At 44.6% G+C, this 60,948-nt stretch overlaps 3 protein-coding genes across 5 annotated transcripts in view; 1 reads left to right on the forward strand and 2 right to left on the reverse strand.

Annotated features, from left to right (window-relative positions):
* LOC130257973 (uncharacterized) overlaps positions 1–7,521 on the reverse strand; it is an 8,449-nt gene extending 928 nt beyond the window's left edge. Inside the window, exons 1-10 of the mRNA XM_056500975.1 lie at positions 7,153–7,521; positions 6,271–6,405; positions 5,406–5,530; positions 5,068–5,136; positions 4,775–4,888; positions 3,917–4,032; positions 3,523–3,578; positions 2,190–2,242; positions 1,360–1,487; positions 642–798 (exon numbers count right to left, since the gene is read on the reverse strand). Coding sequence (XP_056356950.1) covers positions 642–798; positions 1,360–1,487; positions 2,190–2,242; positions 3,523–3,578; positions 3,917–4,032; positions 4,775–4,888; positions 5,068–5,136; positions 5,406–5,530; positions 6,271–6,405; positions 7,153–7,362 — 1,163 coding nt within the window. The 5' untranslated portion in view covers positions 7,363–7,521. The remainder of the gene's footprint in view (positions 1–641; positions 799–1,359; positions 1,488–2,189; positions 2,243–3,522; positions 3,579–3,916; positions 4,033–4,774; positions 4,889–5,067; positions 5,137–5,405; positions 5,531–6,270; positions 6,406–7,152) is intronic.
* Positions 7,522–11,626: 4,105 nt separating this feature from the next.
* Positions 11,627–29,892, forward strand: ZDHHC7 (zinc finger DHHC-type palmitoyltransferase 7). 2 transcript variants are annotated; one of them, XM_056500978.1, is made up of 8 exons: positions 11,627–11,805; positions 16,949–17,033; positions 19,261–19,586; positions 22,316–22,440; positions 26,610–26,706; positions 27,003–27,084; positions 28,228–28,358; positions 29,376–29,892. In XM_056500978.1, the coding sequence occupies exons 3-8, from the start codon at positions 19,278–19,280 to the stop codon at positions 29,550–29,552; spliced, it is 921 nt and encodes a 306-aa protein (XP_056356953.1). In that variant the 5' UTR covers positions 11,627–11,805; positions 16,949–17,033; positions 19,261–19,277; the 3' UTR covers positions 29,553–29,892. The 2 variants fall into 2 exon arrangements, with proteins under 2 accessions (XP_056356953.1, XP_056356955.1); XM_056500980.1 differs by lacking the exon at positions 11,627–11,805 and adding an exon at positions 12,584–12,776.
* Positions 29,893–33,526: 3,634 nt separating this feature from the next.
* LOC130257974 (hepatocyte nuclear factor 4-beta-like) lies at positions 33,527–59,559 on the reverse strand. Of its 2 annotated transcripts, none has more exons than XM_056500976.1 (10): positions 59,335–59,559; positions 53,902–54,073; positions 51,898–51,992; positions 44,094–44,200; positions 42,978–43,133; positions 42,344–42,431; positions 41,417–41,569; positions 38,138–38,374; positions 37,253–37,366; positions 33,527–36,122 (listed from the first exon to the last, which is right to left on the reverse strand). In XM_056500976.1, the coding sequence occupies exons 1-10, from the start codon at positions 59,447–59,449 to the stop codon at positions 35,986–35,988; spliced, it is 1,374 nt and encodes a 457-aa protein (XP_056356951.1). In that variant the 5' UTR covers positions 59,450–59,559; the 3' UTR covers positions 33,527–35,985. The 2 variants fall into 2 exon arrangements, with proteins under 2 accessions (XP_056356951.1, XP_056356952.1); XM_056500977.1 differs by having other exon boundaries at positions 33,527–35,921; positions 59,335–59,516.
* Between the last annotated feature and the right edge of the window lie 1,389 nt (positions 59,560–60,948).

A 60,948-nucleotide genomic window follows, 5' to 3' on the forward strand; every position in this document is an offset into this window, starting at 1 on the left:
AAGGATTAGTGTTTATTTTAAAAAGCAAATGAAATGTAAACAACAAAATTTGCCTTTTTCTTTCATCAGAGCAAACACTCCATATGGAAAAGGCTCCAGGGAAAGAGTGACAATCACGTGGCAGGAGGAACAGCCCTTCACTGAGAAGGGAAGCACATTCTTTGTGGATAGAATTTTGCCCCTAACAGAGCCATTCCTGTGGGGATTTTCTGAACATTTATCTGTTCAAATAAATCCTGTCCACACAAATCCTTGAGTGAGAAATTTTCACCCTGTAAACTGCCTCTGTTTGGGGTGAGGACTCTTTCTATAATGGCACAGATTTTCTAAAGAAGAGTGCCCAGAATGGAGCACCCTACAACTCATAAACCTATATAGAGACCCATATAAAACCCACATAAACCTATATAACAAACAAATTTCTACACCCATGAAGTGTTTGTGCAATTATTCCTTTTCAAATAATATACAGAGTGCTTGTCAACCTAATAAACACATTAAGCACGAAATGAGCAACAGTTTTTTACATCAGGTAAAAAAATCCGTGCATTTATGCTTCAAATATCTAAGGAGTTGTGACCATACAAGTCAATATAGGAAGTTGGGAGTTTTTTACCTCTTCTTGCCTTTCATTATTTTACCTGTAATAAAATTCAACCAGCCCCCAGCCTGGTGTTAATCCATTGAGTTGGAAATCTGCAATGCACTCATGGAAAACTCCACTCCCTGTCAGGCCATTATACACAACAGGACAGGTCTGCTTATCCAGAGCTGCAGAGACATCAAAGCTCTCACCACCTTGGGGAAGAGTAAAAAGGGAACAGTGTCACCAACTTTCAATAGCATTTTATCTCAAAAATATCCAATATCTATTATTTTTGTGTATGGGGTATTTTTATGCTTTTCTGAAGAGTGATAGCCTGCTCTGTAAATCAAGTAAACTGATCAACCATATTTCCAGCTGAATCCACCTCATAACAGATGTTTTGACACCCCAAAAAGTGGAAATCACTATTTTATGTGAATTAGCACAAGCAACAGTCACCACAAACAGAATCTGTAACTCTCCCTCTGGAACCCCTGGCCCTGATCCTGCAGTGGGCACATTTCACCCAGGACACACCACACCTATAATTTAATTTAAGCAGGGGAATGCCCACAGCAGTGAGGTTGGAACCAGAAATCTTCAAGTCCCTTCCAACCCAAACCATGATTTTATGGTTCTAAGCAGATTTTTCAGGGTGTAAGATGATGCATTCCCCAGGATCCCATAGAATCTCACTGAACAGCCTTCCCTCCACTGAAGGAACTGCAAGGCAAGGAATGAAGGCAGATGTAGCTGGAGTGTGGTGAGCTTACCAGCAGTAAAACTGACTCCATATCCATCCTGGATAACCCCATCCTCAGCCAGCCCAGCCAGGGAGGCGTTGGACCACTCAATGCCAGCCTTCCTCCCATCAGGAAAAAACACATAACCTACAGTGAGGCTGGAAGGGAGAGGAATGGAGCAGGTTTCAAGTTCAACCAAAACTCAAATGCACCAGAACTATGGCAGAGAGAATTGGGAATGCTCTGCCTGGAGAAGAGAAAGCTCTGGGGACTCCCAGAAGAGCTGGAGAAGACTTTGGAAAAGGGCCTGGAGTGCCAGATAAGGAGAAATGCTTCCCACTGCCATAGGGCAGGGTGAGAAGGGATTTTGGGAAGAAATTCTTCCCTGTGAGGATGGTGAAGCCCTGGCACAGGTGCCCAGAGAAGCTGCCCCTGGATCCCTGGCAGTGCCCAAGGCCAGGCTGGATGGGGCTTGGAGCATCCTTGGGGCTGTGGACATTGGTTTTAATGCCCTGGATGCTGAGAGCACCAGTCAGCAAGGCAGGGCTCCTGTGGAATGCAGACTACAGTCAGACACACCTCAGACAGCTGGAAGTGCCCAGTTTGTACCTCTAAATCATCCAGACAGACAGGCAGCTCCATCAGCCTCAGCAGCTGAAGGGAAAGGAAGCAAGGGAAGCTAAAAGTTGTCCTTGTAACTAACTGCAAATGAAAAACTGGGAGTAGGGAGCATGAGGGTGTGGATGGAAATTGGGCTGTACAGGTTCAAAGCAGGAATTTGCTCAAAGGTGTCCTGCAGAGCAGCTCCTGCCACCCCTAAGATGAGTGTTTTTAGCAACATAAAGTTCTTTGTCACTTACTGAGTTGTGGTAGCTGGCATGCTAATAACTGTTAAATGTGCTGCAGTCCCATCCTGCAAGAGAGAGAAAGAAAAAGCAACCAAAAGATTCATTTCACTGGCTGGACCAAGAAGACACTGGATAGAACTCAGTTTATGCAATGTGCTAAGGCTTCATACTTTAAAATCCTCTCACTACATCTTCCATGAAAATCTGGCTGCAAACAAATCCAGGAATATAAACCAAACACATTCAGGACAAATAGGATTAACAAAAAGTCCACAGCAAGAGAACATAGGAGGGAGATAAAGCCTGAAAAAAGGTACAAAACTGGTGAACTTTGACAAGACTTCTCTTCTAACCTGTATTAATCTATGTCTGGGAGCAGCAGATAGGGAAAATGTTAGGAAGGAACTGGAATCTCCTGGTTTTATTAATTTCTGTTCCATCCTTAGGTCTGGACACTTCATGTTCCACTTGGGCCCCTCTGAGGCAAATTTAAGCCTCTCTGATGCTATAAATGTACAGACACTCAGAGTAAGAGGACTCCAAACTTCAATCTGCAATAAACTTCTTAATGAAGTCAGCTGCCTTTTAATTAGGGGCAGAGCAGCCACAGTCACTTTGAGTCTTGAGAAACTGAAGAACAGGGAGAGGTTTTTATACACATTGCTCAGTCTTGGTAAAAAGTACACAGGCACATGATAAATCCATGATAAATCAGGATTTTCCAAGCTGGGAAAAGCACTTTTATTCTGAATTCAGTCTAAACCCCTGAAAGGCTGCCTGCAACAGAGAGTTTTGATTTATGGCTGGCTTGGCAAAGGAAATGATTTTCAGGAGCATCTGCTGGGCTTGGCTGGCAGCTGGCAGGGCCAGCCCTCAGCATGTCCCTGGGCTGTGTGCTCCCAGCAGCCACAGCTCTGCCTCTCCCCCACACAGCAGAGCACAGAACTGTGGCTCAGCACAGGCAGAAATATTTGCTGACTGCTGTCATGAAGGCTTAGGATGCCTCAAACACCTCAGGCTTCCCATTAATGGCAATCAGCACTGCAGCAACTCCTTGCAGCAGCTGAGATTCTCTCCTGTAAAGCTGCCTAATTTTGCTTGAAAAAGCCAAAACAAACTGATTCAAGTTATCAAGCAAGTTTTGCTTCAGCCAGTGTAGCAAAATCTCAGTTTTTACACACACAGCTCTGCTTTTGAGATCTGCTCCCAACACTGATCTGGGCTAATGGTGCCACCAGTGAGCACTCCTGACTGTACATCCCAATTATTTCTGGATACTTAAACATGCCTGAAAAGCTCAGAAAAATCTCCTGGTTAAAAAGCACATTGCCAGGTTAACACCTACTTCAAAGTGTGCCAAAATCATGACATAACGGCGAATCTCAGCCCAATTCCGGACACCTGCAAAAAAAAACAACAACAAAAAAACCAAAAACAAAACAAAACAAAACAAAACAAAACAAAAAAAACAGAACAAAATCTCCCAACCTGGAGTTTCACCATTCCTGGGAAACATGAACTAACAGTACCTGACTTCACAATAATTTTTCTGGATAAAGAAATATCCAGTAATTGGTAACATGGTAAGCAATCCCCACAACAGTGGGGACATTTCCTCTGGAATGTCTTAACTTCATGCCCAGGCATAGAACTGGTTATTTTAACAATAATCCCTAATTTTACTGCCCAGCTACAGGGAAGGTATTTCCCAGGGAGGGAATTCTTTCCAGGGCTGTTACCATAGGAGTGGCTCCGAACACCTTTGAGGGAAAGTTCAGTTTTCCCATAATTTTCTATCTCAATCTCTCCAACAGACTGGCCCCACTGCTCGTGTCTGAAATGCTGCTCCCTTTGTCTGGAAGAAAGAAAGGAGTGCATCAGCACAGGCAAGATCTCCAGTTCTCCTCAAGAAGCCTCAATGCCAATCTGATGGATTTATCTCCCAAAGTGAAGGAAATTTCAGAGCATCTGCATTGTGGCTATCCCAGATTTTACACATCACTTCTGCATTTCCCACTTGCTGTTACATAATGAGACACCTGAGAATGGAACAGCAGCAAATTCTCACCCTGACAGAATATAAAATCACCCTCTGTCTGAAGAAATGCCAAACAGCTGCTGCTTACAACTCAGCAGGTATCTCCAAAACCCAGACATTATTGATATAATTTATACTATAACATACTGTATATATTGATAATTGATAATTTCTGCTTCTATTTAGACAACACACCATTGATTCTCATACTTTTAGCTCTTCAGAGCTTGTATAGTACTTAAAAGACCCACTTCAGCTCCTTCCTCACAGGATTATGTTCCTTTTCTTAGCTATACCTGGACCATTGACTTTGGGAGCTGCCTAAATCAATGAAAAAAAAAAAAGGAATAAGAAATATTCCTGAAGATTTCACTCAGATATCAGGAGGATCCCATCTGTGTGCAGGATTCCCCAGGTGTGGTGTGCACTGAAACCAGGAGCCATGTCCTTTATAAATTAAACCTACCTTCTAAAATCAGCTATAAAACACATCAAACCTTGAAGGGAACTGTAGAAAATAATATTATTAACCCCAGAAGACATTAATCTTGCTCCTCACTTTTTGACCCTCTGGAAGAGCTCGATGGTCCACGGCTCCTGGGCTAAAGCACGAGCAAATGTGCTGGGGTTACTGTCAACATTAAAGTTAAAAACATCTGTGGAGTTCTCCCAGCTAGAAAAAGAGAGAGGAAAAAAAGGACATTATTAGCATTCAGCTCATACTAGGCCAAGTTGTGCACTTGCTACTTTGACAGAGGCAATCTTTGTATTTTATTGGAAAATTCTGATTTTTGCTTTTTTAAATGATCCATGAGCTTACTGTACATCCCAAAGCAAAGATGAAAAACTTACTGCAAGGAGAATTTAACTGCTACAAGTTCTCCTTTCTCCTCACTCCACTGCTGTCTGTAGGATCCTTTCCTGCAAGGCAAAGCACTATAATTTTGTATCACTCCTAAACAAATAACAAAATGTTTCTTACAGGTTTGGAATTGGGTGGAATAAAAGAATTTATGATACTATACACCACCAGATATATTTTCATTCCTTAAAAATCAAAGTGTCTTTGTTACCAAATAGCTTTTGGTTCAAGCTGGTTAAATTTAAAATAAATCAAATATATTTCCAGATAGTGCTGAAAAAGTCTTGGTTTTCCTGTACATAAATGAAATTAGGGAGAGCTGCAATACCTGAGTAATCCATCAAAATTTATCTTCCAGCACATTTGGGGCTCCAAGTATTCCATAGTGAGTCCTCCTCCACTCCAGATCTCCCTGGATTCATCTCTCACCATCATGTTTGGATGCTGTGGGTGCTAAAAAGAGGAAACATTTGCTTAATTCAATTGTGAGGATGTCACAGAGTACTGATGTTATACTAAATATTACTAAAAACCCAAAATAATGCACATCAATCCTCTCTCTTTTTTTCCTATATTCTCCAAATAGGATTTTCCTGCTTTTTCTGGTCATGGCTACTTAGTGAAACAGATTTGTGAACATAAGGAGAGTTGAGTGCAAAGGGATTTATGTCAGGTCTTCTCTCCTTCTTTACTATGTAGCCAGCTCTTAAAAAAAGAAAATTCACAGGCAAAAATCTGATTAACAATATCTGATTAAGCTTTCTTTTCAGCAAGAATTAAGCAGATGTGCATAAAACCCCCTAAAAGCTTTCCCCTTTTAAAGAGGCAATTCCAAATGTTCTTTATTGCATTAAAATTAAAAAATGGGGAAAAAACAACCATAAGCAGAAAATGGACCTCATTAACCATGTGCTGCACCTGACTGGAGAGCCTGGATGCTCAAATTCTTCCTGGGGGATTTAATAAGGCACTTTTTAGAAACTATTCTGTGTTGTGCAGATTATGGGAAAGGGGGATGTGTGTCAGATCCTACTGGAGAAGGGACATACCCAATAATCTGCCTTTAGACACAGCACTGGTGTCGTACTGGTGTGGAGGTGCAGAGAACACAAATTTTGGGTTGGGATTCCACCACAGGTTCAAGAAAGGAGTTAAGCACTGCTCCTGAACGTCACCCCACATCCAGCACTTACTTCAAACTCGCCTATCCCATCCAGCCTCAGGAAGAGCCACATCTCACAGAGGCCAGCGGGGCGTCTGGCCAGGCGAGCAATCACAAAGGTCCCGTTGGTCTCTGCAAAGCCCGTGAAGTACAAGGAATCCAGTGCCTGGGGAAAGGGAAATGGATTTCAGCTCCAGCTGGAGGCAGGAAAGGGAGGGGAGAAGGCCAGCAATCCTTTGTTTTCCATAGACTTCTGCTCAGGGATCGAATTTTACTTTCACTTTTTGTATTTCATAGCAGGCACTCCAAGAACAGCCAGACAGCTTTAAAAGCAGCAGTGAAACCTCAGCCAAAAGACAGGAGAGCTCAAAAAAAAATGGGGTTGGGCAGTGAGGGTTGCCAGGCAGCAGGATGCAGGGAACAGGAGTACTTGGGGGGTCCCTGGGGGATGCAAGGTGCTGGAATGCAGAGGGGTAGAGGTGCTGTGGGTCCAGGGAAGTTTGAGTCTAAAGGGGAAAAAGTTTTCTGAAGGATGCTGGGGATGGGAGTTCCAAGACTGGAGGAACATGGGGATGCAGGGGATAGGAGTTTAGAGTCTTGGGAGAATGTGGGGATGGGAGTTCCAAGACTGGGAGAATGTTGGGATGCCAGAGATGAGAGTTCCAAGTTTGTGGTAATGTGGGGATGGGAGTTCCAAAACTGGGAGAATGTGGGGATGGGAGTTCCAAGTCTGGGGGAATGTGGGGATGGGAGTTCCAAGACTGGGGGAATGCGGGGATGGAGTGCCAGGGGAACAGGGAGGTGGGAGTGCCAGGGATGAGGGACACAGGGATGCCAGGGTATGAGAACAGGGTGTCGCAGAAGCGGGTCCCAGGGAAGGGGGGCTCAGAACCGGGGGTCCCGGGCCACTCACGTGGGGGTCGGCGCGGAGTGGACGCGGCCGGCGCGGCTCGGCGGTGCCTGCGGCCGCTCGCTGCCTGCAGGCGCCGAGGCAGAGCAGGAGGCAGCCCAGGGCCCAGCGCTTCAGCAGCGCCCAGGCACCGGGAGCGGCCGCTCGGCCGGCCCCGAGCAGCGCCAGCAGCGCCAGCAGCGCCGCGGACACCGGCGACAGCAGCGGCGGCATCGCGCGGGGAGCGGTGCCCGGTGCGGGGAGCGGTGCCCGGGGTGCGGAGCGGTGCCCGGTGCGGTGCCCGGGATGCGGAGCTGGCTCCGGCCGCCCCCAAACCCCGCCTCGGGGCCGCTCCCCGCCGTGTCCCGGGATGGATCGAGGTCATTTCCGCGAGGGGCTTGTCCAGCACTTTGCTGGTTTTAGTTACTGCGCACTCCAAGGGAAGTTCAGGCAGTTCTGCTGGAAGGACGCTAGAGGAAACTCTTCAGTGATGCGGTGCAGAAAAAGTGCGAGTTAGGCTCTCTTCTCCGAGCCTCCCAACTCTCCGCTGCACATTGCTGTTCAAGATTAGAGATCTGAAATAAGTATTTCACAAGGAGGGTGATGAAACGCTGGCCCAGGTTGCCACAGAGGCGGTGGATGCCTCATCCCTGGAAACATTTGCACGCAGCTTTGAGCAACCTGGTTTAGTTGACGATGCTCATGGCAGGGGGGAGTTGGACTAGATGACCTGCAAAAGGATCCTTCTGAATCAAACTATTCTATGATTCTGTGATTTCTGATCCTGTTTTATTGGGCTCTTGGCATAAGTGGGTCCTTCACTTGCTCCCACTGCCAGCTCCAGCCAACAGGCAGCAGCCCATTTCATTGAAGGAACCATAAAACCCCACCCATGCATCTCAGCATCTCCTCAGCATCTCTTTAGGTACCATTTCTAGAAGCCATATTTTTGAAGATTTTTGCCTGGCTATACAAGAGATCTTTTTATTCCTTTTACAATTAGCATTTAGTCTCATTTCCCTACACTGAAACAAGCCCAGCCTCTCAGGAGAGGCTGAAGTGAAGCTAATCTCACTTTGGAGAAAGCTGGGCTCTCAGAACCTGTGTTTCTTTGTCTCCTGCGTGTTTGGACTCCCTGTTTTAGCTCTCCAAACTTCTCAGTGGATTCTCTATTACTTGCAAAAACATTTATTATGCATTTTTATGCTTTGTTTCAATTGTGCCTCAGTTTGGTTTTATAACCACCTCTGCCCTGGCTTGTGTTTAACGGATCAGTGCTTATGGTTCTTTCGATTTTCTTCTCTGAATGTAACTCGTTTTTAATAATCTCCTGAGCTTTGCTTTTTGCCCTTTTCCCAGTTTGTCCTGACACTGATGTGCACTTACACTGCCTCGGTGATCATGTTTCTAATGTTGCCTCAAAAGCTTTTAGCACCTTAGATGTTCCTTTTGCCTTCTTAAAAAGGTTCCTCAGTTTTACACAGCTCCCCTTTTCTGAGACCAGGCACAGCTGCTCTGTGTTGCTTTATTGCTGTCCATGGGCCACATAAAATTAAAACAAGAAGGGCAGAAGGCACTAGATATTCAGACAATGAGGTTCAGAAATTAATTTCTGTAAATCACCTTTGCTTCAGTCAATATTGAAGGGGCACATGTTAAAGTTAAGTACCTTGAGTAGGCAGAGAGCCAATAAGGTTGGTTTCCAGAGAGCCAGAGGGATAATAAAGTTGTTTTTATAGTTTAGATTGTGCTGTGCAGGGATTGAAAACAGTCTGAAAGAAAGAGATGTGTCACAATGTTATCACCCTGCACCTGCAGCACGGCAGATGTGGCTCAGCCCACAGAATGGATTATGAAAAACAGCTTTTATTTTTTGCTAGAATTTAAACACATTATTGACACATAGCAATAGTCAGTGGGGAAAGATCCACACAAATGACAAACCTTTGGGACTTTACAAACATGCACATAATTAAATCCTCCTCTGCCTGAGGTGGAAGGGGCTACAAAGAATGACAGATTCTTCTAAACTCTTTTTTCCCCCAATGCCACCCATGAACAGCTTTGCTGCCATTCCCCAGATTGTTGGCGTCCTTACACAAACCATCTGAATTTCAATATTTGCATTTCTGAGGGGAGGAGAGATGGGGCGTGAATATTTCACGCCTGACACGTGAAGCATTCCAAACCTCCCGGAGTGTCCCCGAGCCGAAGTGAAGGCATTGTGTGCGTGTCCCTGGGGAATCTGTACCAGAGATAAGCTCCGTTCCTTCCTGTGGGGACAGCACTGCATGGAAACAATTTGTTTCGTGCCACCTTCTGTTTCCACATTTCTTAGGTAATTTGTTTGAGGACTTGAAGTTATCTCTGGCAAACAATTTATCTTGGCAATATTGTGGTGGAAAGCGGTTCCAAACCACCGGGAGCTGCAGAAGAACCAAAGTCCTGACATGCCTGGGGATGTTTTCAGCGTGGCAACACCAACTCTCTGTGTTAAGACAAATGTAAAAACTGCTCCACGTGTTCAGCAAAAATGTGAGGAGGAAAATACTCAAGCAGTTTGTTTTTGAGATCAGGAGGAAATCAGGAACCTGTGACTGATGCACGGTGCTAAAACACAAAGAAAAAGCAAACTGAATTTAAGGATTTCTGGTTAGCGTAAATTTGAGCTTCTGCATGAGGTCTTAAGCATCTGCAATATTGCTAAAAAAAGATGTCACAGTACCTAACTAATTTTTAACTCCTGAGTAATTCGGGTATTTCAGCCACCCTGAGATAAAAGCACAAGAATGGTAGTTTTCTCAAGGGTTAAGCTCACTATAATTTAATATAAAATAATAGAATGTTATTTTGTTTTCATTTTTATTCCTGCCTAAATAACATATTAGTTACATTAAGGGAAACACAGAGGGAGAACTAAGCTTTAGAAAATGTTGTGATTTTCTGTCAATAAATATTTACATAATTATATTTGAATAGCAGAGACATTGGCATTGACTAATTTCTTTTCGTATGTGCAACCAGCTGTTGGGAAATAGACGAAAATATGTAAAATCAAGCTTTTCAGAAGTCCCCAATATTTCAGCACAGAAGAGGAGACAAACAGGCATGTGAGCAGCTGCATTTTATTGCACTTATCGTGCACTGGCTGCCCGTGTCCCACTAGATGGTGGTCATGCTACAAGAAAAAAAAGGATGCAGAAGTGTGCCTGAGTTGTCATCCTTCAGCTTTTCTTGTTTTAAAAATATCCTCAGCTCAACACTGCAAGGTTTGCTGTTTTAATCTACTTTTTGAGCCACTGGGTCTGTATTTCTCCTAATACACAGTGGGAAATCCTGAATGAGTGCCATGTAATAATATTTCCATATCAAATAATTTAACTGCTTACTGATGTTTGAGGCATAGTGAACAACTGCTGAACATGCTCTTTAGTTAGGTATTAATCAAACCACATTCCTGAGACTCCCAGAAGTGAAATCACAGAATCAAAGATGGTTTGGGTGGGAAGCTAAAGCCCATCCAGTCCCACCCCCTGCCATGGGCAGGGACACCTTCCACTATCCCAGGATGCTCCAAGCCCCATCCAGCCTGGCCTGGGACACTTCCAGGGATGGGGTATGATTTAATGAGGGGCTGTAATGCAAAATGACCACGAAAATATGTGTAGGCATAAAGCAAAAACTCCTCATGGACAAACTGCAGTCGTGGCCCGTGGCTGCGAGCTCAGTTCGTGCAGGGGCAGAGCTGCTCCAGCCCTGCCCAGGATAGATTCTTTTTCTCCTTCTTAGTGGCTGACAGATGGCTATTCTTCAACAAATAAAATCTAAATTGTATGAGTCTGCTCCACTGCAGAAGCAAGTTCTTAATAAGCGCCTTGCTGAGATGAAAGCAAATAGAGGGAAAAGCAACATCTCCAAAGTGAGGGTCTTTAGAATTAAAAAGACTCCATGTGTCCATTTGACAGCATTGCACGGCAAAATTTCACATCTGAAGGGGACATAAATGGCACTGAGCCCTGGTTTTGGCTCTCTCCGAAGGGACGAGTCACACCCACAGCTAAATTTCATGAGGGGCAGCTGAATCCTCCTCATGCAGAACCCCATGCGGGAATGTACATCAAGAGAAAAACGAGTCTTCACCCAACCAGGCTGCCACAGGGCTGCGGAAACGGGGAAGAAGCACGCAGGCCGAGCGGAGTTTCCGAGGCAGAGCCGACTCCAACACAGAACGCGGCCCTGCCCTCAGCCCCGGCCCTGCCCTCAGCGCCGCCCCTGCCCTCAGCGCCGCCCGTGCCCTCAGCGCCGCCCTGCCCTCAGCGCCGCCCGTGCCCTCAGCGCCGCCCTGCCCTCAGCGCCGCCCGTGCCCTCAGCCCCGGCCCTGCCCTCAGCGCCGCCCCTGCCCTCAGCGCCGCCCGTGCCCTCAGCCCCGCCCCTGCCCTCAGCGCCGCCCCTGCCCTCAGCGCCGCCCCTGCCCTCAGCGCCTGCGCGGCGCCGCGCGCGCCTCGCTTCCGCCGGGCGCCCCCGCCGCTTCCGGCATCCTGCGGCTCCCCGGAGCTGCGGAGCCGCGGGCGCGGTGGCGGCGGGCGCGGAGCTGCAGCGGCCGGGGCGCGGCCCCAGCGCCCCTCAGCGCGCCCAGGGCAGCGGGGCCGCCGCGCCGCTGCCGCCGCTCTTGCTGAGGTAAAGCCGCTCGCGGTGACCCCGGGGATGAGGCGCCTCAGGCCGGGCTGAGCGCCGGGGGTGCTGTTGGGGCGCAGTGCGTGGGGTGTTTGTGCGCCTCTTTCCGCGTTTTTTACACCCCCCCAAAAATTAAAATGTATCCATCAGCAGCTCTGGGAAAAGCCTGGACGTGTCCCTGTGCTGCGGTCGGGGGAGGCTGAAGGGCAGCGAGCCGCTCCCGTTCCATTCCCACCTCCGGCCGTGCCCCGGGGAGTTTCCCTCAGCGATGTGCTTCTCCTTTTCCTCATTTCCAGGAGGAATTTCCTCATTTCCAGGCGCTTGCAGGAAGTGGGAATGCAAATAGCTCTCGAACGAGAGGGTGGCTTCGTGCAGCACGGCGTGTGTGTGATCTGTGCCATAAAAAAAAAAAAAAAAGGGATTGGGAAATCACTGGCTACTTTTTGTGCTGAATATCCACTCGTATGGTATCAAGATGCAGAATTACAGTGATGTAACTCTTTGCTTTGCTGGAGACATAATTAGGTTGAAGTCGCCGTGACTGTTCACATTAACAGACTTAAATTAGCTCTTTTGAAGTGAATGCTGTCTGACTTTGAAAATTTACAGATAAAAAGGAGCCGTAGTGGTTCATTAGGAGATGAAACTGATGTGAAATTTTAGCGGTTGGAGATTAGAGTTAAATAGCTGAGATCTCTTTGGCTGAAAGGAATTGAGTGATACTTTTATCTCTCTAAACACTATCTCTCTTCTTGGTTTTCCTTTAGCATAGCATATTCTGTGTCATACAAATCTGATGGATTCCTTTTTTATGCCTTTTATGAGGATGGAGAACGTTCAAGGAAAGTGAATTGATGGGATTTTGCAGTGCTTGCATGGCTGAACATGAAGAACATAGAGAAATGTGAGGATTTATGTGTCTGATATGAGGAACAATTGAAACAAAGGCTTGAACATTCCTCTGATGAATACTGGTGAGAATAGTTTGACCAATAGCATTATGTTTTGGAAACTGGGAGGAAGAATCACATAGATATGGATGTAATAGCTGACATAAAAATGTACTTGCCAGCTTGATATCACAGAGCAATCACTATGTGATACCTGAGCTCTCTTCAACTGAGTGTGAGGATAGAGTGTGCACTGATGAATGCAAAAATTAGAAATAAAAAAAATTGCTTTCTTAAGTAGGATGTGATTCGTGCAATTGCTGTTGGCAGAGAGGTGAAGCTTTCAGCTTTCTCATACCAACGTTGATATTGGTGTGAGCTGCAGCCTTGTGGAGTCTGATCTGAATTTGAGCCTGTTCCAGAAGAGGCAGAAATCAAAGCCCAGGCACAGATTGTGTTCGTGTCCTTCTCAGGTGAAGGTTGTTTAGTCCAGGTTGTTCTGTCCTTGCTGCTGTACCCCAGTGAGCTCTTGGTGGATCAGATGGTCTGTTTGGTTCTTTGCTGGAGCAAAGCTGTGTGTAATATATTTTCATTGCCTCTCACATCTCAAGGTGAAAGATGTGTTATTGAAAAGATATCCTGCTGAACATCTCTGGTGTTCCTTTGTGCTTATGGAAGAGTGATTTGGTATCACAGATCTGTTTCATGTCTGGTAGCAAATCTTGGTACTTTGTACAAATATATGTTCTGAATACGTGCATCAGGGTGTTTTCTTGCATTTTTAATAACTTCTCTTACTGTGAATTCTCATTTCTGGGTTTTGAGGATGTTTATAAAGATGCTACTGGCTTAAATCAGAGAAATGGTTTGGGTTGGAAGGGATCTTAGAGATCATCTTGTTCCCATCCCCTCTGGGAGCATCCTCAACCAGATGGGATTGCTCAGAGCTCTGTCCAGCCTGGCCTTGAGCAATTCCAGGGATCAGGGGCAGCCACAGCTTCTCTGGGCACCCTGTGCCAGGTCCTGCCCACCCTCACAAGGAGGAATTCCTTCTATATAACTAAACTAAATTTCTTCTCTTTCAGTTTGAAAAAAGACATAAATAATTAGATTATCAACTTCCCAATAAGACCTTCATACTTATGCTGAAGAATTTCTGTAAACCTTTAGTCTGAGGTGATTTGGAAGCAGCACATACCATTTTCAAAGCTGGAAAGGAGGAATTCCAGTGTTTCCCGATGGGCTGGCTTAAGGAGAATTGTTACAGTAGCTTGAAACTTGACTGTATTAAATATTTAGTTAGTGAATATTCTCTTCAGTGTGTTGCACACAAACAGTCTCACATTAATTCCAAGTTCCACTGTAACCTGTCCCTGTGTGCCTGCAGGAGAGCTGAGATGGACCAGCACAAGGGAAGGGCTGCAAGGTACAAACAGGAAATTCAAGAGATAAATACTTAATATCTTTTAAGAACAACAGCAGGGTTTTGGAGAGATGAGCTGTGCCACTGAGCACTTCAGGGTTGTATCATGGATCTCCATCACAAGTTATTTCAGCTGCTCCTCTCCAGAGCTGTGTGTGCTGTGTTAAGGACATCCCAGATTCCCAAATTGCTGTGAGGCTGACTGCTGGGTAAGTCAGTGGGAAAGAATTGAAACAAGCCACAGCTGACTTTTTAAATGCCTTTGCAGCTTGGCTTGCCTGGATCTGTAATAAAAGTCAGTGATTCTTCTAAATTAGCCATGGCTCTGTGCAGACATTATCTGATAGATATTTATCTGTCAGCAGTGAACAGTCAGATTGCCCATGGAACTGGGTGCAGGAAGAGATTTGCTTGCTTGGTTTACTTAAAACTCACAAGTTCCTGGAGTTAATGTTTATTCTGTAACCTCTTAGGGAGATTCGAGGGCTGTAATTTTGATTTGCCTCCAGTGCTCTGCTTCCAGGTAGGATTTAAATCCATTGTATGGAAGTGCTGCAGGATTATTATTCTGATGTGCAATGTGTGTTGGTGTCTCTACAATTATTGAGAGCAATCAGAAATGTTGAAATGAAGGCATTTTCTTTATTGTGTTGCCACTGAAGTGGGAGGAATCTTAGGAACTGTCCATTGTGTAGCCTGAAGAAAAAGGCAACAAAAAAATGTTATGCTTTGACAGCTGATGGATTTTTAGCCTGTATATAAATTCTTACTTGTTAAAAAAATTACAGAAAAATAAGCTTTTCTTTTTTTCTACAACAATGCTTTTCTATTCATCCTCAGAAAATAGCAGGGAAAAGGACTGTTCTTAACCCTGAAGTGCCTGGTTTTTTAAATTTAATTACCAGTTCAGGGGCTTTATGATACAATTAGTTGTGTTGTGTCATTTGTCTTTCTAATGCCCTTGGCAACCTTCTTTCACTAAACCCAGTCATTTTATAATGTCATTTTTCTGGTGATCACAAGTTTATAATATAACTTCTTCAAAAGTTGTTTGGGTTTTTTTATTCCATATTTATTTATTTATCTGCATTTTAGACCTGAGTTTCAGTACCAGTGAGGTGGAGGTCAGGTGAGACATTCCCAACCTGAGAATTTCAAATAACTCCTAAGAGTGGAACAGGGTTGGGTCAGGTTTGATATAACCACATGTGCAAACATAACATTGGGCATGGAGCACTGAATAATTCAGTGTTATCTTCTGGTGCTAGATAAAGATTTGTAAAAGGTCAAATTGAAAACTGTTGCTTGCTGTATTAGAGGTTGAAGTGTATGCTTTGTACTTTTGTACTCTAAGTATGCAATAAAGATTAAATTTGATTAGGACAGGCGTTGAAGCAAATAAATGAAGAGTAGAGTGGGGATCTCAGTGGGGATTCTGAGCTCCTCATAAAGGGAGATCTTCCCAACATTGATCCTCTTCCCTCAGAGGGACCAAGGCACAGTGATGTGGGCAGCTGGAGGAGAAGGATGAGGAAATCACAGGAGAATGCCTAAATCCATTATTCCTGCAGAGCTGATCCAAGGGGACACTTGCACATAGACCAGGAGCTGTGAGGCTGTGATAAACACAATTTTTGCACAGATTGCAGTTGGGGTTAGGGACTGACTGAACAAATCACGTCCATGTCTCGTCAGTAACTCTCTGTGAGCAATTGCAGCAGTTACAGAGAGTGGAATGTTTCACCTGCAGAGGCTGAGCGTGCTGTGTTCATTGCTGTCATCCCCAGCTCCAAACTGGTGGGTGGCACTGCACATCCCCTGTCACACACTCCATTTCTGTGCCTCTGCTCAGCTGCCACCTGATGCCACAGCAGTGACAACTCCATGGGTGTGGATTTCACAATATTGTGAAGTTCAGGAAAGTCTAAAAGCTTTTTTGTAAAGCAAACCACAAAGCAATCGCAGCTTCCTGCAGTGATACAGAAAATAAAAGGGAGTGGTTTTAAGCTAAAAGAGGGTTAGTTGGGATTTGATATCAGAAGTTTTTCACAATGAGGGTGGTGAAGCTCTGGCACAGAGGATCTGTGGATGCCCCATCCCTGGAAATGTCCAAGCTCAGGTTGGAGCAGCCTGGGATAGAGGGAGGTGACATTTAAAGGTCCCTTCCAACCCAATCTATTCAAGAATTCTGATATGTTCATGACAAACATTTGCATTACCATTTAGTCTTGAAGTGGAATGTTTGAGTTCATTTAAATAAGGTAAGAGACTTCTCCTTTTCAATTCCACTTTAACTGGGAAAATTTGGAAATGAGTACTGGAGAACTTCAGCAGCAATGTTGTCTTTGGAGTATCTGTTTCTAACAAGCTGCTTTCAGATGCTTTTCAAGACAGTAACTTTGTATTTGCTGTAGCTTTAAGTGTCAGAATCCTTATGTTACTCTCAAAGTATATTAAGTTAACCTTGCAAATAAGAGTCACAAAAGAAATACAGAATAAAAGCAATGAAGAAGAAACCCCTAGGTACTTCTTAAGGCAGCTTTAATCAGACAGCAATTCAGGCCCACACCTCTTCTGTTCTCTTCCCCAAATAGAAATGTCATGCAAGGTTCTGTGCTGCCATCCTGCTCCAAGTGCCATGTGGTGATTTCCAAAAGTTAACAGCTCAAAATGTCAGGCTTTCAAGTACCTGGTTTTCTAAATAAAACACAAACTTTTTCATTGTAGCTGCATGCAGTGTGTTGGTGTGCTACTATTGATGTGTATTATTTGCACTTAACAGTGTTTTCCTGATGCAGCTTTGCTAATCACTTTGTTGGTGATGTCTTTTCAGATTACATCAGACATGACTATGTGAATAACCAGGGAAAAGCCAAAGGTGGGACAGGATGTCAGAATAACATACAAAACATTTTGAGGTATTTGTTTTGTTTTGAATTTCTTTAATTGTGCTAAATTTACTTTGTTGTTGTCTTTCAGGTATTTAAGCAAAATTAATGCAGTAATTCTGTGCCATTCCATACTTAAAACATTCCTTAAAAGTTTTAGAAGCCCTTTTTTGATGAAGTAATTTGCATGGTTATCTTCATGTTCCAGCTGCTAATGTTATAGTTTTATGAATCTTAAATTTTCTTGACCACAAGGGGTGGTGAAGTCCCAAAGTAATATTGGACTTAATTGGTATAAGTGTAGTTTTAACTCTGAATATTTAGAAAGATCAGGATCATTTGAAGTGAATGAAAAGAGGGTCTCATCTAAGTTAAGTTACCCTTGAATTACTTATAAGAGAGGTGAAGTTTTTTCTTTCCTAAGGTAATTTTCTAGTGTGTGACAACTTCATCCTTGGCTTAGCAGCTGTGTTCTGGTGAAGAGGACTTTTGTCCAAAAAAAACCCAATGTGTGCACAGAAAATACAATTTAACTCCTAGAAATTGTAATAGATCCAAGCAGCAGAGCTGAATTTCAGTTTGTTCTGTTCCACAAGCAGAGAATGTGTCCTTCAGACACCTCACAGTGTCCTGGGAGCTTCCCAGCTATTTTTGCAGTTGCTCTCACATCTCTCTGCTGCATCTGCATGTATTTATTTTCATTTCTGATTTCTTGGATTGCTCCTGCCTGGTTCTAACATCAAAGCTTAAGGATCAGAAGGATTTCCTGGGCAGAATGTGTTATTCTGGTTCCTGATAAAAAGTTTTTAAAGGGTTTAAACAAACCCAGCTTTATCAAAAACCATCTCAGTGCCAGTGTCTTCACCTGGTAATGGTCACTTGAATCCTTCTAGAGGAACAAAGAGATCCCAGTTTCAGGGTCTGGGGATGGAAATTGCAGTGCCACAATCCCTACAGTCATTAATAAGGGGACCTTTGTGTGCCTGTCAAAAATCAATACAAATGCTTTCAGGTTTCTCTCAGACCTGGCCTTTAATAGCAGGAATCAATATAAATTTTAGAACACAGTATACTTTTAAAGCAGCAGGATATTCTTGAGGCCTGGTGTTTAAGCTTTAATTTGTCTCCTGTTTGTTAATAGCACTTCAGTTCTGCCATTCCATATATTTCCTTGGGAGAGATGTCTGAAAAATAATTCTGTTTTCATGAGAACTGTTAAGGCTTCAAGTCTGGTTTTTGCTCCACATTGGAAGGACAACAAAGCCCTAAAAGGGTTTTCATGAAATTAAATTAATTAATGTGTTCTTTGAAAATCTGATTCATGTAATCCATTGCCATGTTAATTTAACCAGAACCATTTGTTTCCCTTAAGTTTGGGCTGATCTGAGGCCATTTTATGAGTTATCCAATATATCTTTGGAACAGGCTTGTGGTTTTTCCAAAACAATAACATTTTTGTCAACAAATGTAGCTGCTTTCTAACTTGCTGTGTTGTTTGTTGTGAGCAGTGTATTAGAACAGCTTTATTTCCATCCTGGTTTTCCTTTCTACTCTTCCCTCACTTGCTGGAGCAGAATGAAAACTCAACAGTCTGGTGCCATAATTTGCTGTTTTCAGAGAGACATGAGCTGTAATTTAATGAAGACTTTGCCATTTTAGTTTTGAGATAAAAGAGAGAAGTTGAGTTTTTAACAGAAGAGGAGGAGTGGTTTATGAGCACAGCGTGATGGAAATGAAATCAGTCTAAAATCCCTTTGCCAGGCATTGAAGTTGCATGTTAGTGGTGGGTTAGCCCTGGCTGGACAGCCACCAAAGCTGGTCTGTGTCTCCCCTCATTTGGAGAGGGGAGAGAAAATACAAAAAAAAGAGAGCAGAGATAAGAGCAGGAGAGATCACTCAGCAAACAAAATAGGCCTGACCTGGGAAATCAGCTTAATTTATTATCAATGACATTAGAGTCGAATAGTAAGAAATAAAAACTAAAAACAAAACAACACAAAAAAGCCACTAAAAACAAACAAAAAAACCCTAAAACCAAAATGTTGAAAGGTGTCCCCCCTTCTTTCATACTCATCTTGTGATGACCATTCATGTGCTGTAGTCACAGAATCGCTCGGTGTCGATCAAAACGAATCCCAGTTCTGCTTTGAACTTGAACATGCTTATCTCCCAGAGACAAAAAGCCAGGGCCAGGTGTTCCCAGTTTCCTCATGAATAATTCCTAATGCTGCTGCTGGTGGTGTGTGTGTCCCTGCAGGGCGAGGCCAGCACACCATGCAGTCAGGGCACCGCTTCCGCGATGTCGAGCACCACCCGCTCCTGGCCGACAGCGAGAGCTACGACTCCTCCTCCTCCTCCTCGGAGGCTGACATGCCTGAGAGGGTCTGGTTCATCAGGGATGGCTGTGGCATGGTCTGTGCCATCATGACCTGGCTCCTGGTGGTCTATGCAGACTTTGTAGTGACTTTTGTCATGTTGCTGCCTTCCAAAGACTTTTGGTACTCCGTGATCAACGGGGTTCTCTTTAACTGCTTGGCAGTGCTGGCTCTGTCGTCACATCTGAGGACTATGCTGACTGATCCAGTAAGTATCCAGGAGTTCCTTGGCATTGGATTGTCCCCTCCATCTGCACAGGGCTTTGGAGAAGATACCAGGTCTTCTCTTGCTGGGAAAAGTAGTGTTAGATCCAAAATGGTGTTAGGCTCGCTCAAAATCCTGGTGTTAGGCTCACTCCAAAATCCTCATGTTAGACTCCCCCAAAATCCTCATGTTAGTGTTCACTCCAAAATCCTGGTGTTAGACTCCCCCCAAATCCTCATGTTAGACTCCCCCCAAATCCTCATGTTAGACTCCCCCCAAATCCTCATGTTAGACTCCCCCCAAATCCTCATGTTAGACTCCCCCCAAATCCTCATGTTAGACTCCCCCCAAATCCTCATGTTAGACTCCCCCCAAATCCTCATGTTAGACTCACTCCAAAATCCTCATGGTTAGACTCCAAACCCTCAAGGTTTTGCTGATACCTGTATTTATCACCAGGATGATACCTGTACATCTCCTGTTAATTCATTAATGAAGCCATAAAGGAACAGTCAATATAAAATTTATAAAAGTGTTAGACTCAAGGAAAACCAGTAAAATGCTACTCCAAGTCCTGAAGAAGCTAATAAAGTTTAATCTTCTCTGTCTTCATTTTTCTTACTTTTTTTATCAGATTTATTTGCAAAATTTGTACCTTCATCCTGTTGCATCTCTTGAAATGCTTCTTCATTTGTGGCACGTGGAAGAACTTTTGGAGGTAGATGTGCTGCAAAACCTCAGGCACACTTGGCACACAGTGGAAAAACCACTGTCCCATGTCATTCCTGCATTTTTGTCTTTAAGTATTTTGAGTCAGGGAAGGGAGATTTAAGCTGAACACACATTGAAGCAGTGTGGGTCTAAGAGGTCTTGGAAGTGCTGATTTCTTAGAACTCTTACACTTCAATATTTCAAGAGCTGAAAGAGTTGATTTTGTACTAAAATCTATTTCTACTTCTAGGGAATAAATCTGGGGAAAGTGAGGTGAGGGGAAAAACATCTATTTTCTCCAGATTTTTTGAGAAAATTGGAAATTTTTGTACAGCACAAGCATATAGTGAAGTTTTGGAAATGTTCAAATACCCAGCAGGGTGTTGTAGTTAATGATTTTCTAGATCTTTGATTTAGTTCTGCCCACACCCAGTGATGAAATATCACAACTTCTACAAACTGTGACAGCTAAGAGAGTTAATGGTTTAAGGATTTATTGCTTAAAAAATATGAGCTGGTAAAACTGGGTGTCTTTCTAGACCTGTGTTGTTTTTTATGAGTAAAACACGATCCAAACTGAAATGAGTCACTGCTTTTTTCCTCCATTCCTTTCCTGCTGACTCCCAGAATGGAAGACACAACTGTGTGATAGAAACTAAGATGAAAGGAAGAAAGGAATGAACTGCCTCAGAACTTACATGAATTAAATTTGCTTTTGTAACTATAAAAATAGATTTTTGGGGACTGGCTGTGACTGTGAAAGTTGTTTTTTTGAAATAGAGCATATTTTTGTCAGTAAAATGCTTAAAAAGATGGTCTGAGGTTCTCACCCTTGTGGCAGGTGCATAGGGGAATGTGAGATGTTTACACCAAACATTGAGTAAGAACATTCAGATTTCAAAATCCATCTCAGAGTACAACATGAGTGTTTAAGGAGTTCTCTCTGTGAGCACCAGGTCAGGTTTGAAGCACCACTCAGCCAAAGAGCTCACCTGGGCTGTGTCTTGGGCAACACAAACACAAATTTATTATTCCAGCCCATTGGTAACAAAAACTCCTTGCTTAAGTAGAGAAGTGTTTGGCAATGGAATCTGAATTCCTGCTCCCTTAATTCTATCCCAGAACTTCTTAAAGGTGTCTGTGTCAAGCCAGTTTTTTTTTTTTCAATGAGAATTAAATGTTGGTTAAGGCTGACCTGGGGAAGGCTCTGCCTGTGTAAAGGAAGTGCTGACCTGGAGCAGTTGGTACACAAAGGCCACTGTCACATCCCAGTTTATTTCACAATCACTTCCCCTCACAGATAAGGCTTTGCCTCCATAAATGAGCAGAGTGACAATGGTGCTGTCCATTATTTTCTCCCTACTAATCCAGATTTAGATCCTGAACTCAGGAGGCTGATGCAGCTTTGTGATAATCAGATCAGAGAGCTAATCACTAAAAGTTAATTTATTTTCCCAATAATTTTTTTTTTTCTTTTGAATCAGTTCTTTCAACTCTTTACCACAAAGCTACATAATAAAGAACAGTAAAGAAGCCAGTTCTGGTCCTGCTAACTGTCCAGGCTAAAGATTGTAGGAAAAAAAGAATGACAGTTCTCAAAAACATGGGGCAGGTGGTTAAACCCTGACTTCAGAGAGATAAAATCTTTCAAGTAGTTGTTGATTCACCTTTTGTGGATGCTTGGCCCATTAATCAAATGCCACAACAAATATTCAGGTTAGCTCCTCAGCAAATGATGAGCAGTGCTTGTATCTGCAGGATAAGATGTCTCCCTGCTCTATTCTGTGGGAATTAAGCTAATACTTTGCCAGAGTCTTGCTGAATTAAAGCTGAATTTGAGGTCAGGCAGAGGTAATTTGTTCATTTGGAATTGATTCTGGCTTATAGCAGACTGGCTTTGAATAAATGAACTTATTTCAGCAATTATCCTGAGGTTACTGGTATTAAGTCTATGAAATGTATTTTTAAATGCTCTCATGCCATTTAAGAAGCTTTCTCTCCTCTAATTGAAATGATTTCAGGGGGCTGTGCCCAAAGGAAATGCCACTAAAGAATACATGGATAATTTGCAACTGAAACCAGGAGAAGTGATCTACAAATGTCCCAAGTGCTGTAGTATCAAACCTGAGCGTGCACACCACTGCAGGTATGTCAGAGTTCCTTAAAGAGTTCTGCATTTGGAGGCATGGAATAACAGTCCTGATGTTTGTTCATTTTTTCCCCCCACAAATTTCTTCTTGTATCCACCAAAGTTTCAAATTCCTACATTGCAGAGTGTTTTGTAAGTGTAATGTACTGTGGCCAAAAATGACTGTGGGTGAGGGGAGGGAAGTAAGAGACTTAAAGATTTATAAAAATAACTGTGTTCTGCTGTCTTAAATAATTTTGATCTGTGAATATCTTTTCCAATTATTGTGCTGTGCTGAGGGTAATGCAAGGCAAAGAAGAGAATCTCAAATTTCTGAGAGGAGCTGATTCAAGAAATGATTCCTGCAGTCTTAAATTAACAAAATTTAGAGTATTTTTAAATGATTACTTTGTGTCATCTCTTCTTTGCAGTGCAGTTGAAGTTATATGGGAATTGGCAGATTATTTTCCCAAAGTTGCATGAATAGTTGGTTAAATGCTTTTCTCCTTATTGAAAATCCATTTGAGTAAGGACAGCAGTGATGATCATTTGAGCTAAACACACTATGGAAGAGATAGTAAATGTATATTTTTAATTCTCAGTCTTTGGAGTTTTCAGGCATTGTGGAAATGCTTTTGTAGTATTTATTGTGTGCCAGTTGAAAATAGCTGTGCCTGCATAATCAAGGCTTATATAAAGATGCAAATGCTTCTGGTGGCTCTCTAGGTGTGGGGAGTGATGTGTGTTGAATTGTGAGAAGTATTAAATTGAAGTCTCTGAGTTGGTGCCTGTCAAAAGAAAAGAGCAGAGTCTTGTCAGGACTCTGATGATGCTGGAGCTTTGTGGGTTCTGAATTAAAAGCCTTGTGTGTGTCAGTGCTCAGTGCAAATGCTATGGCTGAGAAGCTGCTCCCATTTATAAATACTCAGCCTTGGCATGGAGCTCTTGTTCTTCTCAGCTGTGAGTGGGTTTTGTATCTGGAGTGAGAAGGGAGAAGTTTCATGGATAAACAGTGAGTATGGAATTATCTCCAGCTCCTTTGTGTGTGGTTTAGGCTGGCTTTGCTCAGGTGCACATCCCAGGGCTGCCTTGCTGTACAGGGAGAACTTCATGGATAAACAGGTGAGTGTGGGATTACCTCTGTGGAAAGCAGTTCCCACATCTTTGGTCCTGGTAAGATTTGGAAGGAGCCCTAAGTGAAGACACCATACATTGAACTCCATATGACAGAAAAAGAGCTGCATTATCAGAGATCCTGGAGCTCAAATACCTTCTTTATAGCAAGAACTTGAGCTACATTTATTGTTAAAGCAGAGTAAGAATGGATAATGTCTGTGATGAAGGAAATACCTGATATTTTCAAAGGGTTTGTTTTCCCCAAGCCCCTGTTTGGGGATCCAGCTTTGTGTGTCTTAGGAATTGTTTAATCCTTGGTCAAATATTCTGTCAGGTTATTTTTTCCTAAGGGCAAAGGAGGCATTTTGGGGCTTGGCCAGTGCATCCCTGGCAAATCTGAAAGAGAAAGCCAGAGCCTGGAAGTGTTGTGAGGCTGCTGTCATGTTTTTCTCAGCAGCTGGATTTCTGGTTTAATTGCCTTTGTTTCTGTTAATCTGATTCTTTGCCTTTGATTTATCACTGCAGTTTACCCAATAGAAAAAGGGTTTGTTTGATTATGCTGCCAATTTTTTTATTGGTTTGCAAACCCATTCCAAGGACATTAAAAGGATGGTTTAGTCCCAAGTATTCAAAGTGGCAATTTGCTGATAGAAGAGACTTGAAAATGGAAATTGAAGTTGGTTGCTGTTGGGAAATACTTACACTGAGAGCCACAGTGCATGTTTTGAGTAGTAAATTATTAACAGAAGAGACTCTTAGGATGTAGTTACGAAAATTGTTGTGCAACACTGCAACAGAAGTTCTTTTAAGGAAGAAAAATAGTTTCATAATACACATTAGTGATGGGGAAAAGAGTAAGAACCTTTTATTTACAGCTAAGCATCTCTGAAATACATTAAAGTGATGTTTTAGTGAGCAGTTAATATTTTTGGCAGAGGGAAGAGCCCTATCCTGAGTGAATGGGATTTCATTTTCACTGAAGGAGCACAGCTGTCACTTCTGCCTGTTCTGAGTGCCTGTGTGGGGGGAGCTGTTACTGTGAATTAAGTCACTGAGATGTTTCCATCAGGCTCCCAGGGAATATCTCTTACCCACACCCATTCTCCTGAGTCTTTAGCTGTGTCATTCTCAATGTTATCTTTGGCATTCAGAGCTGTAGTTGCACCTGCCTGAGTTCATGGAGCAGCAATTCCAGGTTGGAGGAGAGACTTTCCTCCATCCACAGGTGCTTGTTCTGTTTGCTTCTTTCTTGTGAACAACCCCAGGTGCAGCTGAGGGAGGGATTTCCCCAAAATCCTGCTGCATAAAAAGGAATAAAATACAAGGGATGGGGTAGGAAGAAGGCAGAACCACTGCTTGAAGCATTGCTGTGAGATTGTTGGTGGGAGATCAGGAATGAAGGCAGGGTTCCAGGTATCTGAAAATGTGAGAGCTCTGTGTGGGCTTGTGAGAAATTCTGAATGAGCAGAAGCGAGTCCTGCCCACCTCACATCCTCCAGCATTCAGCTCCATTGAGCCTGGGTAGGATTTTACTCAGCACTTCACATTAATGTTGTTTTTAGAGTGCTGGCACAGATTCTGTGGCACATCAGCTTTGTCTGGTTGTGGTATCAGGGAAATGAGAGGCTGAACTTGCAGGCAGCAAGGAAAATCTTTTGAGGAGCCTCCTGAATGTCTCCTCTGGAGTGATGATACCCTGTTCTCCTGCCCCTGAGAGTGGTTGTGGTGTTTATCTGGTATTGGAATTTTCACTTGTATTTAAAAAGTCTTTTGTAGCAGAGGATGAATCTTCTTTAATGCCCATAAAACAAGAGGCAGGGGGAATGTAGGGGCTGGGTTTTGATAGCTCAGAGCAAAGGCAGCTTCATTTGGGATTCTTCCCCATAACCTGCCCAGTGTTGTGTTCTGCCTCCTGCTGAATTACCTTAGAATCATACAAATACGATGACTTAAAAATTATTTTCTGCCTCAGAGCATTGATTTCCCCCCCACCTCCCTGTTTTGTCTCTCCAGTGACTGTCCCCCAGCTTTGCTTTGTGGTTTGTCACTGCAGCACTTGTAGGTACCACACATAAATCAGCCTGTGCTCAAAACAAAGGGGTTTAATAAGAGTGCCTGCATTTTTTGGGCTTATTTGGCTTGGTGACTGCTGAAGTGAAAATGTTTAATATTCTGGGTATTCTGTGGGAAAATCTGAGTGTGTGTCTTCAGTACAAAGCTGGGAAAATGGAATATCAGCATTGCTTAAGCTATTGATTTATGAGGAACTACAAGAGATGTTGCAACTGTTTTGTTTTTGGTGTGTAATTCTTCATATTTGGCTGCAGAACTGAGACCTGCAGTATGGCAGATGTAAAATGGGGTTATTGGAATATTGGACTTCTGTGGACATAGCCTTGACTCAAAACTGGGCAGAAGCCAAGAGAACCAGCAAAGAACAGGAGTGTTCAGGAAGTCATGAAGAAATAGCCACTCAATAAGTGCTGGTTGGAGTTTCAATATTTGTGTTTTCTGTTGGGGAAACAAGGTTTGATACTGTAAGTTGTGCTTTAGTTGAGATTTTGATGCATAAGTTTAGAATTTTATGGCCAGTTGAGACCTTCAAGAGTGACAGTTTCTGTCTTGAAAATGTGAATTTATTTGGTTTCTTCTTATCCACAAGCATAATTTACAACTTGAAAGCCTGTAAACATGAAATATTTATTTTATCTAAAAAACTTTTCCAGAAGGGAAAGGGTTTTATTAATACTGGGTGTAGACAGAGCTGAAACTTTGCTCATTCTGAGTCACAAGTGTCTGAAGTTCTGGATTTGCTTGATTTGGCTATGCAGTAATTGAGTTTTATTGTGAGGAATATTTTATGTACACAGTCCATTTTGGAGCAACCCAAAGCTGAGTTGTGAGAGAGAACAAACAATTTCTTTAAAGAAATGCAAATAAAATCCCTGTGTGCAGTTTGTCAAGAAATCTTCCAGCACATCTGACACATCTCACACTATGACCACTGGCTGCCCTTGTTTCTGCATTTAAAATTCAATTTCTCAACAGAAGCCTCTTGTCCTTTCTTGCAGTATTTGCAAGCGATGCATCCGAAAGATGGATCACCACTGCCCGTGGGTGAATAACTGTGTGGGGGAGAAAAATCAGAGATTTTTCGTTCTGTTTACGGTGAGTGAGCAGCAGCAGCAGCTTGGTTTCAGTCTGACTCCACCTTATAACAGTTTATATTGTAAGGGATTTATGTAATCATTTATTAATTGATTTATTAATTGCATAAATGTAATTTATGTTTAGTGAGTAATGGCTTTAGGACACGATTGTGTTGTTTGGTTGGGTGTTTTTTTTCCTTCTATGCAAGGTATTTCTACCCATATTCATTTTAATTTTGTGTTTTTCAAAGTAGCTTGTGTTTGCTGTGTTTTTGTAGTGGCAGTGAGTGAAATGATGCTGTCTCTTGTTTGCAGATGTACATAGCCCTAATTTCAGCTCATGCTCTTGTACTCTGTGGATTTCAGTTCTTCTCCTGTGTCCGAGGGCAGTGGACTGGTGAGCAAATAAATACTTAATTTTCATTATCATAATCTAGCAGATATTAGGGAAAAGTCATAGCATTCCTATTTTAATCCCATCTTTAAGTGATATCCTTAAAACATTTCAGATCTGTTTATCCACCACTCTCCTTTTCATTCTGGGTTTTTTGCCCCCTTTCCTTCAGTCCCTCTGTGGAAGAGCTGTGGCTGTCAGGGGCATTCTCACTCCCTTTACACACAGGAGTAATTTACTACCTCTGTAGTAGGAAGGAAACTGAGCTGGTCCTCATCCACCTCAGCACTCCAGCACCTAAACTGGGGCTTTGTGACCCCCACCTCAGTTCTGGGAATGACACCTGAAATTTAAACAGATTTCTCCCTCATTCCATTACTGGAGTCAGCTGTGGGGCTCCTGCAGAAAAGAAATTCCCTAAATTATCCCAGGTTTTTATTTAGGCTTCTGGCTTGTGTTTATTAATACTCCAACGTGGCAGAGCTCATTCTGGTCTTGTGCTTTTGGCAGATTGCTGATGTATTCTTTTGGTATATGAAGCAATAGGGAAATCCATGTGGTTTTTATTTTTTTCTAAGTATTTCATTAAATGGATGGAATCTTAGAACTTTTTTTTTTCACTCACTTTCCTGTATACTATCCCTGTTTAAATACAATTGAGTTAATCAGGTGATCAGAGGCTCTCCAGAGATGTGTGAGGCAGAACCTGATTGCTTTGTGTGGAGAAATTAAAAAAGAAATAGTGATAAAGCAATCACAGCCAAGTGGAACATCTGTATTAGCAATGTATTATTGTATTATCTGTATTATTGGATGGTTTTTACAGCATCTGTCATGCAGGAAGCTCCAAGCTGCTCTCCCATGTGCACTTCTGAGTTCTTCACTCACCTCATGTGCAAACATTTATCTGATAGCCTTGAAATCCCAAGGCAGGATTGCAGAAATAGCTACCATGTGCTTTATAGGAAGTCAAAAGTGTTACTTCCCTAAAACTCTTTATTTTCTTGATCAGCAAAGAAAGCTGCTGCAAAATCAGAAGTTCATTTTAAATGTGAAATATTATTTCAGTACTATTCAGACGTGTAGGACATGCTCTGTAATTTGCTGTTGGGATGTTTTTTGTAACTACATATCTCATTCTCACAGAGTGCAGTGACTTCTCCCCACCTGTAACTGTGATCCTGATGATCTTCTTGTGCCTTGAGGGTTTTCTGTTTCTCACTTTCACTGCAGTCATGTTTGGCACCCAAATCCACTCAATATGCAATGATGAAACGGTAAAAACCTTCACTTTTGTTGTATTCTGTACATTTTATTCTGGGAAGATGTGATTAGATGTGGTTTTATTTGCATGAGGAGAGGCTCTTACTTTGGAGAAAGCTGCAAAAACTTCAATAGTTCATCATCTTTATCTTTGACAGTTGGGAAGATTGGTTTGGTTTACTGGGGGCTGCTTTCTAACAGAAGTTCTTGCACTATTTGCTTTTCTGAGATTTTGTAATTTGGTTTTAAATGACAAAGAATGCAAAGCTTCTGATTTGAGGTTTGACTTTCCCTTTTCAGCTGGCACAAATTCCTGCTGGGTGCCAGGGGAAGTGTCTGCTTTTCTCAGGTTTACACTGAAAATTGCTGTCTCTCACCTCACTTTGATACTTTTTACCAGAGGATAAAACAGAGTTTGGACCATTGGCTCCCTTGTCCTTAGAGCTGCAGTGCCACATCTTGAGAGAATAATTGCCTGGAAACAAGCAAATTGAATCCTGTGACTGTTCAATATTTTCTCATGTTTAAAAGTGTATTTCTGTACTGAGGAGTAAATGCAAAACAACTGGTAAATATTGAGCCATCATTAGTGGGAAGAACAAAAAATGAAAAAATGACCATCAAAATAATGCATTTGGGAGAGTAATCCTGCCTCCAGTAATTGTGGAGCAGGAGCCTTATTGTCTGCTTTCATTAATTAAGTGAACAGCTAGTAGTGCAAAATATTGCATTGATCCATCAGCTTTTCTGGGATTTTTTTTTTTCTTTTAGCTTGAGGGGGAAAGGGATAGAAGTAGATCAACCTTGTTGTACATATTTTATATTCTAAATCTTCTGCCCTGTATCCACAGGGCTAAAACAGTTTCTAACTTCTTCCTTAATAATTAATAAATAACAGTAAGAAACTAATCAGCTGAGGAACAACACAATGAACCAACACAATAAAAAATGCAAACCCAGTTTTTATAGCCTCCATTAGATTAAACTAAACCTTGGACTTAGCAGTGCATCCCTGCCTGTGTTTATTTCAGGAGATTGAGAGACTGAAGAGTGAAAAGCCAACGTGGGAGCGCAGGCTGCGCTGGGAAGGGATGAAATCCGTCTTTGGGGGCCAGCCCTCCCTCCTGTGGATCAACCCTTTCGCAGGATTTCGGATCAGGAGACTCCTGCTGCGAGGCAAGAAAGGAGGACCTGAGTTTTCTGTTTGAGTCTAACTATGCTGGAACTTGAAAGAATCTGTTAAAGTTGCATAACTCAATACTCAACAGAACAGACGATTTGGGGATACAAGCATCATAAAGTCACCCCAAGACAGAATCCTATATAATATTTATTTTGGGGCCAGAGAAGGCTGTCTGCATATAATCTGTGACCAGGTGAAACTGATGTCAGACATTTGCTTGTAGCAAGCAGAGTTTTCTACGTTTGTTGTCACAGACATCTCAATAATTCTGAGGCAGGAACTGGATCTGCCATGATCAGAGCAGGATACCAGAGGAAAAGCACGTGGTCACACTAAAGAAGCCAAATGTTGTCATGCTACTGTAATTTATTTTCTGAGATTACATCCCCATGTTTTTTTGTTAAACCCTTTTTATTTGATAAATGTCTGGGGAACTGCCTGTGTGTTTTTATAATAAGTCCTTGGATGCAGTTGTCAATCATTAAGAGGAGCATTCTGGTGGAAGTTGATCTCCAGTGAGACACAGCCTTCTCAGTCCAGATTTCAGGGAATTGTGCTTTGTTCAGTTCTCTTTTCTCTTGCAGCTTGTCCCTCCCACACATTCCTCGTGTGCAGGTGATGCCAAGGACTGGTGCTCAGCACAGAGGCACTGTCACACCCTGCCCAGTGTCTTCCCAGGCTCCCCAAAGCATGGTCTGTGTTTGGCAGTGTCCATCCCATCTGGCATTGAGGGAAAGGATAAATTTTCACTTGTAATCTGGATGGGGGCCACATCCTGCCCTGGGATGTGCATTTCCAGCTCCTCAAGCATTGACTGCAGAGGAACTCAAGTGTGGACTGTGCAGGGATGAGTGGGACCAGTGTCCTGCTGTGTGAGGTGACAGTGAGTGGACAAATTGGGGGTAATTCACTGCAAACACTTTGTCCTTGTAGGGTCTTGCTCTGCCCCTTTTTTACTGTACAGACTTTTCATAGAGGGAAAGCTGTTGATGATCCTTTGAACAAAGCAGAGAAAGAGGCAACTTCCCTCCTTTCTCAAGTACAGCACATCTTAAATATAGAAATATCTGCAATAGAACAAGTTACTTTGAATTTAACCATTTCCAACCAAAACTACTTTAAAGAAATGAGAGCAATATAGGTCTAGAACTGCTTTATATGGGCCTGACAAACAACAGTAGTGCTAAAAAATGTTCATAAATCTGCAAGTAATGAAATGCAAGCTGCAAGGTAATAAAAATCCAGCTAAAAGTTGATTCTTTAAAATTGACATTTAGACTATTTTTTATATTATTCTTAACCTATAAATTACTGACCATATAAAGGATAAAGCAGGAGCCTTGATGCATAGCTTGAAATCGTGCCTAGAAAGTAAATAGCTCCCTGTTTTGGGACTTGCCTTAAAATTGTCCTGTTCTTGCTTTTGCTCAGCCAGTGGCACTGGTGACCTGTCCCACCTTGAGCAGCTCAGAGCCTGCATTCCATCCTTTGTGCACTGCAGGAGCTGTTTCCTTTCTCAGTGCCCTGCTTCTCCATCTCTGCTGGCATCCTGATCCCAGCTCCATCAGTTTCTGTTCCATGGGGTGCCTGAAGCTACTGAGGGATCCATTGCTTGCCTGTGGCCCTGTGAACAAAACTGTGCAATACTTTGGGATGTTCTCACTTTGATTGGGGGAGGGTGGTGGTGGTGAATGCTGGACACTTCCTAGGTGAAAATCCACTGGAATTGCAGTCCAATGAACAAAATTAAGAGGGAAGTTGGAAGTTCCACAGAATTCTGTGCACATTCAGTTGCACACCTTAAAAATTGGGGGGGGTAAAAAAAATTGTCTGGCTTTGTCCTGAGGCTCTTATTGTGTATATTGTTCACTGAGAAAAATCAGAAAATAACACTCCAGGTGGTTGAACCCTGTGACTTGGCAAATGTGTGCGTGTGAAATCCGGTTTACTTGGCTTTTCAAATCCTTGTAATTTTTTTTTTTATGTAAAAAAAGAATAAACTAATGAATTAAAGTCTTAGTTGATTAACTTCTCTATATGTCAGGTTTTTTTCACATATATTTGGGTTGAAGCAGCTTCAGGGAAATAGTCTTGAATCCTTTGGTTTGTAATTAATTTGTATTTATGTTAATTAACAGGTGATACTGCTCCAAATTAAAGAGACTCCTCTGCTTATTAAGAATTTTAAGCTACACTCTTTTAGCCCTTCTTGGGCATTCCCTTTTCTTCATCCTCTGGTGTTAGCTGTTTATTTTATTGCAGAACCATGGAATGATTTCCATGGGAAGGGACCTTGAAGCTCCTCTTGTTCCCATCCTGTTTGAGGTGAGTGGGGAAACACTTCCAATGTGAAAACTTAACCTCAGTATTCCAGCCTTTGCACTTCCATGGAATTTGGGATAAATACAGGTTTGAGTCTCCAGTTTTTCTGTGCAAATGTTGGATTTTTCCTCTGTTTCTGCAGCTTCAGGAGCAAAGACAATTCTGAGCCTGGAGAGCAGCAGGGTGGGAGTGTCCACCCAAACAAGGGGGAGGAGGAACAAATGGCAGGAGAGGATGGGGAGACTCAAAGCTGTTCATTTCCCCTTTGCAAGAATTCTGAAAAACACTGAGATATTTTCTGGGTCTGTATCACACTCAACTCTGGTGTTTCTATGGAGAAAAGAACCAAATCTATGAGCACAGACTGTGGCAGTGCTGCTGGTGTTTTGGGGCAGGTTAATGATTTGATTGTGTTTGTGTGCCACAGCAGCCAGGTTTGGCTGTGTTTATGTGTATTTTAGGGAAGAGTTTGTTTATTTTCTGAAGGGAACAGATGTCCCTGCAGATGGATCCTGACAATTTATCTCCTTTTTATTTTCTTGTTTAATTTCTACTAGTAATGGCAGTGTTGTTCCAGGAATCCTTTCTGAAGTCTTGGACTTAGCAAGAATTCATTTATGGATTTCTTTATGCCTGACCTGTGCAAAAATGTTAAATTTCTACAATTTTCTGCTTCTCTCTGTTGGCTTCTGGTCCAATGCTGTTGGAGAAAGAAAGTGCCTTAAGGGGTTTTGGAATACAGAAATTGGTCTGTAAAATGGTTCTGGAATCTGTTAATGACACTAAAATGAAGTGCACCAGCTTTTTTTTTTTTTTTTCTTCTGAACAGGGTTATAGGTCAACTCTTAATGTGGTTGGTACTTCTTCATTGATGAGATTGTTAGTTTTTCATTCTGCTACTTTCATTTAGGGTTCTTTGTGTTTTTAATTTTTTTTCCTGCCTATATTCCAGTAGCACATCTGCTCCTGTCCTGCACTTCACTCTTGTCATCCCCAGCCAGAGCCCTGGAAATTTTCCAGCAGGCATCAAAGCAAGCACAGGCTGTTTTTTAATAACAGAAGTGAAACTTTGCACCTCCAAAATATTTCTGCAATTTCTCCTTATAATATAGTGCAGCATAAGGTTAATATTGGACCCAGGTTCAGTGTTAAAGATACCAAATATTAGAATTGACAAGAAAAGGGATAACTCAGAAATATTTAAGATTTTCTTGCCTGAGGTGCCCCATTCTGATAAGCAGCTAGCACCTGACTAGGGAAATGTTAAATTATGGCTTTGAGCATCTTTTGTTAACAAAACCATGATTTCAATAAAATAGTCACTTCCAAGGTATGTTTGAATAAGAACATTGGTTTAATTTAGAGTGGGGTTTGAGATAGGGAAGCCAGAAAGATTCACAGCAAAACTCTCTATTTTGTGCCTTTATACAGTAAATTATTCCTGCTGCAAACCTTCACCAGACCAGCTGAACACTGGGGCTGAGTCTGATATCCACTGGTGCATGGACAACTTTATTTTCTTCTTAGTTTGTGAATTCCATCAGTATCCAGTGAAAGCCAGGCTTTGCAGCCAGAGGTGATTCTTTTTAATGAAAAATAGGTACCTGTATTGGAGAAATCAGTGGAGAACCTTGGAAACTTTGAATTCAAGAAAAAAGGCAAACTGTCCAGATGAAATACGAGAATATGTAATTTATTTCCCCCATAGATTTGTTTTCTTACCATTAATGAGCATAAATGTACATTTGATGTCTGGAAGAGGAATGGAATGGAGCTGCTGGAGGCACTGGAAGCAATGCTGGCTCAGAACAATTGCATCTGTCTTGCAGCAGGAATGCCTGCAGTGGAACCTGCTTTCCAGACAGAGCTGGTTCCAGTCAGGGTTATCAGCATAAAATTCCAGATCAAATTCATCAGAGGCAGGAGAAAAAGCAAACATTCTGATCCAGGTGAAATTGGAGCCTCTCTCTGCTGGTTTTCAGCTCTCCCTGGTGCTGCAGAATGGCAAGGCTGGGATTCCCCTGCTGCTGGGGAATTTAAAGTCTCCTTTAAATGCTTGGGTTGTTTCCTCCAGCTGAGCATCTCCAGCTGCTCCCCAAAGCCCCTCTGGGCTCCACAGCTCAGCAGGGAGGGCTGGGGTGGCAGTTTGTGCAGAGGGGCAGAGCCAGGAATTCATCGTGTCCCACTGCCACTCCTCATCCCTCAGTGGCTGTTTCATGTTTTGTTGGTGCACAAATGAGCTCAAGTTCTGTGGAAATCTGATAATTTGCTGTTTAATAAAGTCCCATTCATTCAAATCAACTCCATAGCACAACTTTGGGAACTCTTGAGGCTTTTTAGTCACTACTGGGTTTATTTAATTTAATTAATTAATAATCCCACCACTGGGCTTATTGAATTCAACTATTTTACATTTTTAATGTAAAATGATTAAATTTTCCATTAAGGCAGAAGCACCTTGTTTTAAATACAAACTCTTTTTATAAAAAGTGGTTCACAGACCTACCTGTTCCTTTTTTTGGCTAATTTAGAGCCACATTGCAGACATTACAGAGAAATACAAAACTACAGAAAAATCATGTCTGTGCACTGGGAAAAGGTATTTTGGGGCACTTCTTCCAAAAATGTTTGCAGTAAAAGTTTGCAGAAGATACAAAGCAGGGTTGGGATAAGTCAGCCTTGATTTTGGGGTTTAGCAGAGCAGCAGCCACGGTGAGAGGCAGAGATCTTTGCTGCTGTCTGGTGTCAGATGTGCTCACAGGGCAGAGTCCGTCCACTGGCTCACAAATGGACTCTTCAAATTATGAAAAATAGCAAAATGTTGGTGTTTCTGTTTATAAAAAAATAACTGGGCAGCATTAAATGATGGGACAAGGCCCCTCTGGGTGGAATATGATGATATTTTTCCTAAAGCTTAACAGGAGAAGTGGGAGTGTAATTAATGAAATTTGTGATGGGAAAAGATTTTTTCATTCCAATTCAGGCCAGGCTGTGTGCATGAGGGGATAGCAGGAGCTGTGCAAGGCACTGGGATGGATGGATGGATGGATGGATGGATGGATGGATTGATGGATGATGGATGGAGGATGATGGATGGATTGATGGATGGATGGATAGATGGATGATGGATGGATGGATGATGGATGGAGGATGATGGATGGATTGATGGATGGATGGATGGATGATGGAGAATGATGGATGGATGGATGATGGATGGATGGATGGATGGATGGATGATGGATGATGGGTGGATGATGGATTGATGGATGGATGGATGGAGGATGATGGATGGATGGATGGATGGATGGATGATGGATGATGGATGGATGATGGATGGATGGATGGATGGATGGAGGATGATGGATGGATGATGGATGGATGGATGGATGGATGGATGATGGATGGATGGATGGATGATGGATGGATGATGGATGGATGATGGATGGATGGATGATGGATGGAGGATGATGGATGGATTGATGGATGGATGGATGGATGATGGAGAATGATGGATGGATGGATGATGGATGGATGGATGGATGGATGATGGATGATGGGTGGATGATGGAGGATGATGGATGGATGGATGATGGATGATGGATGGATGATGGATGGATGGATGGATGATGGATGATGGATGGATGATGGATGGATGGATGGATGGATGGATGGATGATGGATGGATGATGGATGGAGGATGATGGATGGATGATGGATGGATGGAGGATGATGGATGGATGATGGATGGATGATGGATGGATGGATGATGGATGGATGGATGATGGATGGATTGATGGATGGATTGATGGATGGATGATGGATGGATGATGGATGGAGGATGGATGGATGGCGAGAGGGTCACGGCGGCACCGAGCAATGTCACAAACACTGAGAACCCGAAGAGCTGGCAGTCCTGGCATTACTGAGGAGTCCATGGACCCCAGTCCCTGTGCCAGGGGTGCTGTGGGGGTCCCACGTGAGGCTCCTCTGCAGGCTGGCCCTTGCTGAGCTCACGGGCGGGGGAGGCTGGCAGCGGCTCCGGCCGCGGGCAGGGGCGAGCTGTGCTTGGCCTCTGCAAAGAGAAAGTGCCCGTTTCACTGTCAGCACAGCTTCCCCAGCTGCTCCTGCTCCTCTCCCTAGAGAATCTCCTGCTTGGGCATCACTGGCTGAGGCAGCAGCTGCACTACGGTGCTGGGCCCTGCGCTAGAGCCTAGCTTGTAATCTTCACTGCCTGTGCTGGCAGAGGGAGATGGAAGGGATGTCTCAGGAGATGCTGTGGGAGAGAAAAGAAACAGAATTAACGTGGACTTGGATGCTGCTCGATAGAAATCAGCAAACCATCCTAAAAACCCAGGAGCAGGAGTTTGGGGCATCCTGGCACATCCTCCTTTCCTGGTTTCTGGGGGGCTGGCAGACATGGACCAGCTCTTGGTATTTTGCACTGGGGAATGCTCCAGCTGCTTTTCAATCCTTCATCTCCTCATCAGAGAGGAGCTCAACCTGCAGCCCCTCTGTACCTCATTTACAGAGCACAGCATTTCTCTGATCTGCTTTGCTGGAAAGGGGCTTAAAAGCCAAATAAAAGCCACCTAAAATGTGTGATGCCAACATTTATACAGCTGAGAAGCAGCAAAATCCTCTAGGGGAGGTAAATGACTGTAACAGGCAGAGGGAGGGAGACTGTGAGTGCAGGACACTGTGATTACATGGCAGTGGTTGCTAAATGACACCTCCTGTTGTATTTTCTTTTTTTAACAGCATGGTCCTACAGGGGATAAATGCCTTAACCCACACCCCAGCAGTGCCCAGGCTGCTTGAAGATGGTTTTGTGCTCAGGTCCTGTTGTTTGGCAGCAGCCCCAGGGAACTCCTGCCATAAATAACCACCTATTCTAAATAACCATCTGTCCTCTACTGTGGCATCTCCCACCACTGCCAAATCCATAGAAACACCCAATCTTGATTTCTCACCCTTTTTTTCAAACTTGTGTTGTTTTAGTAATATCTCAAACTCCCCCTGGGTCACGCTACCTTTAAAAATTCTAACTTCTCTTTGCAATTATGGAAAGGATTCAGCCAGGGAGGGTTGTGAGCTCTGATTCCAGTGTAACACTTAAACTCATATAAATAAAGAACTTAAATAAACTTAAATCCACTTCAGTAAACTTAAAGAGCTTAAATTTATTTTAAATAAATAAATAAATAGACTTTTGTAAATACTAAACTTTTTAAAGTAAATAGACTTTTAAAATAAATAAAATGTATTTTATCAATTTTTTATGATTTTTTTTTTTCTGAACTGTGTCTGCTGCCCAGTACCTTGGCTGTGCTGTCACCAATGATGTAAAATGGGCTGTAAATAATGTAAAAATGGGCTGTAAATAACAGAAAAAGGGGGACATACGGTCTGGAGCAGCGTGGATCACAGAGGTCATGTTGCTTTGCAGGACGTGTCCTGGCAGTGGATCCAGGTTGAGGTTGGGAGGTGCTGACTGGTACTGGAGATCAGCAGTGGTTCCTGCAAGAGCAATGTGGGGAGAGTCATCATTCCTTGCAGAGTTCCCGACAAGCCAGATGCTCTGGGCTGAATCTTTTTCACCCAGAGGATGTGGAAGACCTCTGTGGGTGAAGGTTAATGGCTCATCTTTGCTTCCTTCCTCTTTGCTCTCAGCCCCCTGGGATGTCTGGGCTTTCAGCTGCACTCTTCTCCCTGGGCTGTGTCCCAAGTGCTGCTCTTTCCCAGTTTCCCATAAAGTTATAATTTTTGCACAAAAAAATCTAACAAAAGATGTGTTGTCTTCCTTAACCTGCCTCAGTTAGTCTAGTGCCACAGCACAGAGTGGATCCTGTGCTGAGAATCTCACCAGATTTCCAGAGCTAGGCTGGAAGGGATGGCTCTGGGATTGGACTGGAGTGAGAAGGACCCTTCAAGCTACAATTCATCAAATGGTTTTGGTTGGAAGGATCTGAAAGCTGATCCCATTTCAACCCCATGGCATGGGCAGAGACACCTCCCACTGTGCCTGGCTGCTCCAAGCCCTGTCCAGCCTGGCCTTGGGCACTGCCAGGGATGCAGGGGCAGCCACAGCTGCTCTGGGCACCTGTGCCAGGGCCTGCCCACCCACACAGAGAATATTTTTTTCCCAATATCCCACCTAAACCTTTTCTCTTTCATCTTCAAACCCTTCCCCTCCATGCTCCCTCCCATCCACCCCGCAGCAGACACAAAGCCCGGTGGCAGCTTTGAGATAACCCAGCTTTGCCACCCCTCCCCTGGAGGGGTTCTTACCTCCCAGCAGCATCTCCTGCAGCAAGCTGTCGATCCTGGCCACCCCAAAGAGCTTGACAAACTGCACCTGCTCGATCATCTGCCAGGTGATGCTCTGCAGGGGCGGCAGCAGCAGCAGGATGTCGCTGAAGCGGCCGCGCGAGTCGTACTGGCGGTCGTTGATGTAATCCTCCAGGTTCACCTGCACCTGGAAGCGCATGTTCTTCACCTTGCCAGGCTCACTCAGCCCTTTGCAGTCTGGGAGAAGGGAAAATGGGGTTAGCTGCTTGTGTGGGGTTGATGTGGCCAGAAATGTGTGTTCTATCACCATCTGTTAAATCTGGGTGGGGCAGTGCCCCTGATCTCCTGGCACACATTATCTGCTCATGGGCCATCTTTAAACCAGCTGGGCAATCATCTTTATCTTCCCACAGCCCATCCTCCCTCCAGGAGATATCTCCTGTTCATGGCCATTGAGTCCCAGGGCATGACTGATAAAATTCCATCATCCCACTGGGAGATGCTCCAGCCAGGGGAGGAGCCAAGCCTTTCCTACCCAGATAAAAACTGAGATTTTGGACACCAAGGAACCTTCTTTCCACTGGATTCCAGAGGAAAGCCAGACCTTTCCACATCATCCCTGAAGCTTCAGAGGAAAACTGCACCTTCTCCAGGAGCACTGCTCCAGCTGAACCACATCTGCCCCTGCAGGAGGATGCAGCCACCATTGAATGGGACTGTGCCAACACCCTGACTGACTGACGGGTGTCAGCTTGGATTCTGACTCTGGCAGGGCTGGGATTGTTCTGTGTAATACTGCATTTCTAGTTTAATTTTCCTAGTAAAGAACTGTTACTCCTAATTCCCGTCTCTTTGCCTGAGAGCCCCTTAATTTCAAAATTATAATAATTTGGAGGGAGGGTGTTTACATTCTCCATTTCACAGAGAAGCTCCAGCCTTTATTGGCACACACCTGTCCTTCACACCAGGACACTGCTCTGTTTGTGCAGGGAAATGCTGCTCTGTCAGGCAGGCTGTGTGCAGGGAAAAGGGTGAGAAGGCAGTGATGCCCTCCAAGGGCAGCTGGCAGCTTGGGCTGCCACTGCTTCACATCTCACATGGAACAGGGAAACAGTGAGGGGGAACAGTAATTGGAAGAGAAACGGGAATTTGAGGAGAGTTTGATGGGAAACAGTAAGAAAATAGAAGCATGCTTCACATGGATGTGTCTGCCTACTGCCATTAGCAAAGGGGAAAGATTTAGAAGTTAAAATATTTATCCTCCCAAGGAAACAGCCTCGAATTTTCCCCTGAAAATTTTGAGTCACAACTGCCACCACTAAATGCAGGTGGTTTTAGTGCCTGCATGTTGTGATTACACTCACTGCAGCATCAGGTTCCTGTCTTGCTCTCTAGTTTTTGACCTGTGGTCAATCCTTTTTTCAAGGATCACTGGTCCAGCTTGGCTTAAACAAATAAATTTGTCCCTGGGTCGGGTGAAGTGCTGGCATTTACAGCCTCCCACTCCTGCCTCTGCTGTTATCTAAACCTGAGATTTCTGGATCACTGCACCATTTCCTTCACTGTCTGCAAAGAATCCACAGGCACCACATTTTCGGGATTGTAGTGCCAAGAGATTAGATACGGTGGTTAACAAATGGCTGTGTGTCAGCACGGAGCTCTGAGGACATTCCTGCTCATTAGCAGGGATGAACTTCACTTCACACTTGCTCCTTCCAGCTGAAACCTCAGCACCTCATTGTCACATTGATCTGAGGCTGCACTGAGACACTGATAGCTCAGAAGGTAATTTGTCTAAATCAATTTGATGAAAAAAATCATTTGATGTGATCCTTTCTCATCTCACAGCAGCCTTTGGTGAGCCAAAGTTCATGATGTTCCTGAAACTCCTAGATCTTGATTTTGAACCAGTGAATACAGAAAAAAAACAAAACAAAATCCAATAATTAATGGATGATACTCTGATTTATCCATGCTAAAAGACCAAGGGCATTGCCTGGACTTGGAGTTGTTCTCCCATCTCCTCCCTGAGCTCCAGGGAGAAACCCACTGGAACCTGGGGAGGCAGAACCTCTGTGCTTCTGGAATAAACACAGCAAATTTTCAAAACAAACTGGTTTTTCTCTGTGTTTCCCTGTTCTCCACCTTGGATCAGCCCTGCCCTGGGTTGCTGCTGGCTTCCAGCAAGATCCATTAGCAGATCCCTGATATTTCTGGGCACTCTGAGCAGCCCAGCTCCCTGTGGTTTTTGATGGTGCTCTCTGGATGCTCCACATTGCTGCTTGTCTGGCTCACTTTGCTCATCCATAATTAATACAGGCATGCATGTCCTTAATGATCATCTGCATTTCAGGATGATGGGCTTTCCCAAAGCCAAGCTCCTGAAGCAGCCCAGCTCCTGCAGAGCTTGCACATCAGCCTGGCTGGAGCTCACACTTGCAGAAGAACAAAACACTCAGGAACAGGTCACTTCTGACCTCAAAGTGCACTGCTGAGCATTGCAGAGCTGCTTCCAAGGGTGTGTGGGGTTGTTGTGGCCAGAAATGTGAATTCCGTCACCATCTGTAAAAACTGGGTGGGGCAGTGCCCCTGATCTCCTGGCACACATTATCTGCTCATGGGCCATCTTTAAACCAGCTGGGCAATCATCTTTATCTTCCCACAGCCCATCCTCCCTCCAGGAGATATCTCCTGTTCATGGCCACTGAGTCCCAGGGCATGACTGATAAAATTCCATCATCCCACTGGGAGATGCTCCAGCCAGGGGAGGAGCCAAGCCTTTCCTACCCAGATAAAAACTGAGATTTGGGACACCAAGGCACCTTCTTTCCACTGGATTCCAGAGGAAAACCAGACCCTTCCACATCATCCCTGGAGCTTCAGAGGAAACTGCACCTTCTCCAGGAGCACTGCTCCAGCTGAACCACATCTGCCCCTGCAGGAGGATGCAGCCACCATTGAATGGGACTGTGCCAACACCCTGACTGACTGACTGGTGTCAGCTTGGATTCTGACTCTGGCAGGGGTTGGGATTGTTCTGTGTAATGCTGCATTTCTATTTTAATTTTCCTAGTAAATAACTGTTACTCCTAATTCCCGTCTCTTTGCCTGAGAGCCCCTTAATTTCAAAATTATAATAATTTGGAGGGAGGGGGTTTCCATTCTCCATTTCACAGAGAAGCTCCTGCCTTTATTGGCAGACACCTGTCCTTCACACCAGGACAAAGGGCTTTTTGGAGAGCCCCCAGCTGCTCTGCTTGGCAGCCAGAGGGGTCTCACCTGGGTCGAAGAAGATGATGGCTTTGAGGCAGGCGTACTCGTTGTCATCGATCTGGATCTCCCGCAGCGGCTTCACCAGCTCGTCCAGGATCCTGGTGGCCACACGAGCGATTTCCAGCTCTGGGCAGTGCATGGGGATGATGAAATCGTTCCCTGGGAAGGCAGAGATTGCCCATCAGGTTTTGGCTCTAGCTCTGGTCTCACCCTGCAGTTACCCCAGGGAGTGTTGCCCCACAGTCCCAGTGCATTTGCAGCAATTTCCAGCTGGCAGGTTTATAATCTGATCCACGAGTGAGAAGCAAGCCCTGGATCTCACTCCCTGCTCCTGATTTATCTCAGTTGCACGTCAGTGCACCCACTCTGTGCACACAGCCTGCTCTGCTTTGCCCGTGTTACATCGAGCATCTGTTTGCAAGCAGAGCTGCACCTATATTTTTGGTTTTCTTTTCTTACACAAAGTTATCCCCCTCTCTTTTCTTTTATGTGAGCCTTTCAAGGTCAGTATTCTCATTTTTCCAACAACAATCCCACCTGTGGTGGCAGAGAGCTACATGAAAAGGAAACACCCATTTGCACTGTAATTTTTAATAAACATTTCTGCTAAAATTTTAAGCATCAATACCCAAATACCTCATTGCTTGGGCCTTGGCAATTTCAGGGACAAAACCAAGACAACCCAGTTTGAGATGCCATTTAAATCCTGGGGTTTTCTCATCCACAATTTCAAAACAGTGAGGGAACAGTTATAAAAATAGACATAAAAATGGATTTACTTGCTCTTTTTTACTCTCCTCTCCAGCACTGTGTCTCCACCCAGATGTGCAGCCCATGCCCAGGAGTGCAGAGGGGGTTTCAGGGATGCACAGTGCTTGGGAATGACTTGGGAGGGGTGAATTATAAAAGCAGGAGTGTGTTTCACTACTTTACCTAATAGCAGGAAATCAGTGTATGGTATGGACCTCTTGGCTACCCCGAGGAGCAAATGTTCCCCTGCATGGGCTCTGAGCAAAGCAACCTGGAGGTGGCACAGCAGAAAAAATGAGATTATATTGGAAAAGCAGAGAATGGAGCAAAGAGCAGCTCTGAGCTGTTGCTGTTTAATTAATCCCCATTTGGTGCTTGCTTAGATCTGCAGATAAAGTTCTGTTCAGGGCTAGAAAATATCAGAGTATGTTCACTTTGAGGAGTGCTACATTCGTGGCAAACTAAATGAGAAGCTGTTTTTAACTAAAAGAGCAAAGAGGGGCTTGAGTAATTCGAGTTCTTGGGAAATAAACAGATTCTATATTTAATTTTTAGGTACCAGTAAAGGCAAAATCAGAATTGCCTTGTAATTCAGAACTGCAGCAGTCTGACACCAATCAGAATTTTTTGACTGGATCTTTTGCAAGTTGGAATGACCAACTCTGTATTTTGAGGGACTTAGGCTACTGAAATTATTTTTAATTGGTCCCTTTTGTCCCCTGTTGTTTACAGCTCATACAGAGGGTGATCTGTGTGTTAATGCCTGGGAATTCCTTTCAAAGGCAGTGGATTTATGGGGAAGAGCCTTTTCTTTTACCTGGTCGTCGAGGGGGAGCTCACAAAAGGCTGGGATGTATTTTGCCCATTCCACCAGCACCAGGAGCTGCTGTTTCATGGACTCACACACATCGTTGATGGTGGCAATCTTCTTCATGGACATGTCTGTGCTGTGCACGGGGCTCAGGGATAAATACTGAAAGAGAAACCACCCAGCTGTGCTCGGAGCAGATCCAGGCTGTTTTATCACCCTCCACAGCATGGATCCATCCCACCAGGGCCCTGAGAATTGTTCCCATTGTGGCTGGACTCAGCTCACAGACCAAGGAGCAGCTTCCACGAGGTGGTGCTCAGTCCCAACACACACCCAGCCCTCCTCCAGGCTGGCTCAGGACAAAATCAACATTCCCATTCCTGCCAGCACCGTGTCTCAGCTTCCCACCAATCCCTCCAGCCAGCCAGATGCATGAAATGGATCCAGATTTTCTCCCCCAGGTTGCTGTCAGGGACACAAAACCCCCTTTTTGATCTCTAAAGGGCTGCATGGCAGGGAGAGGGTTAAAAACCATAATTTTTGAAAAGGAAGTGGACTCATTGCTGCATGTAATGTGCAACATCTGGACCATGTGTTTCAGTGCAGAAAGGGTATTTGCATAAGAATTTAAAGGAACCTCAGGGTGAAATTAATGGTGGAGCATGAAATAGAAAAGCAATCAGCGTCAGCTGAAGCCCAGCAGATTTATTCACTTTATTTTTCTGCCCTAAAATTGTTATCCTGATAAAGAAGTTATGAGGAAAGATACAATCAACCATGACTGGAATATTATGTTCAAAGCAGGACAGAGCGTGCAGCAAGGAAGGATAAAATTCTGTGTGAGATTTTAGGGGTGCAGCAACAATTTAGGCTGGGCTCTGCAACACCCCTCACCCCTTGGAATTTCAGCTTTCTATCTCCCACCAAAGGCTGAATCTGCTCCCTGCAGCCCTGGGGATGGATTTTTCCTGCCTGCTTTTGGATGTTTTGCATTTTCTTCCTGGTGGATTTTGGCAGGAGCCAGCCAAGGGCAGAACAAACACCCAGCCCTGGATGGTTTAACAGGCTGGAACTGCTGAGGGCCATGGACCTGTTTGGAGGGGCTGTCCCCAGGTGTCCTACCTGCTGTGCCATGGCCTCAGCCTGGGTGAGGATGTTGATGGAGAGAGAGCCATTGTCCTCATAGCTGCTCCTGCGGATGCTGATCCTGTCCCGCTCGTTCTGCACGGCTGCAACGAGAGAGAGGGGCTGGTGTCAGTGAGAAAATCACAGTGTTTGTGTCAGTGAAAACATCCCTGTGCTGGTGTCAGTGAGAGACTGCCAGTGATTGTGTCAGTGAGACACTGCCAGGGCTGGTGTCAGTGAGAAAATCAGTGTTTGTGTCAGTGAGAGACTGCCAGTGATTGTGTCAGTGAGAAAATCACAGTGTTTGTGTCAGTGAAAACATCCCAGTGATTGTGTCAGTGAGAAAATCACAGTGTTTGTGTCAGTGAAAACATCCCAGTGCTGGTGTCAGTGAGAGACTGCCAGTGATTGTGTCAGTGAAAAATTCCAAGTGTTTTTGTCAGTGAAAACATCCCAGTGCTTGTGTCAGTGAGAAAATCACAGGGCTGCTGTCAGTGAGAGACTGCCAGTGATTGTGTCAGTGAGAGACTGCCAGGGCATGTGTCAGTGAGAAAATCACAGTGTTTGTGTCACTGAAAACATCCCAGTGCTGGTGTCAGTGAGAACTTTCCAGTGATTGTGTCAGTGAGAAATTGACAGTGCTGGTGTCAGTGAGAGACTGCCAGGGCTAGTGTGTGAGAACATCCCAGTGATTGTGTCAGTAAAAACATCACAGTGCTTGTGGCAGTGAGAAAATTCAAATGTTTGTGTCACTGAGAACATCCCAGTGCTTGTGCCAGTGTGAGACTCCCAGTGCTGGTGTCAGTGAGAACACCCCAGGGCTTGTGTCAGTGAGAAAACCACAGGACTTGTGTCAGTGAGAGCATCCCAGTGATTTTGTCAGTGAGAAAATCCCAGTGCAGGTGTCAGTGAGAACACCCCAGTGATCCTGTCAGTGAGAACATCCCAGTGCTTGTGTCAGTGAGAAATTCCCCCCCAGCCAGTGGCTGCTGCTCCTTGTGGTCCCTAAACAGGAGTGGATGGGGCTTTGCTCCTGCACGACCCTCCCCTGTTGCTGGAAGCTGGAATAAACAGGCTCTGGGGAGGGAAAAAGGCCATTTCAGAGGGAGAAGACCAAGCACAAGAGGGAGATGAGGCTGTTTGGGGCTCAGAGCAACACCCATGGGATGTTTGCTGGTCCCACTGGATTCAGTGCAGCTCAGGGGGGATTTGGGGGTTTGGTGTCACCTCTCTCCACCTGGCTGGAGCCTTTGGGATCCCACCTGCCATGGCTGCACTGAGGGCTCCTGTGCTGAGCTCCTGGCACAGCAGGATGCTCCCCATCCCATGGCACTGCTGGAAAAGCATCCCCTGGTCCCCCCTCAGAGCAGCCTTGGAGTGTCCCTGCCCTGCAGGGTGATCCCAGGGGACATCACTGATCAGGGGACACAGAAGGAGTCACTCCATGCAGACAGCTTAAAGAAAAGGAAATTTAAATCCACTGATTCCCCCTTGAAATCATTCCCTCAGTGCTGCCCATCACAAAGCCTGAAACCTCAACAGCAATAACAGATAAACACAACACCAAGCCAGGGTTTGTCACCAGACCCTTTGATGGACGTGCCACAGTGAATTGGAATAAAACCCACTGATTTTCGAGGCCATTCCACCCTTTAAACCATCATTTTCCCAGCCTCATGCTCCATCAGCCCTGCACAGGGAACAGAAGGCATGGATTGCACCTCAGCAGCTTATTTTTGCAACAGAGTCTCTAAGAGCTGACTCACCTCCACTGCAGCCATCGAGTGAAACGGCAGCAGGAAAAAAAAGAAGATTTTAGACTTAACCCAGCCTGGTTTCAGTGCTGGTTTCCCCCCTCTTGCCTCTGTCCAGCAGCTCAGGGCTGGGGGAAGCAGCCTGAACACACTCAGTGTTTTCCTGGCAGCTCACAGATCTTGGCTACAAAGAGCTGGGAAAGGCACTTGCCATGTCCTCAAAGGGAGGGAGCAGGGAGATGGAGCATGTGCTGACAGTGCAGCACATCCCTCCTCCTTCACCCAGCATCCCAGACTCCTTCTGCTTTATCTGGGGGGAATGACTCAAACAGAGCAGCCAGAGCACGACTTTAACCCCTTGGGTGCACAGCACTGTGGGCTTGTCTCAAAAGTGCCACTGGAAAAGATTTTTCCAGCAATTTTTCTTCCCTTTCTGCAGAATCAGCAGAATTATTTTGCCATCATTCTTTTGAATGATGCTTGTTTTAGAGCACCAGGACTCATTCCTGGGAATCCATACAAAGGAAAAACGTGCCCACTGCTTTGCACAATTTGAGGGAAAGTGTTTTGGTTTTTTTTTTTCTGCCAGCCCATTTCCACCCACTGCTCTGTTTTCCTAACCAGCCTCTGATGAGGGGCCAGCAAAGTGAAAGGGCAGAAAACAAGCAGCAGTGACAGAAATCAATGCCTCCCCTTATCGACAGGAGTGCAGTGCTTATTTCCCAAGATCTGGGGCTCAGCCTTGCTGTCACTCAGGATCAGCTTGTGGGGATCTGGCTTTGAGCCTCAGAGCCAGCCTTGCCTGCAAGGGGCTGTGTGGTGCATCCACAAACACATTCCTGGAGCATTCTCAGGCCATGGACACACAATTTATCATCAATATAGAGAAAAAACCCACAGATTTGGGAGGCTCTGCTCACCCTCTTAGACAGCAGCACGAGGGGAGGGTCAGCCTGAAGTGAAGGTGGATATAGGAACCATAATCTTGACCCTTGATGGGTTTATTGCTCCTCCAGAAAGGTGAGTGGCAGCATCCAGCACTCAGGAGGAGCCAGCCTGGCCCAGTCTGTGTCACCACTATTTTGTAAAATCCCCATCCAAGCTTCTACACCTGGATTTACATCAGATGCTCCCCCACATGCTCTCAGGGTGCCTACTTACGAAAAAAAGGAACAAGTTTTGCCTTTCCAGTCGAGTTGCACATCTGATTTTATGTAAATCCTACACTCCCAGGCAGACCTGGTCCCCATGACAGACTCCTTTAAGAAGCCCCAGCCTGTTTTTCCCCCTGAGCCTTTTTATGGCACATATTTCAGTGCTTCCCTCATGCTCTGATAAGCTCAATTTCCAGAGTGAGTGGATGGCACAGAGCAACTTTCTCAAGGTGATTTGGGTGTTATCACTGAGAGCACCCAAGATGTGATGGAATTAGATACAAAGGGGAGTTAATGTTTCACCTGCCACAAAAATTAATCTATTACTGTGCAGTGATTATATGGCTGTATTTATTGTGTTTGTGAAAGGGAAGGGACAGGTCACTCCTGGTGAGGCAGTGGGAGTGCTGCAGGGACGTGCTGGGCTCAGGGGTGATCTTGGCCTTGCTGTCAATAAAACTCTAAACAAAACCTGCAGGAAGGACTAAAAACCCAGTGCTGGATCCCTCTGTCTCCCAGGCTATTTCCAGAAGTGGCAAAATCTTTGCTGGCTGGGTTTTTCCCCCTCTAATCCTGTTCTCTGTATATTCCCAAAGCCAGAAAACACCACCAAGAACCACCCAAAGCCAGAAAACATCACCAAGAACCACCCAGCCCTTCAAGAAGGGATGTCAGTGAGTCCCAGGATGGTGCTGGCCAGGGACAGGGTGTCCTTTCCCACAGGAAAAAAGGGGAGAGAGGGCAGGATGATGCTGGTGCCCCCCTCCAGGGAATTGTCCTGGGGAAAACAAACATTCTCAGTGTGTGACACAGGGGAGCTCTCACAAGGGTTCTGTCACTCAGAGCAAGGCTGGACACTCTGCCTGGAGCTCCTGGCAAGCAGGGCTGTGCTTCCCAAACCCTCTGTCCTTGTCCTTGCCCTGCAGGGATAAGGAACCTCCAGGGACCCCAGTAAATGGGGCACAGGCACTGGGAGAGCAGCAAACCAGTGACTTTCCACAGCAGCTGTGAGGTTCAGGCTCTGCCTACACAGGAATCACTGTTTCCATCATTATTCCACTAAATCCAGCCTCAGTTAATGCAGGTGGGGTTGGGACTGTGTGATAAATGGAGAGAGCAGGAGGAGGGAGGTCCCTGATGTGCACTCACCAGTGCTTACAGTGTTTCTGTCTCCACCAGCAGATTTACTCTTCCTGCTGCCTGATTAATTTATATCCACAAATAATCTTTTTTCCCTGAGCTACCTCGGATTTTGTAGGTGTGGTGTGTTTTATTCACAAATAAATCCCAGTGCTACACGTACATTTAATCCCTTCATGGGCTTGTGGGCTGATTTATGACTGCTGAAGGTGGAGAAGATCCTTTATCTTTTCCATCCTTCTTTGCTATAAACTGCAGTCCCAGCCTTCTGAAAGCTGGCAAGAGAAATGTGCAAACAAAAGGTATGAAACAAGATAGAGGCCCTGTGAAGCACTAATAAAACCATCCTATAAACCTGTCCAATTTCACAATAATAAATAAAGCCTCAAACCCTCCCTCCTCCTCACTGTTGCAGCACTAAGTGGTACAACAATTCTTTTTACTTCTGCATAAAACTAAACAAGTTCATAGATGACTTTGAAGGGGGTGAGAGGTTAAATATTAACCCCTCTTTTTTATTTTTATTTTTTTTCCCACCAGAAAACTGAATCCTGACATGCAGTGCTGGCATTTCAAAAGGCTTCCAGGTTTTCAGGCACTCAGCTCCATGTGAGGAGATGACCTGGCTCACTTGAGAAATCACACCCTGCTGATTTATTCGAGGTTCAACACGATCTCAGGGAGATGCTAAAAATAGAATCCCTCTGTTTTCCCTGGGTGTTTGAGTACCTGGTGTTCTGCTCAGGCACCGATGCTGCAGTGACCAAAAACCTGTCTGGTGACATTGTGCAAGACAATAGAAATCGAACCTCCTGAGCCACAGAAAGTCAGGGGAACAGCCAGAACATCCCCAAAACATCCAGACCTTCTGGCACAACTCCAGCACAAGAACCTGTAAAAATCTTGGATCCTGATCATAGACGTGTTTAGGACATAAAAGGGTTTTTTGTGTTCAGCTAAAGCTTTCTCTCTCTCCTCATCCTAACTTAAATGGTTCTTATTAAAGTGAATTATTGATACAAAAGTGCAATTGGGATAGCAGTGATTCTGAGTGAGCTATTTTCTAGGAAATCTGGGAACTGGATTTTCCACAAGACTCAGTTTTGTCCCTTCCCTGCTCTCATTAGTGCTGATAGAACCTGGATCCCATCTCAATTCACAAGCCTGAAGGTGTGGGGCTCTTGTGCAGGGCAGTGTCAGTCCTTCCTGAGAGTAGAATTCAATTTTGGCTGTACAAACAAGGCAGTTTAAAGATCCTACAGGCAATTTTCACAACCATTCCCTGGGGAGCCTCTTCAGTGCCCCAGCACACTCTGGGGGAAGAACTTTTTCCTAATATTCAACCCAAACCTCTCCTGACACAGTTTAAATCCTGCAGTCCCAGGCAGACCTGGTCACCACATAGCTCAGGTATTTGTATTATATGGCTTTTTCCTTAGGGAGAAATTTCCCTTCTACCAGGCTATAGAGTACGTTGTAATTCCTTAACCACTAGGAAAGTTTCCAAAAAAAAAAAAGGGAAAAAAAAAAAAAGAGAGAGAGAAAGAAATACACAAACGTGTCACATCACATCTTACAACACAGGAAAAAAACCAAAAACAACAAAAGCCTGTCTGGATCCAAAATTCCTGTTTACCAGTTAGTTTTGCCAGGGAACAGCAAGTTCTGCAGGCTGAGCACACAGACCCTGAGCAGTGGGTCAGTGGGACACGGCCCTGCTGACCCCACCCCAGGTGTGCTGTCACAGCCAGCCTGGGAAAGGGATCCTTCCCAGCTCCTTCCCGGTGGATAAACAAGGCCACTGCCACACCCTGGAGCTCTGACTGCCGTTAGCAGGGCTGGCCCCAAAGGAATGTGCCCGGGAAAGAGGCTGGGACACCGAGCACTGAGTGGGGATGTCACCTCTGCCACCTCCCCCCTCCCACTGCTGCAAAGGTTTTGTACAAATATTTGGATGCTCCATCCAAGACAAGGCTTCTCCTTCTCCCTGAGGCTTTGCAATGCTGTTTAATATTAATCTAGAACCACCCAAAAGCAAACAGCTGTGTTCTTTTAGTGCACACAGTTGTGCAAGAACTTTTTTTTTTTTTCCCAGCCCTGCACATGTGCTCAGGGTAGAGCTCTGGTCAGCTAAGCTGATTTCTGCACAGCAGTTGCTCAAGGTGCTTTAAAATCTTCTTTGCCAGACACAGGAGCATTTTCCTAGCACACAACCTGACTGCACTCATAAAAAAGTTTGAAGGAATGTGGCGATGTGGAACTTGAAATGAGTCATCTCCCATCAAGCTGCACTCAGTGATGGAGGCAGGAGCCAAGGTTTTATAACTTTTACCATAAAAACCAATAAAAATCATGCTTCAGCTCAAAGAATAGATCTGATAACCAGATTTCAGCTTTCCCAAGCACTGCAGTTTGCTGCATTGGCAATTGGCTTGATCCTATCTACAACTGACCAGATCAGCTTCAATTTAGTCTTTATTAATCTGAACTCTATTTATTTTTCCATCTGCTGTATTTACTCAATTTCTCCTAAATTAAAACAAGGCAGCATTTTTGCTTCATCCATAACTTATGCCAATTTTCAAGACACCCTTCTCCTCCAGGAAAACATATGGTCAGAACATTGGAAAGATCATTTCATCACCAGTAAAATCTTATGAATTACCAGAAATCGAAGGCAAATTTCCCCTTGGGTTCAGTGGGGCCACAATTCCACCCCTTGGGTAAACTTGGTGACACAGAAGGAAACTTTCAAGCTCCTTTGTATCTCCCTCATCTTCTAGCTGCCAGTGGTTGGGAAACAGCACAAATGAAAGGTGAAGAGTGTGAAACAACCTGCACTTTGGGTGGGATGGGGCCCCAGGCACTCAGTGGACAAGGATCACAGTAAATCAGCATCATCCACACTCTCCCAATGGGCAGAACAGGACAAGCAGAGACCAGAAGTGCTGGGATAGATCCCAAACTTCCCCAGGAAGCTGCATGTAGGTTAACAGAAATGTTTTTTTCCTGCAGAGCATTAGGCACTATGACATATTTCCTTTAGAAAAGGCACATCCTGGTAGTCACCAAACCTCCAACTCTCCATCTCCCCAACCCAGCCAATGAGAAATGCAACCCAAGGTGTTGGCCAGTCTGGCACTGGCCTTCAGAGCTGTGCTGGCCTCACATTCACCCTGTCACAGCAGCACAGCCAAAGGGTTCTGCTCTGAGTCATGTCCCCTGCTGGGGCACAGGACTCAGCTGTGGGGGACACATGAGTCACCCTGCTCAGGGGCTGTGCCCTGTGGCTCAGGGGAGAGGCTCCCACTCCTGAAGGCTCTGTGCTCAGGCTGGACCTTGCCCTCGCATGCAGCTACGTGAGCATCAGCCGAGCCAACCACGCCACCTGAAGCAACGAGCTGATGGCAGAGATGAGATTGGAGGTGCCAGGTCCTCCCTGAGATTGGCACTGGTGGGACTAGGAGTCACACCAGCAGGAATGGAGAGAGGAAATTGCTATTGTAAAGCACTTAGAGACCAAAAACACCCTGAGGAAACCCATCCCTAAAAGACCAGCCTCACAAGATGGGTGAATAATGTCACCAGGCTCTCATTGAAATGGAGATAAAATGGAAAATGGGGCTTTCAGCTGCAATAAAAAATCACAATCATCATCTCTCCAGCCAGTGCTGCTGCTGCTCCCCACCTGCTCTGCAGTGAACAGGGTCTAAGAGAGCAGCAGGAGAGTTTGAGATGTCTCTTTGCACCCACCTTCTTTCTTCATGCCAGCTCTGAAGCACTTCTTCAGTCTGCAGTACCTGCACTGGTTCCTCTTGTCTTTGTCTATCACACACTGTCTGTTGAACCTGGGAGGAGATGGGAAATACAGTATGGAGCAACCAGCCTGGCATCTGCCACCCCCTCACCCTGAGCAGATCAAAATCCAGCCCCAGATCCAGCCCCAAATCCAGCCCCAGGCCTCCCTGAGCCCCACACTGCATGATCCCAGAGAAGAGCCAAAGGTTTGCTAGGAATGGACGGAATCAGCCTTGGCTGGGCTCACTCCTCCTCTTCCGCACCGCCGCTCCTTCCAGGTTCAGACCACCCACCCTGCAGGGACTGGGATGGCTCTGGCTGTGAAAACATGACTGGGACTCAAGCTGGGCTCTGCTGGGAGCTCCATGTCCGAGTTCCAGACAGTTTCTGGGTGTTTGGCCTTGGGGTTTGTCTGATTTCACTCGTTAACTATTCCACCATTTGCGCGGAATAAAATGCGTTACGGGCCACAAGGCCTTTGGGCCTGCAGCGTGTTCTGAGCCCTGTGGCCTCCTAATTCCTCCTCCTTTCAGTGGGATTTAGGAACCCTTGTGCTGTTCCAGGGGTGGCCCACGCAGCCTTGGCAGCTGTCCCCATGGTGGGTGAAACAGTGGAAGGGGAATCTTCCACGCAGAGAGGAGATGACGCGGCTTGCTCCAGCACCATCAGGTTGTAAAAGCTGAGACACTTTCCCAGACTGGTAAAAAGCCAAAGGTACAAAGGCCCTAAAGACTTCCAGGGAAATTCACATCTGCCATAAGCAGAGCTGTGAGCTGGGCTGAGCTCACCAAATAAGGGCTTGCACACAAACTTGGCTTCAACACTGTGGATCTTCCTTGAGCTGCCAAATATCACAGAGATTCCTGGGGAGAGGCAACAACTCTGCTCCCAGGAGACTGACAGCTGAAATTTCAAAGAAACCAGTAGCAGAGTTCATCTCCTCCTGCAGGAATAACACAGTTCATGGGATGGGCACTGTGTAGGTGGACACTGCTCTCAGCTCAGGTGTCTTTTGTGGCTGGTGTGTCCTGGAGTGATGAGGGCACCAGGAACATTTTGAACAAGTAGGGTGACTTGCACTGGAAAAATCTGGAATGTCCTTAGAGGAGGTAAAGCTTTGGAACAGAAAGAAAACTTCCAGGTTTTAACTAGAGATGAAGGGCTTAAGTGTATTCAGGTTTGGGATTTCTTTCCACTTTGTCCTATGCTAAAATAAATATCATTTTTCTAAGGTCAATCAAGATAACAGCTTTATAATTTATAGCCTCCTCCTGGCAAAAAACCTCTCTCAAATGTATACCTGTGTGCCAAAGTGGATGGGAGTCATCTCTGGTCAACACTTATTTCTCAGAATATTCATAAAATCATCACTGATAAGTCAGCATACATAATTTATTTTATTTGAAAACAAGAATGGAGAAGCTGGGAGAGGGCTTTGGAGGTGACAGATTCTTGGATGCCTTGGGTGTTTTTTACCAGGAAAAGCAAGAAAGATGAAATCTCTGGAGCTTTGGTCCTTTGCCACCTTGGCTTCCCCTCCTGGGCTGTGACGAGGTCACGGTGTCTCTCCACACTCAAGCTCTGCATTTCTGCATTTTACACATCAGTCAAACCTCAGGTTTAGGTTGGACTCAAGGATCTCAGAGGCCTTTTCCAACCTGGTTCATTCTGTGATTCTCAGATCTGTGAGTTTCCCTTGATTTAGGAAGGGTAAAAGCAGTGATGGCAAATTCACTCAACGCTTCGCTCGGTAGCACAGAAGTCTCACGGTCCAAACGAGATAGGACTGAGTTTAGAGACAGGACTGAGTTTACTCCTTATAAACCAAACTGCAGTCTTTCTGGTGGCCTTCACAGCGTGGCAACTTGCCCTTGGGGAGACAATCCCCTGAACCCCACCCCAAACCCTTTCCCTCCCGCGGAACCGCGTCTGGCGGGGCCTGCAGGGCTCCGGTCCTACCTGCAGGAGTAGACGTGGTTCTTGCGGACACTCCTCCTGAAGAAGCCTTTGCAGCCGTCACAGCTGGAGGCCCCGTAGTGCTTGCCCGTGGCCCTGTCCCCGCAGATGGAGCACAGCGAGTTGACTCCGTTGGGGAGCAGGCTGGCGTTGGCGGACTCGGCCGCGATGGCCTCTGCGGGCACAGAACGGGACAGTCACACTCTGAGCTCATCCCGTGCTCGTCCAAGCTCAGCTCCTGTGCTAGTGGTGGTGCTTTTCAAGCTGCATAACCCAAACTGCTCCTGAGAATTTATCAGTTAGCACTGCTTTCCCGGAGACAGAGAAAGAAACCTCACTTGCATGTCAGGTTGGATAGGGAGCCACCTCCCCAGTGAGATGCCCAGAGAATGTGGTTCAAAGCTGCTGTCCACAGAAGAAAAAAAAAAAAAAAAAGCTCATTAACTTGAATAAACAGAATGCAGAGAAGAAACAGCAGAGGCAGAAAGGATGAACTACTTCATGCCCATGACAGAGGTGCTGAAGATAAAAGACTGTTCTTGAGAGCTCCTCTGCAGCTGGAAGGAGACACAGCATCTCCCACAGGGATCACTTTAATTCTAAGTCCAGTCCCTCCACTGAGATTCTCTCTGAAGAGCCTCACTGGAAAGCAACAGAGGTGTGCATGAACATCAGACTTCTAAATTAGGGGCCTAAAATTAGGTCATATGAATGCCCTCTGTCATGTCCCCTGTTTGCACCCACTCATTTGGGGCAGGAATAGCTCTGCCCCTGCCTGCCCTGTGTACACACTGCTGCAAACTCCCCTTGGAGCCTCTCCCTCTGCCCTAACCACCAGACTGGCTGCCCTCTTAATCCTCCTAATTTGAGGCACAGCTTGGGGAAGTAAAAAAACAGGAGACCCTTGAGAAGAGGGCGGCTGGCAGTGTTTGTATCTCCCCACCTGTTTGCAGAGCCTGAGCTGGGCACTCGCTGCAGGAGGGTTTTATGAATTTATCACACCTCTGGGAGCACGTTCTGTGCTCCAGGAGAGCCCACCTGGTGCTCCAGTGGCCTTGGAAAAGTCACACACACCTTGGACAAGGCACACCCTGGGATGGGACATCCTCCCAGCAGAGATGGGGAAGGCTCAGCTTAGCAGTTCCTTAGAGAAAACGACTCAAAGGGGAGGAATTGCCATCTGATCTGCCTAGGGAGGGTTTTCTAATCCATGATGCACAAAAATAGCTCTGGGTAATCCACACACAGAATGTACACAGAGAGAGAGAGAGCTAGTGAAGGGCATTTTTGTGTGCAAATACACATAAAAAATTTATAGTGAAAATATTTGCTGTGCAATGAAAATTTTAATCAACCATCCCCCCCAAAAAAAATTAAAAAACAAAGCCAACAAAGCTTTAGCTTTTAAAAAACTGGACAGGCTGAGACTAAGACATTTTTAGCCAAGACTTCACTATTTCAAAATTCAGGCTTCTTATCACCTCCTAAAATAACCCTTTTGGTCCATATTTGTATTCTGGGGGATGGATGAGTAAATAAGTGGGTTATAGCAAGATGATATATGTCGAGAAAGAATGACAAGAAACAAGAAAGAACAGGACATAACAAGAAAGAATGACATCATCAAAATAATTCTTAGGTCATAATGACAGGAATTGAGGTTTGCCTCTTCCCAAATTCTGTGTAAGATTCTCCCACATTTGTCAGAAAGTGGCACTTGGGCCCTTTGGGAGCACTGTCTATGTCAGAGATATTTAAAGGCAATTTAGGTTGATTTTTAGGCTTTTTTTTGCATTGTTTCTTGATTTTATATTACTTAATAACTCAGTATTAAACAAACTATACAGAATATTCCTTTCAGGATAACTGCAGAACACTTGGGCATCTGTTGTTCCACCCATTTTTTGAAGGAGCATATGACCATAAGCAAATGCACCACGTTGGATTTCATTTAAAAAATTTGCACAACCAAAATAAAGATAATGCAGCAAATTTCCTCTTCACTCCACTAATGCTTTCTCTAGACTCCAGAGGAATCAACCAAGGTCAAACAGTTTAGGTCCCCAATGAACCCTTCATCCTTCAACAGGTCCAGACAGCAAAATATTCCTGATGCTGAAAGCATTTACTCACCAGAGTAAATTTTATGTGAGTAGGCAGTGAGAATCTGCTTGCTGATATAAGGAAGAAATTAATAATCTGGCCTTAAACCAGGTATTACTGCAGGAGGAACCATCAGCACTGTGTGTGTGAGGGCCCATGGAAATTAGCAAACCAAATTTTGCCCTCACTTGTATCTATGGGAGCACAAACAAACCAGCAGTGACTCTGGGGCTCTGTGTCAGGGCAGCTCCACGTGCCCTTTTCAGCTGAACTGGCTGAATGTGAGCAGAAATTTTCATAAATAATTAAATAAATAAAAGAAAAACCCTAAGCCAGAGTGCACGTTAATTACGATCACAATTTTTAATTACAAAATCCTGTCACCAGCTAATGATGGGCTCCAAATGAGAATTAACTCAGAGAAGAACAAAGCACAGCTGATAGCACAGGCACCAGGAGACTCTTTCAACACAGCTTTCACACCTCCCCAATATTTGGGTTTTTCCTGGACTGATCTCTGTGAGGAAGGGCAGCACAGGATCCCTGGCAGCAGAGTGAAATCTGCCTTGTGTGCTCCATCCCTGCCTGACACAACCTGAACAGCTCCTACTGGTGCCTTTGAAACCTCCACTGCAGACAAGCACTTGATTTTGTTCTCCAGGAAAAACCATGACTCATCTCGACTTTGTGTGGCTCCCAGGCTGAGCTGAGGCTGTCCCCAAGCTTCACTGGCAGAAATATCTGAGGTTTTGGCCAATTTTTGTGTTATATATAATCACTGTGCAGACTGGGAGCTCCCTAAGGTGAATAGAGCACCCCAGATTTGGGATCAGCCAAGTTCACAACTGAAATGCACACAGATTTTTTGGTACCTACTGCCTGTGTTTGTAAATCATTGCCTAACCAGGGCTGAGATGATAATGCCAATTTTACAGTGATAAGAAATGACACTGAGGATGTTCTCGTGATGCCTGACCCCTGCACTGCTTTTCCTTTCAGTTCCTGTACTGGCTACAGCTCTTCTAGATGCTCATTGTAAAAGAGAATTGTCTTGCAATACTCTCCAGGGTGGCTTTTATCTACCAGGAAATCCCAAATTTTGGTGCACATAATCTGCAGTTAACAAATCCTCAAATTACATGTGCTGGGCTAGAATGTGAAGAGATCACAGATGTGGGTTTAGGGCTTGAACACACACACAGTCAAACCTGGTGCCAAAGCTAGCATTGTGAAAGATGTGCACACAAATGTAGGGCAGGTTTAAACCCTGGCCACGTGCAGGTCAGCCTCTTTCTACACCAGCTTTCAGCAAATAGAAGGGTTTTTAAACCCTTAAATATTTTTTTATATCATTCTCATAAAGGGTTCTATTCTTTATTTTGAGTTAAACTTAAAATATTTGGCAAATTACTGGCTTTTTGAAGGTGGAAAATCCAAAATACATATCTGGGCAAATCTCAGAATGATAGCAGCTTCCTGAAGAAGAAACAGTTAAACACAGGAAGTGCTCCACAAAGTTAATCCACCCAAAATTTTGATGAAATAATGTTCTGAAGAAGGAAAGTCTTGGTTTCAAGAAAGCATGACCTAATTTGAAAGTATTACAATTTTCACTTTTGGAATTGCTCAGAATGTAAGAGACTGCTCTGAGTCCATCAAAATAAATATTGCATCCTTTCCTGTTCATGTTTATAGAGGGCAAAGCTGTCATCATTTACTAGGGAAAATACAGATGAATCTCAGGATAAACAATCTTTTAAAAATCCAGTATAGTTATAAAAAAAAAAACTAAAATGAGGTTGTTTTTTGATTACAAAAAAATTTAAAATATTTCTGAAGCCACAAGGAAACTGTGATTTTGAATTACCTCCGGGGACTGAACTCAGTTGGACAGCTCTAGATTTCCATGCATGGCCATTTCAGGTCTTTTTTTGAAGTTATTTTTACAAACCGTAGAAAAGGACACTTACCCAAGACAAACAAGCTAATTTCAAAGCAGCTACTTCCCGAGAGAGCTGGTTAGTCATTAACAGCTAAACAAATAACACAATACCGAGTTCGATAAAGTTCAGAAAAAAAATCAACCTGTCAGTTCTACTGCGTGAATCAACAGAGAGCCCAGACAGGCCTTGGTGGCTCCTCTGCAAAATTATATTGAATTTTGAGCATATTTGTGATGCTTCAAAACGGGAAAAATATTTTGTTGTTCAACAGGAAGTGACAAAGTGAAAGATCTGTGTTAAATGACATTTCTGGAGTAGGATGGGAGATGGGAACCTTTCTGCAAGAATAAGATCCAGTCTATCTGGAGCTTACAAAAACTATAAATATTGAAAATCCTTTATTTGACAGCCAGAGCTTTACAGAAGGCAATTTTAAATTCAAGTTTCTTTGACCCTTTTAACTTTACTTGCCTCCTGACCTCCCTCCATGCCTCACAATAATAAGTCCAATCGTTTTATATCGTAGGTGATATCCCTACTGAAACTCTGATTTCTTTTGATGAGCCAGCTAATGAGCAAATGTGCAAATCCCATCTTAATTTCACTAAGCTTCTTACCAAATTAAAAGGCTGCCAAAGGGGATTCCTAACGTTGGAATCTCATTCAGTTGCACGGTTGGTCTCATGCAATGCCACCAAAACGCCCTTTTTTTTTTTTTTTTTTTTTTTTTTTACACAATTGACTTCACAGAATGGAGTTCACTTTATGTCAGGGCACTTTTGGCTGCAGAAAAATTAAATAGCACACCAAAGGGTTTATTCCTGTGAACGAAGCGGAAGTCTCGGCGCATAAACACTCCCGCCTCCCAGCCATCTCCTTTTGTGCCCTAAGAGCTGTTGGACCATCTTGGTAGCCAGAAAAGGAATATAAAACTAGCAATGATTTCGATATTGCTTCTCAATCCAAGTTTCCAGGACCAACTTAAGCAGGGCACACGGTGACGGACAAATGCCGTGTTTTCCCGAGGATTAAATATCAGCTGAAGTCGTATATGGGAATGAAACACACGTTTGAACGAGAAATGTTGGCAGTAACTCCTCTCATAAGCAATACAGTGGGACAAACCCAGGGAATGCCATGAAAACCTCTACCAGCTTCTGCAAAACCTGGTGGGCTCTTCAGCCCACCAACGGAAAGAAAAACCCAACACGGGACCAGGTCACGTTTCAGCCCAAACATAACCACGGATACAGCAGAGGTTGACAGGTCAGCTGCTTAAATATTACCCCTTCCACCCTTTGCCCCATTCCTCCCACCAGCCTTTCCTCTGTGTCCTGCTTTAGAACAAAATAGTGGAGCTTATTCAAGGGAAAAGGAATAAAAATCTCACCGGTGTTGTTGGGGAGCACGCGGAGGTTGTCGAATTCCAGCATGGTATAAGAGGAGTCCAAGGAGTCGACATAATCTGGCATATCCATGTCCATGATGGACTGACAAAGCTTCATTATTACTTGACAACAGCGAGGGAAGTGGCAGAAACAGCCCCACTGTCAATCACGGCCAAGGTTTCCTCTGCAAAGAGAGACACCCCGCTCCTTGCGATGACAAATCATTACCCAGCTCTGCCCCTAGTCCCCTCCCCGTGCCAGGACAGAAGGGACGAGGCCAAACCCTCTGGCAGAGTCCCCTCCCTTCCCGGGGTGCATCTCGCTCCCTGCTCCTGATAAGGGGATGCAGATAAGGCCTAGGCTCAAACGCCTTGGATTGCATCTTGGGCTCAACACAGCCCAATTTATGGCTGCTCCTGCACAAACATTTTGAGAAGGGCTGAGGAGAGGCCATCACCCACATGTGTCACTCTCACAGGGCAGAGCAGTGGTCACGTCCAATCACCCACTGTCACCTTGCTCGTCTCCCTGCCCTTGTGGAAAGAGCAAATGGTGTCACTTGAGGATCCTGGGGACAATAAATCAATGTCCCACCCAATGGAGACCATCAAGGCAGGTCAGCATTGAGAACCTGAGTCATTTCCATGAGGCTCACGCCTTGAGCTGCAGCTGGAAGGGGAAAATGAAGTTCATTCCAGCTGTACCCATGGCCTCACCCTGCTCCACAGGCAGAGGTGAGGTGGAGGAGGTGACTTCCACCCACCACCCTCATTTCCCCTACGTGGAGTTCAAGATTTTTAAAAACCTGTCCCTGCCTGGCAGATGCTTCAAAGCCAGCACCTGATGCCTTCATGCACCAGTTGGAATTTCTCCTCTTTGTTTTCCGTAAGCAGAAGTAAATTCTCAGAAATAAGAAATCCTTCTCTCTCACCTGTGTCTTCCTCCTGCCTCCAGTGCCCCAGAGCTCCCTCTGGGGAAGAGCTGAGCTGTAATCGTGGAAGGTTCAAACCATGGCAAATGATGAAAATGGAAAAGGCTGGGAGGAACTGGGCAGGCTCCCTCACAGATGAGTGGTGCTGCATTTCACACTGACCCACGCCTGGCTTTTCTGGGAAAAGTCCATGTTACAGAAATTCAATCCCAGTTTTTCCCCCACAGGCCCGTGGTGTTTGGTCTGGGTTTTTTGGTTTTTTTTCTTAATTTACTGAATTTTACTCAAACCAGCTTTTTGGATTTACCGAATTTTACACAAAAAGTTCTTTCCATGTTAAGACTCATGAGCTGTGCTTCAGAAGGCTGGAAATAAAACTCAGCCATGCAAAACCATTCAGCTTGGAGTGATCTTGGAGTGATTGGTTCATCCCCACTTTGATCTCCCAGAGGCCCTCCCTGACATTACAGTTCCCTCTGCAGTGACGTGGTTTTGTGTCAGAAGGTCTTTCCTCTCCATGAGCTGTTCTCAGAGATCCAGGTCAACATCCTGTTGAATCTGGAGGAAAAGAAGAGTCTTGAGAAACAGGAAGATGTGTTGCCAGAAAAGGAGTCTTGGCCAAAAGGATGGAGCTGCCAGACTGCCTGAACTCTCACTGAACCGAGGAGTGGGCTGGCTCTGTGGA

Source organism: Oenanthe melanoleuca, chromosome 11 (genome assembly GCF_029582105.1).
Source record: "Oenanthe melanoleuca isolate GR-GAL-2019-014 chromosome 11, OMel1.0, whole genome shotgun sequence".
Classification (NCBI taxonomy): Eukaryota; Metazoa; Chordata; class Aves; order Passeriformes; family Muscicapidae; genus Oenanthe; species Oenanthe melanoleuca.

Excerpts from the sequence above, each read along its gene's own strand:
- LOC130257974 (XM_056500976.1), bottom strand. The coding sequence starts at position 59,449 with ATGAAGCTTTGTCAGTCCATCATGGACATGGATATGCCAGATTATGTC. Across the intron at positions 54,074-59,334 it reads CGTGCTCCCCAACAACACCG|AGGCCATCGCGGCCGAGTCC; the intron begins GTGAGATTTTTA and ends CTGTGCCCGCAG. Across the intron at positions 36,123-37,252 it reads GATCCACGCTGCTCCAGACC|CATCTCCTGAGACATCCCTT; the intron begins GTATGTCCCCCT and ends TCTCTCCCACAG.
- ZDHHC7 (XM_056500978.1), top strand. The coding sequence starts at position 19,278 with ATGCAGTCAGGGCACCGCTTCCGCGATGTCGAGCACCACCCGCTCCTG. Across the intron at positions 19,587-22,315 it reads GGACTATGCTGACTGATCCA|GGGGCTGTGCCCAAAGGAAA; the intron begins GTAAGTATCCAG and ends AAATGATTTCAG. Across the intron at positions 27,085-28,227 it reads TGTCCGAGGGCAGTGGACTG|AGTGCAGTGACTTCTCCCCA; the intron begins GTGAGCAAATAA and ends TCATTCTCACAG.